This window comes from Erpetoichthys calabaricus, chromosome 6 (genome assembly GCF_900747795.2).
Source record: "Erpetoichthys calabaricus chromosome 6, fErpCal1.3, whole genome shotgun sequence".
In the NCBI taxonomy this organism is placed as follows: Eukaryota; Metazoa; Chordata; class Cladistia; order Polypteriformes; family Polypteridae; genus Erpetoichthys; species Erpetoichthys calabaricus.
The window spans coordinates 15,608,110-15,680,198 of NC_041399.2; the positions used below are offsets into that span (position 1 = coordinate 15,608,110).

The 72,089-nt window shown below is 40.3% G+C and overlaps 1 protein-coding gene and 1 long non-coding RNA gene across 2 annotated transcripts; one reads left to right on the top strand and one right to left on the bottom strand.

The window, feature by feature from the left end:
• The first annotated feature begins 2,220 nt into the window (after positions 1 to 2,220).
• LOC127528449 (uncharacterized) lies at positions 2,221 to 3,117 on the top strand. Its single transcript, XR_007935345.1, has 2 exons — positions 2,221 to 2,359; positions 2,970 to 3,117. It is a non-coding gene; the product is annotated as an uncharacterized LOC127528449 (long non-coding RNA).
• An 18,749-nt stretch (positions 3,118 to 21,866) lies between these two features.
• LOC114653211 (dermatan-sulfate epimerase-like protein) lies at positions 21,867 to 26,568 on the bottom strand. The gene has a single exon (XM_028803399.2). It carries the CDS (start codon positions 25,691 to 25,693, stop codon positions 22,073 to 22,075), a length of 3,621 nt encoding a protein of 1,206 aa, XP_028659232.2. The 5' UTR covers positions 25,694 to 26,568; the 3' UTR covers positions 21,867 to 22,072.
• Positions 26,569 to 72,089: the final 45,521 nt, after the last annotated feature.

The following is a 72,089-nucleotide window of genomic DNA, read 5'->3' on the forward strand; positions in this document are numbered from 1 at the left end:
CATCAACTTCCAAAGCCTTGTCACTGAATGCCGCTGGTATGTGAAATTTTAAGTATTCTTATTAGTTTAATGCTGCTTTTTATGTTGCTTGATTAGATATGCTGTAGTGTCTTATTGAGAATGCTATATGTTTGAATTATAACAATTGCGTTACTTTTAAATTAAAATATTTACAAAGAACTGCATATTTCAGATTAAACTTTTCTCTGCTGATTACTTGACAGCACTCAGAGAAGATTATTATTATGAAGCTGGCAGAATGATTGCTGTGTCGATGATTCATGGTGGGCCGAGCCCTGTTTTTTTTTTCAAAAATACTTTTTTATTCATTAATACATGGACCAGAATCAGTGACACCAAAACTGGAAGATGTAGCTGACTTTGAAGTGGCTAATACTATCCAAAAGGTATCCATCCATCCATTTTCCAACCCGCTGAATCCAAGCACAGGGTCACGGGGGTCTGCTGGAGCCAATCCCAGCCAACACAGGGCACAAGGCAGGAACCAAACCTGGGCAGGGTGCCAACCCACCGCAGGACACACACAAACACCAAGCACACACTAGGGACAATTTAGAATCGCCAATCCACCTAACCTGCATGTCTTTGGACTGTGGGAGGAAACCCACGCAGACACGGGGAGAACATGCAAACTCCACGCAAGGAGGACATCCAAAAGGTATCTCATTTTTATTTTTATTTAATTTTCATTTTTTATCATTGCATATAAAGCTTATGTGTGAAAAACAGGTATCAACACCCATGAAACAGAATATTTAAACCTTGATAGAATGCTTACATTTTTAAAGGTGTACTTCAGGTGAAGTTGCACTTTTATGAGATGCTTGTACTGTTGTGAAATCCTGTCAGGGAAGGCCTGTTATTCCAGACAAATGATTAATTTACCAAATCAAGGCACTAAACCTGACACGTAATTCTGTATTTTTTCACATAGATTGCAAGTTCATCAACAGTTAATTGCAATAAAAGAAAACGAGGACTACTTGCATTGTGCTGGCTGTTTAAGGCCAGTAAATTCACTGAATGGAAAAGAATTACTTTTGAAAGATATTCTGCATCACCAAGTTATTAATCGATTAAGAGGACCATTTGAAAGGTAAATTTCATGCCTATGTATTAACTAACATCTTACCTAGCCATGTCACTATACAACTCCTCACACACCTTTCGTAAACTGTACCCTTCACTTTACCCTTCCATTCCAGAGCGACCCCTTTAGAAGTCAGAATGGGGGACAGCTCAAGAAATTTCTTTCACCCACCACCTTCACTCAACATGTCACCTAAGAAGCAAGGAAACTCTGTTGCTGGTATCTAAATGGACATTTTCTTTCCCTTGCCACCTGCACAGTACCTTTAATGCCACTTGATGTTTTATAAACCTTCTTTCATCAAACCATGAGTTAGATTTGGTTTCTAATAACCCCCCTGCTACTCATGCCATGTGGACATGCTTCCACCTCCTCCTCCTTTACATTCAGCAATCTCCTGCATTTAGCTTGTGGGGAGTCCATTTGCTTCCAGACTAGCTTTCCATTTCAATATCTTTCTCAGTTTTGGTTCACTTTTTGGATTCAATTCATGTATGTCAAAGTTTAGGAAGCTTGATGAAATCTAGTGGAAGAGAAAATAAAGCATAAAAAGTGAAAGTAGACAAATCTTATGGTGCTTGCACACCTAATTAAAAATGACACTTGTAAAAAATAATAAATGTAGTCCTTGTGGCAGTATTGCAGATTCTTGGCAGGTTTACCATTAATTCAATGCCTTTATTTTAAGAGTATTTTTTTTTTTATTATTTATTTCATGGGCGTCACAGTGGCGCAGTGGTAGCGCTGCTGCCTCGCAGTTAGGAGACCCGGGTTCACTTCCCGGGTCCTCCCTGCGTGGAGTTTGCATGTTCTCCCTGTATCTGCGTGGGTTTCCTCCCACAGTCCAAAGACAAGCAGGTTAGGTGGATTGGCGATTCTAAATTGGCCTTGGTGTGTGGGTGTGTTTGTGTGTGTCCTGTGGTGGGTTGGCACCCTGCCTTGTGCCCTGTGTTGGCTGGGATTGGCTCCAGCAGACCCCCGTGACCCTGTGTTTGGATTCAGCGGGTTGGAAAATGGATGGATTTATTTCATTTTAGATTCCATGAGGGACTAAAAACACTTTCAGACAACAAATTCAGACATATTCCACAACCTTTGCTCCTTTTTTTGGTCACAAATCTGAAAAACTAACCGCAGAAAAAATGGATGATCTCTTCAAAGTTCGCTTTTCTCCTGAAGGAAGCAATAAGAAGACATTGGAAGTTTCCATTGTTGCTGTTTGAAGGGATTTTTTACTGGATGTGGAAGGTAAGAATGTATATCTCAGTTTTTACAATAGACAATGTGTAGAGAAATAAGTCAGTAGAATATTACGTCCACTGGGTATAATGCTGATTTAGTGATCAAAGCAAATGAAGTTTATGTAATAATTAGCCCTAAACACCATAATAAGAAATAAGGAGGTATCATTTCCTTGCTTTTTTGGACCTTTATAAGTGACACACGATTTAAACATGTATTCTATTAATCAAAACATTGAATTTTTGGCTATAAATCTTAAAAGGCATCCCTATAACATTGATTATTATTTCAACCTTTTGACACTTAAAAATTCCTTTTTTTATATAGGGAAAGAATTCAAAATAAATTGAATGGTGTTACAAAATAATGGTATGCCTGTTTCTGTTCTAAACAATTGCTGCAGTCAACAATGTTAAAATTACTGTTAATTTAGTTAAGCAGATTTGATGTAGACCCTACTGTCTGTCGGCAGCACAGTCATGGCTGCAAAGGAGCACTGGAAAAGCTCATGCGATTTTGAACTACACTTACGGTGAAGAGATACACTTTATGCATGTTTGGTGATGATTGCCTTGATAGTGTCTCATTTTCTTTTTACCTTTTTTTTCTTTTTCAGAAAAGGAGACATCAACCACAATGGAAGGGATACTCATATTTGCTACAGGTGCTGACTGTATCCCTCCATGTGGCTTCTTCCCGGAACCGTCCATTGAATTTCTGCATCATTATGGTGCTGCACATCCAGGGTTGCTTCCAGTGTCAAATACATGCATAAGCTGTCTTAGGCTGCCCATTTACCCAACGTATAAGGAATTTAAAGCAGAAATGGGCTTTGCATTTTGCAATATTCAGGGATTTGGAAAAGAATGGTTATTTTTTTTAAACCAGTTCTCAATTCTACTATTGTTGTGAATTGTTGTATAATGCAGTATATTTAACATGTGTTAGTGAAAGACCAATGTTGGATTCTAAGTTGATTGGTCTTATACATACTCTTCTGTATTGTAATAGATAGATAGATAGATAGATAGATAGATAGATAGATAGATAGATAGATAGATAGATAGATAGATAGATAGATAGATAGATAGATAGATAGATAGATAGATAGATAGATAGATAGATAGATAGATAGATAGATAGATAGATAGATAGATAGATAGATAGATACTTTATTAATCCCAAGGGGAAATTCACATACTCCAGAAGCAGCATACTGATACAAAAACAATATTAAATTAAAGAGTAATAAAAATGCAGGAAAAAATAGACAATATCTTTGTATAATATTAACGTTTACCCCCCCTTGGTGGAACTGAAGAGTCGCATAGTGTGGGAGAGGAACGATCTCCTCAGTCGTTCAGTGGAGCAGGACGGTGACAGCAGTCTGTCGCTGAAGCTGCTCCTCTGTCTAGAGATGATCCTGTTCAGTGGATGCAGTGGATTCTCCATGATTGATAGGAGCCTGCTCAGCGCCCGTCGCTCTGCCACAGATGTCAAACTGTCCAGCTCCATGCCTACAATAGAGCCTGCCTTCCTCACCAGTTTGTCCAGGCGTGAGGCGTCCCTCTTCTTTATGCTGCCTCCCCAGCACACCAGCGCGTAGAAGAGGGCGCTCGCCACAACCGTCTGATAGAACATCTGCAGCATCGTATTGCAGATATTGAAGGATGCCAGCCTTCTAAGGAAGTATAACCGGCTCTGTCCTCTCTTGCACAGAGAATCAGTCAATAAAAAGTAAATAAATAAAAATACAAGTAAATAAAAAAGAAACAAGACAGGAATATATATTTTGCTAAATTTAGGCATATTTGCTTTTGACTAAACAAATTTATGTATTATTTGCTTGGAAATTGATCTTAAACTTTATTTTGAGAAAATCAAAACAAGATTCAATATTTTTCACATGCAAGTTCTAAGATTGCTTTCTGAACCTGGAGATAAATTTTGTTTACTGAAATATGGCAAAATAACAGTTGTTACATGATTATTAGTGTAGCTTTCTTTAATGCTAACTGATATTAATAACAATATTCAATACAGTAAATAAATATCAAGCTAATAAATTTAAAAGTTATTTCTGAATTTATTTTTGACTTCACAATTTTGGTGTCTGGTACATTATCTATCAACTAAGCCACTTTTGTCCATTAAGAAATGTAAGAGCTTTTACTTTCTGGGACACAAACTGATTTATTCTTTATTTAATCATTTTCCAACAGGTGTCTATAGGTCTTTTACAGCTGATTATTTAACATGTTCCCTTTAGTTGACACACATAAAATGTTTAAGACACTGTGACTATCAGAATGCCCATAAACTTGAAAAGAATCATTCAATATCTTTGAACAAGAATAAAACTCTTTAAGTCTTATTAAATAATCAAAAGAAACCATTAAATAAATTTTACACTTGTATGTGAAATTATGGCATTGTACGTGTTGAAACAGCATTGCAGACATTTATATAAATATCAATGCCAAAATTTCTGTCATTTTCCAATGGATCTATTTTATTACTTAACCACATTTGTATTTCTTGATCAGCAATATCAGGTGGGACTATTGTACTATTCTCTGTTTGAAATACTGACAGAGTAGGATGCATTTCACTTTCATTGTATATACTATGCAGAACAGAACTATTCCAAGAAATAGGATTTAATATTCCTAAATGTCAGAGCTGTAGTGGAGAATACCCATTTTGTGTTGAGAGCCCATGGTTATTCCATTGATTAATAAACTGTCAATGATCTATGAATCCGGGGAATGTACACATAGTGCAGACTGAGAATGTGCAGTCCATTACTAGTATTTAGAATACCTTGTTGCTCCATAAACAGGAAAAGATTGCAGTAATGGAAGGTAACAACTCTGTTGAGTTCTGGCCATAACCATTCAATTCTTTGGTTGTGAACACTTCTCCCAGTAATAAAGCTTCCTCAATTAAGACTTCTTCGTTCTAACATCCACTACATCCACTAAACAGTGTCATCTCCAGACAGAGGAGCAGTTTCAGCGACAGACTGCTGTCACTGTCCTGCTCCACTGACAGACTGAGAAGATCATTCCTCCCCCAAACTATGCGACTCTTCAATTCCACCAGAGGGGGTAAACGTTGAACATTATTCAAGTTATTGTCTGTTTTTTTACCTGCATTTTTTATTACTCTTTAATTTAATATTTTTTGCTGCTGGAGTATGTGAATTTCCCCCTGGGATTAATAAAGTATCTATCTATCTATCTATCTATCTATCTATCTATCTATCTATCTATCTATCTATCTATCTATCTATCTATCTATCTATCTATCTATCTATCTATCTATCTATCTATCTATCTATCTATCTATCTATCTATCTATCTATCTATCTATCTAACATAAATTTCGCAACCTCAGTGTTCTCTCTACCGTGATCACCACACACTCTTGAGGGTAAGCCAAAATGTCTGACGCCCTCTTCAAATAATGTAAGCATGCTGGAGGCTCTGTTGTTGTCAAGACAATTCAAATAAATGATTGTGTGACTGAATCCATCTGTACAGCCTTGAAAAATCAATCTCCATGAGATCAGTTTATGATTACTATCCATGTGCCTGCAAGAAAATGTTCAATTTTATCAATAATATCAAGAAGCTCTGTTAAAATAACAAAGTACATAGTCTATAAAAAGACTTTGATGTGTTAAATATATCTAATGCTTATTCTGAAATAGTGTTGAGAAATTTACTAGGATAAATAGTGTGTTTCTTCGTGCAGGTCCCAAGCCCGGATAAATGGGGAGAGTTACGTCAGGAAGGGCATCCGGTGTAAAATTTTACCAAATCAATATGCGGACAACAATACAAATTTCCATACCAGATCGGTTGAGCCCCGAGTTAACATTGACCGCCACCAGTACTTTAACCAACAGGGTGCTGGCGGAAATTGGGCTACTGTTGGCTGAAGAAGAAGAAGAAGAGGGGGAGATGTGTCTGGAGGCAGAAGGAGAGGAGGAAGGTAAAGAGAGTGGAACAGAGGGTAGGAATTTTGAATGTTGGCAGTATGACTGGTAAGGGGAGAGAGTTAGCAGATATGATGGAGAGAAGGAAGGCTGATATATTGTGCGTGCAAGAGACTAAATGGAAGGGGAGTAAGGCTAGGTGGATTGGAGGTGGATCCAAATTGTTCTATCATGGTGTGGATGGGAGGAGAAATGGGGTAAGAGTTATTCTGGAGGAACAGAATGTAAAGAGTGTTTTGGAGGTGAAAAGAGTGTCAGGCAGAGTAATGATTATGAAGCTGGAAACTGGAGGTGTGATGATGAATGTTGTTAGTGTATATGCCCCTCAGGTTGGGTGTGCAGTGGGTGAGAAAGAAGATTTTTGGAGTGAGTTGGATGAAGTGATGAACAGTGTACCCAAGGGACAGGAAATGGTGATTGGAGTGGATTTCAATGGATATGTTGGTGAAGGGAACAGAGGAGACGAGGAGGTGATGGGTAGGTATGGTGTCAAGGAGAAGAATGAAGTAGGTCAGAGGATAGTGGATTGTGCCAAAAGGATGGACATGGCTGCGGTGAATACGTATTTTAAGAAGAGGGAGGAACATAGGGTGACATACAAGAGTGGAGGAAGATGTACACAGGTGGATTACATCCTATGCAGAAGAGTCAATCTGAGGGAGATTGAAGACTGCAAAGTAGTAACAGGGGAAAGTGTAGTTAAGCAGCATAGGATGGTGGTCCCTATGATGCAGTTGGAGATCAAGAAGAGGAAAAGAGTGAGTGCAGAGCCAAGGATCAAATGGTGGAAGTTGAAAAAGGAAGACTGCAAGGTTGAGTTTAGGGAGGAGGTGAGACAGGCACTGGGTGGCAGTGAAGAGTTACCAGACAGTTGGGAAACTACAGCAGATGTAGTAAGGGTGACAGCAAGAAGGGTGTTTGGCGTGACATCTGGAGAGAGGAAGGAGGAAAAGGAAACCTGGTGGTGGAATGGGGAAGTACAGGAGAGTATACAGAGGAAGAGGATGGCAAAGAAGAAGTGGGATAGTCAGAAAGTAGACATGAGTACAAGGAGATAAGGCACAAGATGAAGAGAGAGGTGGTGAAGGCTAAAGAAAAGGCATATGATGAGTTGTATGAGAGGTTGGATACTAAGGAGGGAGAAAAGGACCTGTACCGATTGACTAGACAGAGGGACCGAGCTGGGAAAGATGTGCAGCAGGTTAGAGTAATAAAGGATAAAGATGGAAATGTACTCACAAGCGAGGAGAGTGTGTTGAGCAGATGGAAAGAGTACTTTGAGTGGCTGATGAATGAAGAGAACGAGAGAGAGAAGAGGTTGGATGGTGTGGAGATAGTGAATCAGGAAGTGCAATGGATTAGCAAGGAGGAAGTAAGGACAGCTATGAAGAGGATGAAGAATGGAAAAGCTGTTGGTCCAGGTGGCATACCTGTGGAAGCATGGAAGTGCTTAGGAGAGATGGCAGTGGAGTTTTTAAACAGATTATTTAATGGAATCTTGGAAAGTGAGAGGATGCCTGAGGAGTGGAGAAGAAGTGTACTGGTGCCGATATTTAAGAATAAGGGCGATGTGCAGGACTGCAGTAACTACAGGTGAATACAATTGATGAGCCACAGCATGAAGTTATGGGAAAGAGTAGCAGAAGCTAGGTTAAGAAGTGAGGTGATGATTAGTGAGCAGAAGGATGGTTTCATGCCAAGAAAGAGCACCACAGATGCGATGTTTGCTCTGAGGGTGTTGATGGAGAAGTTTAGAGAAGGCCAGAAGGTACAGTGTCTATTTTAGGACATCCTCCTCCCTCCGAAAAAACTCCACCCTTCCTACTACCTTCGACAAAATATTCCTCCTTCCTGCGAGGAATCCCCCGTCACCCCTTCTCCCTCCCCTCTCCTCACTCCTTTCACCACCGTCTGCTCTCAGTTCTCCGATGTCCGTTGTCCGTCATCCACCCTCCTATCCCCGTCATCCGCCTTCAGCTCTCCGTCAAATCCCACACTCCCCCCGCCCCCTCCATCACATCATTTTCGTTAATGAATTGACATAATACTCCAGCTCCACTTTCTTCACAAGTTCATTCACCGAATTATTTGTCAATTATATTTCACAGTAAGAATTTACAGCACGACTCAAACGCGGGAATGAAGGTAAATGACATTAATTGTTGAGTGTCTTTTAATACGTGTGCATTAAAACGTGTGCATTTACGGGGTGATTTCTCAGGTTTAAAAGCTCACCTTTTATTAAAAGGTAAATGCAAACTTTTTTCATTCTGAAGGGGACAAACCACGTCGGATTTCAGCCGTTAAACGCGCGAAAATTTTGGTACACCAGATAAATAAGCGCAACATATTATCAGTTGTATTGTACTCTTACAATACATATAGAAATGTGTTAATCGTTAACTAACAGTATGGGATGGTATTTTTCGACTCAGCTACAGATGCAGATGGAAACCAGAACTGCTTTGTAAAAATACGAACGCCTTAGGACCGATCTGGAAGGATGTAGCGCAGCGCCTTGATTTAAACGATTCCATGTCTTGGTGGGTTTGTGTAGCTTGTTGTCAATATCTTTACACCTGTTTTTAAGGCTTATTGACTGAAAAGGGCTTTCACGAAAAAAGATAGGGCTTTGCTACAGGATACACCCTCCACAAGTTAAGGAAGTAAAAATAAAGGTATATATTTCTGTTTTATTTAAACCTTTTAAGTTTGTATGCGGGTGGCATGGTGGCGCAGTGAAAGATGCCAGTTAGGAGACCTGGGTTCGCTTCCCTGCGTGGAGTTTGCATGTTCTCTACGTGTCTGCATGGGTTTCCTCCGGGTATTTTGGTTTCCTCCCACAGTCCAAAGACATGCAGGTTAGGTGCATTGGCGATTCTAAATTGTCTCTGGTGTGTGGGTGTGTGTGGGTGTGTGCGCCCTGCGGTGGGCTGGCACCTTGCCCGGGGTTGGTTTCCTGCCTTGCGCCCTGTGTTGGCAGGGATTGGCTCCTGTATTTAGGATTTAGTGGGTTGGATAATGGTTAGATGGAAGTTTGTATGCATAGCCCCATTTGGCCATTTTAGTTTTTTTTCTTTCTTCAGTAATATTTCAGCAAACCCGGAGCTTGTCAGTTCAAATCCTGGTACTGACACCACTGTGTGACCCTGAGGAAGTCACTTCACCTGCCTATGCTGCAAAAAACAAAAGTAATGTAACAAATTGTACCTCAGATGTTGCAAGTTGCTGGAATAAAGGCATAAGTCAAATAGATAAATATGTATTATATACATAGGAACTATTCATTTATTTTCAGTTAAGTCATCTGCAGCAAACCTTTATAAATGAGGGTTTCTCCTTTTTAGATAGTGCAAACTGTTTCTTCTTCACTGAAGTTTTCTCTTGGAGAGCTTTTTTCATTTCATTGAAAATGAATGCAGCAGCTGCCAAAATATTTAGCTTTCTTATTAATTTTTCAACATTGTGTAAAATAACTTTATAAAGTAACATAAAAGGTTTAAATACTGGTTATCCTTTTACACTAAAATATTACTAAAGAGATACAAAAAAAGTAAAATGCATATGTTGTTTTTCTTTAGGGAGATTAAATATTACTGAAGAAAGAAAAAAAAAACTAAAACAGCCAAATGGGGCTATGCATATGAACTTAAAAGGTTTAAATAAAACAGAAATATATACCTTTATTTTTACTTCCTTAACTTGTGGAGGGTGTATCCTGTAGCAAAGCTCTAACTTTTTTCGTGAAAGCCCTTTTCAGTCAATAAGCCTTAAAAACAGGTGTAAAGATATTGACAATAAGCTACGCAAACCCACCAAGACATGGAATCGTTTAAATCAAGGCGCTGCGCTACCTCCTTCCAGATCGATCCTAAGACGTTCGTATTTTTCCAAAGCAGTTCTGGTCTCCATTGGCATCTGTAGCTGAGTCGAAAAACACCATCCCATACTATTAGTTAATGATTAACACATTTCTATATGTATTGTAAGCATACAATACAACTGATAATACGTTGCGCTTATTTACCTGGTGTTCCGACATTTTCGCACGATTTCGCTGAAATCCGACGTGGTTTGTGCCCTTCAGAATGAAAAAGTTTGCGTTTACCTTTTTAATAAAAGGTGAGCTTTTAAGCCTGAGAAATCACCCCGTAAATGCACTCGTTTTAATGTGCACGTGTTAATATGTATGCTTACACAGTATTAAAAGACACTCAACAATTAACGTCATTTACCTTCGTTCCCGCGTTTGAGTCGTGCTGTAAATTCTTACTGTGAAATATAATTGACAAATAATTCGGTGAATGAATTTGTGAAGAAGGTGGAGCTGGAGTATTACGTCACTTCATTAACGAAAATGCCATGATGGGGGGGCGGGGGGAGTGTGGAGTTTGACGGAGAGCTGAAGGCAGATGACGGAGATAGGAGAGCGGATGACGGACAATGGACATCGGAGAGAACTGAGAGTGGACGGTGGTGGAAGGAGGGAGGAAAGGAGAGGGGAGGGAGGAGCGGTGACAGGGGATTCCTCACAGGGAGGAGGAATATTTTGTCGAAGGTAGTAGAAAGGGTGGAGTATTTTAGGAGGGAGGAGGATGTCCTAAAATGGACACTGTAAGAAGGAGCTGCATTGTGTCTTTGTGGATCTGGAGAAAGCATATGACAGGGTGCCTCGAGAGGAGCTGTGGTATTGTATGAGGAAGTCGGGAGTGGCAGAGAAGTATGTAAGATTTGTACAGGATATGTACGAGGGAAGTGTGACCATGGTGAGTTCTGCGGTAAGAGTGAAGGAGGTGGGATTACATCAGGAATCGGCTCTGAGCCCTTTCTTATTTGCAATGGTGATGAACAGGTTGACAGACAAGATTAGACAGGAGTCCCCGTGGACTGTGATGTTTGCTGATGACATTGTGATCTGTAGCGATAGTAGAGAGCAGGTTGAGGAGACCCTGGAGAGTTGGAGATATGCTCTAGAGATGAGAGGAATGAAGGTCAGTAGGAACAAGACAGAATACATGTGTGTAAATGAGAGGGAGGTCAGTGGAATGGTGAGGATGCAAGGAGTAGAGTTGGCGAAGGTGGATGAGTTTAAATACTTGGGATCAACTATGCAAAGTAATGGGGATTGTGGAAGAGAGATGAAAAAGAGAATGCAGGCAGGGTGGAATGGGTGGAGAAGAGTGTCAGGAGTCATTTGTGACAGACGGATATCAGCAAGAGTGAAAGGGAAGGTCTACAGGACGGTAGTGAGACCAGCTATGTTATATGGGTTGGAGACGGTGGCACTGACCAGAAAGCAGGAGACAGAGCTGGAGGTGGCAGAGTTAAAGATGCTAAGATTTGCACTGGGTGAGACAAGATTGGATAGGATTAGAAATGAGTACATTAGAGGATCGGCTTAGGTTGGACGGTTGGGAGACAAAGTTAGAGAGGTGAGATTGCATTGGTTTGGACATGTGCAGAGGAGAGATGCTGGGTATATTGGGAGAAGGATGTTAAAGATAGAGCTGCCAGGCAAGAGAAAAGGAGGAAAGCCTAAGAGAAGGTTTATGGATGTGGTGAGAGAGGACATGCAGGTGATGGGTGTAAGAGAACAAGATGCAGAGGACAGGTAGAGATGGAAGAAGATGATCTGCTGTGGCAACCCCTAACGGGAGCAGCCAAAAGAAGAAGAAGAAGAAGAAGTGAAACTGATTAGTCAAAGGGTGTTGGGTCTGTGGGTCTGTGTGCATTTCTGGAAGAGATGTTTTGCAAAAATGTTAAAATGTATTACATATTTACCATACTTACCACAATGCATTTGGGCATAACATGTTGTAAGCTCTTCCTCTAATTGCTTGCCTTCTGCGAAAAGCTCTCCCAACTGGATCAATATGCTGAAGACACTGACGAAAGCTCCAACATTGCACATGAAAACCATGAGATCTTAGGCTACCTGTTACATAAGTTTCACCTGCATTTGGGGTTCGAGTCAAGATCTCTCTAATAATATTACATAAATGGATATCAGAAACTTCGGAAAACTGCTGAGAATGTACACCAGTTTGTATTCTATGACGATAAAGTGTCCTTCTGTTAACACCAAAAATCCTTGAAATTCTTTGCCAACTCAGTCCTAATGACAAAAAATAACGGATTTGCTCAGCTGTTATTGCAAATCTAAGTCTTCCACGCATTCCAGATTGTATTAATTCCAGAACACTTGAGTTACAATTACAAATATCTTCATTTGTAAGATAGTGGCAACTAGTTAGCAACTGAAGAACTGAACTATAGAGATTTTATAAAATCATAACCAACTCTTTGCGTCTACATACATCATGTTCAGAGAATATGTACATAAATGCATCAAGGACTTGTAAATGATCTCCAAGATTCCTGCATGCATGTTGTCTTAGGCAAACATCACCTGAAAACTGATACTGATGTATTGTCTCTAGGCATCTTCTTAATTCAGTAAAATATTCAATAATCTCTTCATCATTAGACTGAAGAAAATTGATGCACATAGTAAAAATAAAAATAAGTATCATCAAACCTTTCATTTTTAAATGAATGTTTTCCTTTTGGATTTTTATTTATACCACTCAGAATGTGGTCTGTTTTGATCTATTGCACACTGCATAAATTTGAATTGGAGTTTAAATATTCCCATGTAAATCAAAGGCCTTTTTATGGAATGTATGTGACTCAGGGTTTAAAGTGTACAGCGTGTTTCATTATACTGTGTATGCATTTCAATATAATGTATGTGTCTGAACAGACAGTATATACATTTCATCATATAGCTTATGCATTTCAGTATACAGAATATGCATTTCACTATGCAGTGTATGTGTTTTATTTGACAATGTACATATTTGACTATACAATTTAAGCATTTCAGTGTGTAGTGCATACATTTCACTATAGAACGTATGGGTTTCAGTATACAGTGTATTTGTTTCACTATGTAGTCTATGCATTTTACTATACAGTGTATATGATTCACTACAGAACATATGTGTTTCAGTGCACAGTGTAACCATTTCAGTATACAGTGTGTGCACTTTACTATACAGTGTCAGTGTTTCACTATACAGTGTATACATTTCACTATAGAATGTATGTGTTTCAGCATACAGTGTATATGTTTCACTGTAGAATGTATGCAATTCACTACACAGTGTATATATTTCACTAAAGACTGTATGGTGTTTCAATATATAGTGTACTCGTTTTACTGTAAAGTGTATGCATTTCACTCTGGAATGTATACATTTCAGTATACGGGTATGTATTTCATTATAGAGAGTATGCATTTCAGTATAGAGTGTATGTACTGCTAAGAATGATTTATGTCCTAAACAGCACCCCATAGATAGTTACTGTTTTCACGCCAAGTGTTTTTATAAATATACAGAATTTGCACTTTAGATTCAGGCAGAATTCAGACCTCTTCACTTTCTGCACAATTTATTGTGCTTTATTTCTAAATGAGTAAATGTGCCATTTTCGCCTGTCACTCTGAAGTCAATAACCAATAAGGACAAACCAAAACATGTTTTCATAAATGTTTGTGATTTTTTAGAAACTAAACACTAAAGTCTTTTCTTCCTGTAAGTACCCAGACCCTAAATTCAGTACTTAGTAGAAGCCTCTTGGTCAGCAATTACAGCTTTGAGTCTTCTATCATATAGTGCCTATCTATCTATCTATCTATCTATCTATCTATCTATCTATCTATCTATCTATCTATCTATCTATCTATCTATCTATCTATCTATCTATCTATCTATCTATCTATCTATCTATCTATCTATCTATCTATCTATCTATCTATAAATTCTTTAAAATAAATAAAAAAAATTTTTTGCATTTATATAGTGCTTTTCTCACTACTCAAAGCACTCAGCAATTGCAGGTTAACACTAGAATTACCAGAGCCTACGAAAAAACTCGTAGATCCATCCCACCTTAAATCGCTTCTCATGTCTCCATCAGCATCTTTTGTCCTGTAACTGTGTTGATAAGCAACAAGCAGCAAGCAGCCTGCTATCACATCCCCCCACCGCCGCACAGTTTTCTCAGCTCAAGTCTGTTTACCTGCGTGTCAGTTGCTTGGAGTTGTATAGAGTGAGAAGTCAAGCAAAATCACACCTTTTATAAATACTAGATCGTTATTTGGAACACATGCATTTCATGTGTGTTCTGTGTCTACAACAATCTATGTACAGTAAACACATCGTTAAAAAAAGAAACGTTTTTCATGTTTTAGTAATAATTGACAAAATGTAGACATGAAGTGTGTAATGTGTTAAGCCTGAATTCCAAATATCAAAGAAACACTTTTACAAAAGGTACAAATATAACAGAACAAGTGTGCTTCTATTCAAGAATATAACTGCAGAAAAAGAACCCGTGTTAGGGTGTGACATTGACACGCATTTGCTACGACCACTTCGGTGGTGCAATGGTATTAACTGTTGACTGGTAATCAAAACTTCATGGGTTTGATCCTGGACAAGTGCGTTTTGAGAAGTGAGCTGCTCTTAATCTTACTATTTTAGAAAAAAAACATACATTTGATTTCAGTCTGTAACAGGCAGTGTAAATATACTTGTAAAGGTTAGGTTGTTTTTTTTTTTTAATTTATTTAGTTTTAATATCTCAGTCCTGTTCACAATCCTACCCACCCCCCCCCCCCCCCCACCCCCCCATCTGACACTGCTGTTTTCACATAAAGAAGCGCTATAGCTCTGCAGTCTACTTGTGACTTTACACTGCAGGAAGTAAGTAAATAAATGAAGGTTAAATAACATTCGATCTGGTTTTTATGTAAGTAACATAGTGAAAAGTCAAGCAAAATGACCCTCTTTTATTGGCTAACTAAAAAGATTACAATATGCAAGCTTTCGAGGCAACTCAGGCCCCTTCTTCAGGCAAGATGTAAGTAACATATAAATGTTAATGTTTTGGGCACATGCAGCAAACATGTGTCAATGTCGCACCCTAATGCAGGTTCTTTTTCTGCAGTTATATTCTTGAATAGAAGCGCACTTCTGTTATATTTGTACCTTTTGTGAAAGTGTTTATTTGATATTTGGAATTCAGGCTTAACACATTATACACTTCATGTCTACATTTTGTCAATTATTACTAAAACATGAAAAACGTTTCTGTTTTAACGATGTGTTTACTGTACATAGATTGTTGTACACACAGAACACACATGAAATGCATGTGTTCCAAATAAGGATCTAGTATTTACAAAAGGTGTGATTTTCCTGGACTTCTCACTCTTTACAACTCCAAGCAACTAACATGCAGGTAAACAGACTTGAGCTGCGAAAACTGTGCGGCGGTGGGGGGATGTGATAGCAGGCTGCTTGCTGCTTATCGACACATTTTCAGGACAAAAGACGCTGATGGAGAGGTGCGAAGCAATTTAAGGTGGGATGGATCTACGAGTTTTTTCGTAGGCTCTGGTAATTCTAGTGTTAACAAAGTGTAGATGATAATGTCTGCTGAACAAAGAGGTATTGATAGCTAAGCAGAGGCAAGTTGCGCTCCAACACGAGGAGAGAGGTAGACCAACTTGAACAGGGGTTGGTGCGTGAGTGACGAGGGCCCCAGCTGGCACCCTACTCCTGAGGTCACATCTCCCCTTCCCCTCGGCCCTCGGCCTGTCTCTCGGATTTGCACTTATAAATCAGTGCCACAACCGAACTATAATACTTAGCACAATGAGAGAAGTTGCAAAATCAATCGGAATGTTCAAGTAAATTATAGAAAAAAACCCGATCTAAATCCATTAAGTAGTTCTATCAGGAAAAGACAGACAGACAGATGTTTGAATTCATATATATAGAGATATATACACAGAGTTTTATATTATAAATATATATAAAGAGAGAGAGAAACAGAGGCGGAGAGAATAGAGAGCCTATCTGTGTGCCAGAAGGGAAATAGGTAATGGCACAATTGAAAGAAATATACAGGAATCATTTAATAATTGGGTGTGTGTATACGTGTTCGCCCTGTGATGGACTGGTGCTCAGTCCAGAGTTTGTTCCTGTCTTGCGTCCAATGCTAGTAGTATCGGCTCCAGCGTCCCCACCTCACGATCCTGGTCTGGATTAAGTTTGTTAGAAAATGACATGACAAGACATTTTATAATATTCCACCCTGAGACTAACCAACAGGCAACCCAAGAGGTAACAGGAATATTAATCTTTATGGAGACCCAGAGAAAGAAATAGACAGACCGTGGGAGAGAAGTTGAGACTACAGTATGTTAGCAAAAGGGTAGACTGTTGCTTCAGCATGACAGGCTGATCAAATTACACTTTTCAAGGTGAGGCCTGGAAGTCAGGAGCCAATGGTGCCCACCAGCCTGCTGGATGGGAGCACATGGTCACCTTAGAAGAAGGATGGGGACTGTATGACCTCTTTCAACCCTTGCCCGATTATCTAAGATCAATATTTTAAAAGGTAATTAAAGGTTTAAATATATAATACTCTGAGGGGCTACTCATGGGCAGAGTGAGATAGTGGTCACCAGGCTCTTCAGTCTCCACCCAGATTTTGGATGCAGATATATATCATCTGCCAAGAAACTGAAGATCTCATACGAAGGTGTCTACTACTGTCTTGAGAAAAGAGGGCAAATGGCATCTTACCAGAACAGAATAGGAAGGGGCAGGCTGAGGTGCACCAATGAATAAGGACATCAGAGTGTACAGTGTGAGAAACAAACAGCTTACAGGTCCTCAGTTGGCTTCTTCCTTAAATACACACCAAGTATCAGTGTCTTCCGCAACAGAATAATGCCCTTTTCCAGTCACATACTGTCCAATGTCCATGTTATTTTGCCCATTTTGCCAGTTTTCACATATGGCATCTCAGAATTGTTTTTTTCACTGTTGAAGGTGACACTGGTACTGAGGACCTGTGAGGTGTTTTGTTTCTCACACTGCACACTCTGATGTTCTTATTCTTTCATGCAGCCTTTCATCCATCTGGGCCTTCTCCTTCTTTTTCTGTCCTTGTTAGTTCCAGTTTGGCCTTTTCTCTTGAGACACTAATAGACATCTTTGTGCAAAATCTTCAGCTTTTTGGCAATCAGTCATATGAAATTGAAAAAAAAAAACAAAAAACAAAACAACTAAAACTAAAACTTAAGCAACAGACTGTCATGTTTTGTGAGAAAGCAGAACTGAACCTTAGCGATGCCAGTCCCTTGCCTTCATTTTCCGAAGCTGACTGTATTGATTTCATCATTAAGGTTTTGGCTAAGTTTTACATCCGGATGCCTTCCCTGACACTAATTCCTTCTATTTATCCAGGATTGGGATTAGCACCAAGTTGGGCTGGTTTGCCCCCCTTGTGTCTAGATCAAACATCTCCATCCTTTTTTCCCCTGAGAGCTACTTTTACAAAATGGCTGAGAGCTACTCGTGTTTTCTAACGTTTATTCTCATAGCTTATTTCAAGCCAAACAAACTGAATAAGTTGTTTTGCCTGAACATTTACAAAATGTTGGTGTCCACAACTCACATTTTGCATTAAAACATCACAAAAAATATTTAGTTCACCTGCAAGTGCATTTTGTATGTCTGTATGCATTTTCTAGTGTATCTCACACTATTGAATTAAAACATGAATGCTGTCAAAACAAAACAATGCAATTCCAAATCCACAGATATGACTTCTTCATTAGTCATTTTGTTCCATGTCACTGTGTCACTTTATTCACAGTCGCATGTGTGATGTGTTTTTCAGTTCGTCAGATGACTGGCACTGAGGTGTGTGGTGAAGTGGAGCCACTGAGGTTCACTCTTATGGAGTCATTTAAATGTTCGTCTGTCAGTCTTGTTCTGAACTTTGACTTCATGACATTCATGTCAGACTCACAGAGGTATGGAGACCCAAAGAGCTGCTTGGTGAAGATTCTTATAGTTATCTTGCTCTACGAAGCTCCAGAAATGCTGAGACTTTAACTGCACATTATTTTGAAGGTTTACTAATATATAATATATAAAATCCAATGCCTGTCTGTCTGTCCGATTTTCACGAGAGAACTACTTCACAGATTTAGATTGGGTTTTTTTCTATAATTTGCTAGAACATTCTGGTTGATTTTGTAACTTCTCTCATTTCTCTATGTATCATAGCTCACTTGGGGTACCGATTTATTGCATGAATCTGAGAAACATGCAGCGGGCCGTTTGCCTTCCTCACTCACTTAATAGCTTCAAAGAGCGCTCCTTAACTCCGCTTAGCTAGCAAATGAGAGAACAATTGAATTCAACTTTGTTTGATATTTAAAATAAAGTGTTACTTGATTCAAGTGTTACTTGATGAGTTTGAGTCCGGATATTCTCTTAAGTGTATGCCGGATATTTTCTTAAGTGTATGCCGGATATTTTCTTAAGTGTATGCCACATTGAAAAGACAGATTGCAATTCAGAGTGTGGATCATAATATGATTTTTTGGAAAGATTGCCCACCCCTGATTTGACTAATCAACTTTTCATATTTATTTAGGATTCATTAACCCTTTGATGAGCTACCGGTAGCTCATGAGCAACGTGTTGGAGACCCCTGGTGTAGATGTTTAAAGGTAAAGTTTTGCAAAACCATGGTAAGACCAGTGATGATGTATGGAGCTGAGACATGGGCAGTAAAGGGAGCAAAGGAGAAGAAGTTGGATGTGACAGAAGTGAGAATGTTGAGATGGATGTGTGGAGCAACAAAAAAGGTCAGAACAAGAAACACGACAATCAGAGGTTCAACAAAGGTGGGAGAGACATCTAAGAGAGTGATGGAAAGTAGGTAGAAGTGGAATGGACATGTGATGAGGTGAGACAAAGAAAGTGTGGGCAAAACAGTAATGGTATACACGGGAAGAGTAGGCGAGGGAGGCCAAGGTGGAGGTGGATGGATAAAAATAAAAGAAAATGTGAAGGAAAAGGGTCGACTGGTGAGAAGACGCAGGACCGAGCTGTTTGGAGAAGGCTGATCAAGCACATTAACCTCAAACAGAAGTGGGAGAAGATGAAGAGGAAGAAGAAGAAAAAGAAGATGAAGTCTCTTACACCTCAAGTAAACAGAATGTCAGGTTTCAGTGGTTCTAATGCAATTATAAAGGTTTCTCTAATAACCAATTAACATTTTTACATGACTACTTAAGGATAAGCTAAAGTAGTTGACAACAAAGGAATGCCTGCTGAAAACGGGGTTTGCATTCACATGTGAAAAATAATTTCAAATTCAGTCATTTCAAGCAGTAAAGTCTTGGCTGTATTTTTAAATAAGTTTAATGATATGTTCATTTAAAAAGGGTATTCATTTCTATCAAAAACATGACAAACGTATATGCATATTCTTTATGTGATCGTTGATTTCTGTCCCATTAAGTATTTTAAATTATACTTTTGCCTTTTTCTCAAATGATAATAAAAATTTGATTGCAAAAAAGTTGACAATTACCTTAATCTGCATTAAAAAAACCTAAAATACCGGAAAAAATCCATTCAAACGTGCATAGAAAGTGGGCCCTCCGTAGAGACTTTAAAATGACTTAATTCAAGACCATGGAACCATGAAAAGCAGAGGACCACTGAATAAAACAAATACACACACATGCACACACGCACATATTAGTTTGTAAAAATATACAAATAAAGTTAGCAGATCAATGTTTTATATTGCCTGGCAAGTGTAAATCACACAGAAGCTGAGACAATTCGATGGAGTTCTGTCTCAGTGAAAGAGGCTTCCTGTAAAACAATTATCTGGCCACCGCTGCTATGAGAGAGACAAGCCGTCATCAGTGCCTTCATTCATCACACCTCTCAGTCACTGTCAAGGTGTCTTGTTTACCACGATAAGGCCTCCTCCATTATGAGCAGAGCCCTTTGTGCTGGCAACAAATACTGCAGTGGTGCAGGGCAGTAAGCAGACAGTTCAGGAAAGAAAGAAAGAAAGAAAGAAAGAAAGAAAGAAAGAAAGAAAGAAAGAAAGAAAGAAAGAAAGAAAGAAAGAAAGAAAGAAAGAAAGAAAGAAACAAACAAACAAACAAACAAACAAACAAACAAACAAACAAACAAACAAACAAAAGACTTTTTTTTGTGTGTAATGTAAATAGTATAAGCATTTAAAAAGACCTGAAAACTATAAAGGGCGAGAGTGTGTCTGTTTGGAACTAAAGCTACTGCATCTAACCACCTGAAGCTTGGTTTTGAACCATAGAGAGACTGAAAGATAAAAATGCAATGGCCACACACAAAGTCACTCCAGTCACTAAATTCACAGTAAATCCAAAGTGAAATATTGTCATGTGCACCTTTTTTGGGGGAGATGACTTCAGACATAAAAGGTAGAATATTATAGATTTGAAAGACACAAAACAGAAAGACAAATATGAAAAGCACTAGATAGATAGATAGATAGATAGATAGATAGATAGATAGATAGATAGATAGATAGATAGATAGATAGATAGATAGATAGATAGATAGATAGATAGATAGATAGATAGATAGATAGATAGATGTGAAAGGCAATATATATTAGACAGATATAGTAGATAGATATATAGATAGATATAGATATATAGATACAGTATGAAAGGTTCTTTTTTAATAGATAGATATATAGACAGATATGAACCCACTATATAATATATAGATACAGAAATATAAAATGCACTATTTAACATAAATCTCAAAGACACCGTAGATAGATAGATAGATAGATAGATAGATAGATAGATAGATAGATAGATAGATAGATAGATAGATAGATAGATAGATAGATAGATAGATAGATAGATAGATAGATAGATAGATAGATAGATAGATAGATAGATAGATAGATAGATATGTAAGGCACTACAGTATATATTAGTTTTACAAACTTCTTGAGTTTTCCTTTTCCGAATACGTGTCAGTCTCTTATCTGCTCCTCTTGCTAAGTTGTATTTGACACAAAAACATCACAATGACCAGCAATTTCATGACAAAGCATTCAGAATTTGAAAAGAATATTTTTTGTTTTGCTTGATTTAGGAGCTAAAGGGCTCTAAGCTGCATTTTAAAGCTCATGTAATGGATAAATGTTTCATGAAACCTTAAGTCAGAAAGTAACCATTTTAGTTGTTTTTAATTTGTTTTATTTAAAAATCCCACCTCTGTTACATATGAAAACAGGTCATGTGCTTTGCTACCAGACTTCATTTCCCAATATATGTCAACTTATAAAATTGACATCCTTACAACTAAATAAGAAAATAATAATAATTACAATAATAATGCCACCTTTTTTTTTTTTGTGTACCAAATGCACTTTGCAGTGACTCATACGATTAACAAAACTCACATTTCAGTTGCAGCCACTTGGCAAATCAGGATCGGGCTGCTCTTAATAAATGTAAACATTTGCTCCTTCAATTGTTTGAAACAAACCTTTGATTAAATCCCAGTAACTCATATTAAAATTTATTAATCCCCTTAAAATAAAACTGTCTTATTTTTTTTTTTTTTGTTGTTCCTTGCCCTAAATGTAAAACAATCACTGGACCCACCACTTTCCACACCCAGCACATTTTTCCCACAATACAAACTCATTTTTAAAAGTCTTCTAATTTTTAACTGTGACAGTACAATAAAATATATATATATATAATTATATTTGTAGTTTGGTTAGTGCAATAGAGTGCCGACCTGCAGCATTTAACTGGTGAGCCTTGGATAGCCCAGCTGGTCCATGACAGCCCCACACACTTCTTCAATGAGCTGAATGTCCTTCTTGGACATGTTTTTTTCCCAGAGGTTTATGCTCGCTGGAGAAATGTCCCCTTCATAAAGAAGATGATAAAGACTTGTGGAGGTGGCAAAAAGAATCTGATTTAACATAGCAGGTGATAAGGGGATTCCTAAAAACGTGTGGATCCCCTCTGCAGTTTCCTGGGGGAAATTAACAATGTCCTCGAAACGCACCAACAAATAATTCAATGACAACAAGTCTCTATTGATTCGGAGCGCCGCGGCAGTGTTTGCGAGCCACAAGTGAGCCAGCAGGAGCACATCACTTGGTTCTGGACTGGACTGCGCCCGCCGTAGGGACTCGTACTCAAAGGCGTACCTTAAATTTGGATAACAGTTTCCTTTGTCACTTTCATTCTTAAACATCATAGACAGGTGCTGAGGAATGTTTTGCAAGGAATACAAACTGGGATTGCTGTTGTAAAGCATCACGTATATCCAGGCTCGAGGGTCTCTTACAATGTATAAAGATCTCAAAGAGGGTCCGATCACGTCTTGAATGAAAGGGAGTTTTAAAGTCCAGCTGCCACTGCTCAAGCTCAAAGCCACACGGGCATTGGGATAAGACGCTATATGTCTCCTCAGCTCCCTTATATATTCTGCCTCCCTGTCCAAGTTTGCTTTCACCCTGCTTTTTGGCTCGGTCAGTGGCTCCTTCCGGCGTATTCTTTTCTTCTTATCTTTGATCAGATTTAATCTTTGATAGATCCGTATTCGGCTTTCTTCATGCAGCTGGATATTCTGTAAGTGCATTTTTGTAGTCTGGACCAGCGAGTGAAACCAACCTTGCAAAATTTTGAAATAACCTTGGTGAACGTCAGCGGCTGACCACTCGCACGCATCCACAAACGAGTCCAGGTCAAACTCAGTTTCGGGGATGTCTAGATGCTCTGTGGGGACTCTCATATAAAGAAAATTGGAAGTATTGAAAAAGAGGTGTTTCAGAATTTCTGCTCCTGACCCGGGGAGTGCCACAATGACGACGGTCGGCAAAATTAAAGCCCGCTGGTCAGACTGCCTGCTTTGTGTTGGAGTGTCACCATCCGTCTCTGTGCGTTTCCACTTCATCCCGCAAAGAGGCTGACTACAGGTGTTGGAAACTAAAGTGAGTTCGAAAATCCACAGGATGATGACTGTGATCAGAGCAAAGCGCATAAATTTACTAAAGCAAGCATAAAACTTCCATTGCAAGGTCAAAAATCCGATGGCCACACACAATGTCATTCCGGCCACTAGATTCACAGTGAATCCAAAGTGAAAAATGGTCATGTGCACCACCTGTTTGGGGGGGATGACTTCAGTCCCTATGCCGAATCTCGTTACTTGAAGATTGTCTTCCACTTTGGCGTATCCACCAAATCCAAGGTAGCTAAACCGTGCCACCGGGTCCTGGTAGTTTGTCACAACTGACACAATTTTTTCACTGTTATTAACATTTACCAGTAACCTAAAGCCGTGTTTACTGTCATCGATAAATCTACAGTCTGATAACTTAATGTAAGGCCCTTGGAAAATGTAAACGATTCTCGTAACTGAGTTTTCCATCGCAAATGTCACATTGACAAACTGCGTCCATCGTTTCTTAAATTCTGCTGCTTGCTCGGCCTCCTGGATCCGAGTGACAGGGCTGTTGTCACTATTGTCAAACCAAAACATTTTATAGTGGGCGTCCCAGACGTCCATAAGGGCACCATTGTAGTGGTCCCGGAAAGTGAACGGAACATATTTAAAATCAATGTCCATATTATGAAAAAAGGCACTGACCAAGTTCACCGGGGAGTCTTCCCGTTTCTCGATGTGATCCACCACCAATAACGTTTGGGAATTCAAAAGCAGCAAGGTGCGGTAGACGCTCTTTAGCTTCATTGCAGAGGAGTACGCACTCATGGCTTCCCCGCCAATAAACATCATATCTTTGTGGGATGAGGCGGTGATCACCTCACCAGCTGTGTCCCCTACCTGTTCGTCGGTCCATCGTAACCACTTTTCGCACTCACCGAGCTGTCCCTCCCACGGCTCGTTGCAATGACTTGTAGGCGAGGGTGCAAACACTAAAACGTTATTTAAAAAGCTATATTTTGGTCCGTACAGAGCTTCGGACACAAAAACCTGTCCGTTTGGGGCGAAAGTAAAAGAGTTCTGGTCTGGGTGCTCATGCCCTGCATTAAAGTCATTCCAGTCATCGATCCACGAGTATGGCTTGACGTGAACAATATCGTAGGCGGCACGGCCGCCCAGCTTGCCAGACTTAAAAGACACAAAGGTGTTTCCTTGATTATCTGGCATTCCACCACCGTAAGTTATAACTCCCCAGTTGGAAAAAATATGCATTTTCTGCACCCCATAGCCCTCTGGTGCTTGGGGAGTCAGCTGGGCATTGTACCAAATATACTCAGTGTGGAGTGTCGTCCACTTTTGGGCTGTGGATTGCCCCATGGGGCCGTCCTTTGGTCTATGTTTTCTAATCTGCTGTGCCAGCCAGTTGCCAGTGCCATTCTTCAGAACAAAAGTGTCCAGAAACACCAACTGGCTCTCCGGGCCATAGAACCAATTGTAATTGGAGTCAGCGATGCCAACAGTCCTTTGAAATCCAGGCAGCACAGTTGCATAATAAAAATAAAAGTGTCTTTTGAGCCAGTGGTTTTGAGTATTGTCGATATTAAAGTGACGCAGTGCAAGAAAGACATACTGTGTGATGGATTTGGAGGTGTAGCTGCCGTAAGCCACCCCTTCATCCAAAGTCCCATCCACGATGTGATTGAGCAGGAACATGGTTTTCTCCATGTAATTGACAGCAACTTGCTTCCAAGTCATCGTCTCCGGGTCATTGTGCATTCCGGCCACTAAGGCACCAATCAGGAGGGCTACCACATTAGTGGTCTGGTGATTGTGTAAAAACTGCTTGCCCCAGCTTCTGTATTTGGACACCTTAAACAACTCCAGGGAGACCTCTCTGACTTTCTTCAGGTACCTTTCTCTCCGACTGGCATCCAGGGAAGGGTACAGAAAGTCCAAAGCGGTGGCAAAGCCTGTTAAAGAATGAGCCATGGGCACTTCGTCAGTGGGGGCGCTTGCCACCATCCAGTCCGGGTAGGCTTCCATCCTGTCCATGTATTTCACAGCCAAGTCCAAAGCAGCTGTGTCCTCGGGGCACAGCACGCAGTAGAAAGCCAAGACTGGCAGGTTATTGCCGTAGATCTCATTCCACTTGGAGGCGAAGTCTTCATATTTAACCGGCGGCAGGTAGAAAGGTGAGTTGGACAGCATGGTCATCACCGCGCCGCGGATAACTTTGAAGAGCTGCGCGTGAGAGGCGCTCGCTTTCTGACGCAAGCCTGCCACCTCCGACCAGCTGAAATACAAATGTGGGTGCAAGTCCGTGGCTGAGCCGCCGCTGCCGCCGCCGCCATGTGAGGAGCGCAGCGTCATCTCATCCCCGTAAGAAGAGTTGAAGGATCCGGAGAACGCGGCTCCCACCATCACAGCGGAAAAGAGCAGAGCCGAGCGCCCCGCAAAGCCCAGAGCCATGATTCGGAAAAGCAGATGCTGCTGCTGCTGCAGCTACCGCCGTCGCCGTCGCCGTCGCCGCCTCACTTCTTCTCTTTTGCGGTCGCCAAGTACGGGATATGTCACTTAGCAACCTCCCAGTCCGAGGTGCTTACAGATGGGGAGCACAGCAGTGCCCTGTCATAGTAAATAAACATGTTAGTGTCCGCTGCGCAGGGGCTGACAGGGACGATCGCGCAGCAGACACTCGCGGGGCGCTCCAAACTACGAGAGGTCATGCGATCGGCGGCGCGGCTCCTGAAAAGAAGCGGGTGGTCGCATTAAAAACATTCCGGTGGGGATAATGTATATAGTAAAAGCAGCATCTCGATGTCTCGGAGTCTGGACTTAAGTATGAGAAGAAAAAGAAAAAAAAAAAGAGTGCAGTCTTTGACTCCGTCAAAAAGTCTACAGTGCAAAAACCGTTAGATGAATTACATAAATAAAAAGCTTAACTTACAGTATACGAGGTCTTTTTTTTATAGAAAAAGAAAATCAGACTGGTTGAAAGAGTGCTTCTAGAGTTCGTTGAAGCCCGATCTCTCCAGTACTTTGGTGTAAACAGACGGCTGCTGTAGATTCCCAATTGGCGAGCGTATGTTGTGCGTCTCCGTGAAGTTCACGAGAAAATGGGAAAGATGAGAAGTGCCAAAACACAAATCAAGAGAAGTCGGACTCCGATCTGCGGTTCCCCTCACTTCTTCGGGATGGAGCTCCAGATCCGACCGTGCAAGAGTACCGGCGCGGCGTTTATAAGGAGAATGAGACACACCGCGCCTGCTTCCCTTCTTGACAGCGCCCCTCTACATCTCTGTCTCTCTCTCTCTCTCTCTCTCTCAGCCCCTCCTCTCGCTCCCCCTTCTTCTAGTTTTCTGTTCCAGACGAGCAGGGCTTCATCCCACTCTCCCAACTTTCCTTAACTTCCGTTGGGAAAAAAAAAGCATTCACTTGAAAGGAAGTCATGCTTGCCAGAAATCCCTCTCTGTTTTTAATTTCGGTGGGAAGTCGGCTCGTTATGTTTCGGACGTTGTGCGGATTGGACGTCTAAACGAAATTAAGACCTCATTTTTGCCAACCCCCATTACACCAGTCGCATTATCTGATGGCTTTAATCTGCGCGCTTTATAAATGCCCCTGACTAAAACACATTACTTCAACATTGCTAATAATAATAACCATAATAACCAAAAAAATTCAAATAAATCTTTGCAGATATTCGACGGTAGAGGGCGATAAAAAGTCACTAAACGGTAGATTTCGAGGAGTTTTCTTTCCATTTTTTGTTCTACTTTTTCATAACGAGGAATTCTTTCTAAAAACTGACAGGATGAAATGAATCAATCAATGATGTTTCACAACACTGGAGAGATAATAAAATAATAATTACGCCTAGCGCACTGACTACACCGTGTAATGGACAAGTGTTACACTTGTGGCCAAGGACTTTTACCTGGACGTGATGTCATGTCCTACATCTCTTCTCAAACTAGTAATTTACTAAATATACACAGTCTGCACATGTTTGTTACTATTGTTAAACTTTCTTTATATGTCCGAAGAAAATTGCTGTAGTCAGCGCGTAATTTGCAGTGGATCCAAGTAAATATTCAGGCTATGGGCACATCTGTACTGCTACATATTCACATCGTATTCCTAGTCACAAATCGTAATCTGTTGCTAATACTACGTTACAATATAACCCTTTGCACATCCTGTATTTATCGTTGTTTGGTATTTTATGCAGATATTATTTGTATCCAGTGTTGTTTATGCCCTGTTGAACTTTCTGAATGTCTGTGAAGCGCTTTGAGTATGAGAAATTCAGTATATAAATACAATTATTATTATTATTATTATTATTATTATTATTATTATTATTATTATTATTATTATTATTATTATATGGGTTGGCTGCTTATTACATTTATGGCAAATTTTTAAACAAGTCAGAAAATATATGCATTGTATGATATCAGGTCCGTGTTCTGAGTTAACTGCTTTGAAAGACACACAGGTGCGGTGGGTTGGCGATGCTAAATTGGCCCCTGGTGTGTGTGCACGCGCGCGTATGTGTGTGTGTGTGTGTATGTATATATATATATATATATATATATATATATATATATATATATATATATATATATATATATATATATATATGTGTGTGTGTGTGTGTGTATATATATATATATATATATATATATATATATATATATATATATATATGCGCGCGAGTGCGCGCGTGTGTGTATAACTGAGTTTAGAAAATGGAAGGATCGATGGTAATTCGGAGCATTTTTACTTTTGCATTCACTTAATAAAAGAGACATTTCTGTTTTGTCACAGTGGTGTGTCTAACGTGTGGTTTGTTCACCACTACTTATCTGAGACAGCACATTAAGGTATAAGATGCGGCACACGGACAAGCGTTAGCGACTTTGCGGTCATTTAAGTAGCTAGCTTTGACGACAGTAGCAGCTCTCTGACATATAAAAGAGGAAGATAATGTATAAAAATACAAGCTGAAGTGACCTCTGTCAAGACAAATGTGAAACAGAAACCCGTAATTTATGTAAAACAATGTTTCCCTTTTTTAAGGGTATGCGACGTTCAAGAAAGAAATTCCTACTTACGAGAAAATTACGTTACCAAATTCTTTGATTATTAACATATTTATATTAGCGGAGGGAAAAACAACACTTTATTGGGGACCATTTTTAAAAAAAACGCATCCGTTTTCAGGCACATCTCCCACTTAACAAACTACGCCTGTGATTCAGACCCCTTCACTGTCTGCACATTTTATTGTTGATACATTTGCTAATTTCGCCCATTAGTCTATCCTCAATAATTCATAATGACAAAGTGAAAGCATGCCTTTAGAAAGATATGTAAATTTATTAGCTATGTTACCGGGCGTTGTTCGGCAAATATAATAAGACAATGGGCGTCAGCTATTATAGTGCCGATGTGCTGCTGGCACTGTAACAATAAGCAGATCACTTCACCTGTCAGGGCTCCAGCTGGAAAAACAAACGAAGTCTTGGTGTGTCTCAATTTTTTTTTTCTGTGACCAACGTTTTATTAAATGTATATATCAGATGTTGTAAGTCCCCTTGGATAAAAGTGTCACCCTTATCCAAGAAGTAATAATAACACCATTAGGTCACTGAGGCTGCCTACTCTTACAATTGAAGATGATTACATTTGCCCACAAGTGAAACATTTCTGCTGTCGATCATTTCTTGCTTTTCCTAGTGACTTGACTGTTGTTGATGAATAATGTGAAACTCCAATTTACAGGAAACTCTATTTGTTTTTTTAATTGAAATGGGTAATCAGTATATAGGAATAAGAAAACCTTATATATTATCGTAATTAGATAGTTACTGTTTTCACGCCAAGTGTATTTATAAATATACAGAATTTGCACTTTAGATTCAGGCAGATATCAGACCTCTTTACTTTCTGCCCAATTTATTGTGCTTTAGTTCTAAATGGGTAAATTTGCCATTTTTGCCTGTCACTCTGCAGTCAATAACCCATAAGGACAAACCGAAAAAAACAAGTTTTCATAAATGTTTGTGATTTTTTAGAAATTAAACACTGCAGTCTTTCCTTCCTGTAAGTACTCAGACCCTAAATTCAGTACTTAGTAGAAGCCTCTTGGTCAGCAATTACAGCTTTGAGTCTTCTATCATATAGTGCCTATCTATCTATCTATCTATCTATCTATCTATCTATCTATCTATCTATCTATCTATCTATCTATCTATCTATCTATCTATCTATTGTGCCTTTGACATTTCTGTAAAATAGTGCATTTCATATTTGTATATCTATATATTATATAGTGCCTTTCAAATCTATCTATCTATCTATCTATCTATCTATCTATCTATCTATCTATCTATCTATCTATCTATCTGTCTATCTATCTATCTATCTAGGTAACAGCTCTATTCATAGATGGGTTATACAGTTACAGTCCCAATTTAACAGACTTTTCCCATCCAATCTAATGGTGCTTGAGAGGATCTGCCAGATATAAGGGAAATAAACTGCCCAAACCCAGGAGTGCAAAGTTTGTAGAGTCTTACCTATCACAGACACAAAGTAGTAGTTTCTGCCAAACAGGCTTCTTTCTACAAGCACTGAATTAAAGTTTATAATATTTATATGAATGAAAGAGTTCAGTTTTGGTTTTTATAAATTTGCAAACTATTCTGAAAACATGTGTTCTCTTAGTTGTTTTGGGGTTATTGCATGGAGACTTATGGGTGAAAATGGCATAATTTCTCCATTTAAAATTAAATCTATAACACAATAAATTGTGTGGAAAGTGAAGGGGCCTGTATCCTTTCTGAATCCACTGTATATTTCTATGTTTCAAAATAATCTAAAGAAGTCCAAAATATTAAATCACTTTATTGTCAAATTTTTCCATTCAAAATGAACCTAGTAAAGTGTGCAGAATGTGAAGGGCTCTGAATACGTTCTGAATCCAGAGTATGTGTGGACTGGAATTGCTTCAGTAAAGACCAATTTAAGAATTAACGTGAGAAGCACTTCAGGGATCTGACTTGAAGGTGGCCACTGGCCGTGGCTCCAGGGCCATTAGCATCGGGTGCAGAGTGGAGAAGAGTTCACCTGGCAGGTGTAAGAAGAAGAAGAGCAGAGGTGCAAGGAGGAGGAATGGCAGAAGTCGAAGGACAGCAGGAGGTGTGAGAGGTCTTTTAATTTTTCCTGAATGCCTCATTTGTTGTATTTTTGTTTCCATAGTCCTGTACTTTTTTTTTTGTTTATACTTTTACTTTTTATAAAAACTTGATTTTTCTTAAATTTTCTGTGTGTGGGGTTCACAAGAGCCACCCCAAAGGCTACAAAAGACGTGTATTCAAAACTAAGAGATATTAAAATGATAAACATTTGGACCCTGAAAGGAATATCCCATTAAAGGTGTAGTTTGGCTCTTAGTGGTTGACTCCTGTTGCATTCAGGACACCCTTCTCCCTTGGAGGCAGTTCATATACTAAATACCTTTTGTCTTTGTTGTCTTGATTCACCTTATAGGAGGCTTAACAGTAATTGCTTTTCTGTGATGTTACCACTGACAGCTGGTTGTTTCATAAGCCATATTGTCAAAGGTAAAGGAGACTTAAGGCCTTTTCACCTCCAGTATGTTCGGAGCATTTTTTCCATACTTCACTCTGGTGGTTTGGTTCAATTAGATGAATGTGAAAACACCAGTCACACTGTAGTACAGACCAAAGCAACCGGACTGAGACTCTTTGGAAACGCTGGTCTCGATGTGGTGCCAAGTGAACCCTGGAGCAGACTGCATGAGGTATGAATGTGATCTGACACAGGACTGCTGTAACTACAAGAAATGCTGTGCATTATGGGAAAAATTTCTACCTGTAAATAGTATACAAATGCTGTAAATCCACACATGCATAGAGGTTCATTTGCCACACCTGAGCTGCACTGAAATAAACCCCAGATCTGCATCTGCGCACAATGGACTTTCTGCCACTGCAGTTGTTTCATTCCATCACAGAGTGAAGCACTACAACTGTACAACTTCATTATGGACTGCATTCTCTCAATGGTATGCTTAACTGGCACATTGCAAATACCTGTTGAGATTGCATCTTCAAAGGAAGCGAGCCTGCATGGTGTGTTAAACTCACTGTTCAGGTTAGGGTGGCGGTTTGGCAACACTTGTTAGATCAGATCTAAACCACAAAAGAATGGCAGTTGAATGACTATTGTTCTTCAAAGGCCTGGCTCTAAAATAAAAACAAAATACGATCCTATCTTATTAATCATCCTCCGCAATACACCGGGACTGTTGAAGTGATCTGATCTGACTGAACTACGCAATCTTTTAAGTTTTCTTTCATAGACGGTCATTATTGTGGGAGATTTAAAGTCCTTGTTGATATTCCTACATGAAGCCTTATGCAAATTACTTCATTTGCTCTTGGTCATCTTCTAGCATTTTGTGTTTTTGTATTATTATTATTTTTTTATTAGTTCCTACTTGTTGTTTCTTATTTTAATTCAGGACTTTGTGTTTCTTATATTAATCCATTGTTTGGTGCTTAATGTTGACTTTCATTTGTATAAAATGTTATTAAATTAGGATCCTTTACTGTGCTGTTATTCCTTTTGTTGCCATTATAATATTTGTGAAACACTTTGAAAAATAAAACTGTACTATTATTATTATTATTATTATTATTATTCAGTGTTTGTTGGGGATGCTTACACTGTGGTCTGAACGTGGATGCCAAGGCCTCAGCGCAGTGACGGGGACACTGGAGTGTAAACATGGCACCATCCTTCAGATGAGGCAGAAAACTGAGGTCCTGACTCTCTGTGGTCACTAAAGATTCCTGGGCATCCTTTCTAAAGAGTTAAGCTAAATTACACCACCACGGCCTGGTCTTTCTGGCCCCCTAATCATCCCCTGTTTCTCATTCTAATTTCTCTCACCACTTCACCACCTGACAGCTAATGTGTGGTGAGCATACTGGCGCAAAATGGCTGCCGTCGCCTCATCCAGGTGGCTGTTGCACATTGGTGGTGGTTGGAGTCGCTTCCTACTCACTATGTAAAGCCCTTTGAGAAAAGCACTATATAAATGTAAAGAATTATTATTATTATTATTCAGTGTTTGTTTCCTCTCGCATGATGTTTTTGCGGTTTTAGTTGATAAATCCAGGCTACAACAAGAAGCCAAAGCGATTTACCCTAACACCTTTCTAAGGAGGTGTGCAGTGCCCATAAATGTGATTTTTTGCACTTCACTAGCTGATGGATGGGTCTGGGAGCATCTTCAAGTTTTCATCATGATCTTTCTTGAATGTACCTAATGCTCCAACTATAACTGGCACAGTTCTAGTTTTACAGTTCCACATCCTGCTAATCTCGATTTCCAAATCCTTGTATTTACTGATCTTCTCAGTTTTGTTTTAACATGATGTTCAAGTCATCTGGGTATGGCTATATCGATCAACAGGTAGGTTCTCTCTTTCTTATTATGCAGCACAATTTCAGGACGATTTGCTAAGATTGTCCTGTCTGTTGTTATTGGAACATACCACATGATGGTGATAGTGTTGATGTTCACAACCTTTTCTGGCTGGTGTTTGTAATACTTGTCTGGCACTTGTACCACTAGATTATAACACATAGTCCAGTGTACATAACTAGATAATAATAATAATAATAATAATAATAATAATAATAATAATAATAATACATCCATTTTCCAACCCACTGAATCCAAACACAGGGTCCTGCTGGAGCCAATCTCAGCCAACACAGGGCACAAGGCAGGAACCAATCCTGGGCAGGGTGCCAACCCACCGCAGGACACACACCCACACACCAAGCACACACTAGGGCCAATTTAGAATCGCCAATCCACCTAACCTGCATGTCTTTGGACTGTGGGAGGAAACCGGAGCGCCCGGAGGAAATACACACAGACATGGGGAGAACATGCAAACTCCACGCAGGGAAGACCCGGGAAGCGAACCCAGGTCTCCTAACTGCGAGGCAGCAGCGCTACAACTGCGCCACCGTGCCGACCATAATAATAATAATAATAATAATAATAATAATAATAATAATAATAATTATTATTATTATTATTATTATTATTATTATTATTATCCATCCATCCATCCATCCATTTTCCAACCCGCTGAATCTGAACACAGGTCACGGGGGTCTGCTGGAGCCAATCCCAGCCAACACAGGGCACAAGGCAGGGAACCAATCCCGGGCACGGTGCCAACCCAACGCAGGACACACACAAACACCAAGCACACACTATGGCCAATTTAGAATTGCCAATCCACCTAACCAGCATGTCTTTGGACTGTGGGAGGAAACCGGAGCGCCCGGAGGAAATACACACAGACATGGGGAGAACATGCAAACTCCACACAGGGAGGACCCGGGAAGCGAACGCAGGTCCCCAGGTCTCCCAACTGCGAGGCAGCAGCGCCACCCACTGCGCCACCGTGTCGACCGTAATAATAATAATAATAATAATTATTATTATTATTATTATTATTATTATTATTATTTTAAGGGCAGAGACAGTGGAGACAGGTTTAAAAGTGTTTGACATATAATTTAGGGCAAGCTTATCCCAAAATTTAAGAAAATGAAGAAAACTCCACAGTACATAAAAGAGGAACTAAAATAGAAACTGTACAGGAAAAAAAAAAAACAGTTGTATAATGCATAGACACCTGATACTGATAACAGCAGGGCTTATGAGTGTGTGAGAGCAGCAAAGATACTAGGAAAGATAAAAGCATTACGAGAATAATATTTCTGATGATGGCCTAGAAAGTTTGGTTCAATACTTTTAGTAGTAAAAGAATAGTCCATTCAGATATGGAGTGAAATATTCAAATGCTTTGGACTTGAATTTTTCTGAGGTTTACACATTTGTAGAAGTCGATGGCCTCCCAGCAGTAACATGGATTACAAAGACGGCAAAAAGTGACTTGTTCAGTATAGAAGGAGATGTGTTGCTCAGATGAAATAGGCTGAAATCAAACAAATTCAAGTAAACAAAATCAAATAAACTGTCAAATCAGAAGATTTATTTTCTTTCTTTTTACATTTTTCTTCCTTTTCAGTCATTGTAGTGAGTGTTCAGACCATTGTGTTTTTGTATATATATTTATGTACCTACATTATCTATTTATGTATTTAATTATTTAAAGAGCTTCTGTAAAAAGCCAAATTTTCCTCCTTGGGACAAATAAAGTTCTATCTATCTATCTATCTATCTATCTATCTATCTATCTATCTATCTATCTATCTATCTATCTATCTATCTATCTATCTATCTATCTATCTATCTATCTATCTATCTATCTATCTATCTTTGGGATGTAAGAGAGAAAATTGGAGCCGCCTCGGACACAAGGCAAGCATACACAGGGACACTCATAGGATCTGAACCCTGGACACTTGACTTCCTAGGGAGCATAAATTTAATCAAAATCAATAACATTAAAAAAATATACACTTAAGAAATTATTTATAAACTATACAGCTTCTCACACAAACAAGAAGACTTTTTACTTGTTAATATAAAGATGCATTGTTGTAGGCCATGTTGCAACAGCTTCCCATATGTGCTGTGAAAATTCTCTCATTAAATGGAAGATTTAGGAAACCGGTGAGACCGCATGCATGCGTGTGATATAGCTATAATAATGTATCATAAAAACGTATGTTTTTGGAGAATTATAAATGCCGTTTTCTGGATAATTGGTCTCAAATAGACTAAAGTGCTACATGGAGAAGAATAAATTAACTAATATTACTTTAGGATAGAATACATATTTATAAATGAAAATATGCTTGCAAGTGTCACTGGTTCATTTAACAAATAATGGCCACTGTATGCCTGGCAGGGTTCACAAATTGTAAAGAAATATAAAGAACACTTGGATGGAATAATAATAATAGTAATATTATCTGCTCATTTTGAAAAACATGCCTCACCTAGAGCATTCTTATATTGGAGTGGTGAAATCTTTATCTAAACTTTGATTGTATCCATTTAAGTATTATATGCAGTTCTGTATCTTTATATAGTGTCATTAGCAACTCTTTAAAGAAGGCAAAGGGCAAAATACACAGATAAAGAGAAAATGTATTATTAGTTTGGCTGAAAATACTGCAAAGAGTTTGTTAGCATTTAGAAAATGTGAGAATTTTGATTTCTCCAGTGCTTTCAATACCATCCAGTCCTCCCTGTTAAGGTGTAAACTTAGAATTGTGACGTGATAGAAGAGCCTGTGGTGTCCTTTATAGTGGACTGTTTGTCTTTGTGAGACTCAAGGACAGTGTGAGTAACACTGGAGCACCACACAAAGTACAAACCAGTCTCCTCTTCTCTTTGCTCTGGACACCTCATCACTATAAATATAACAGCAGGTCACTTAGAGAAACCGTCAAATGATTCTGCACTTATGTGGTGTATTGATAAAGGGGACGAGACAGAGGAGAGGAGTCAGTTAGAAATGTTTGCTTCTCAGTGCAAAGAGAATTGTCTGCATCTTAACATCAGCAAAACCAAAGAACTGCTTAGTGACCTTCGCCTCACCAAAGAGCCTCTGTGTCCGGTCATTATTCAAGGAATGGATGTAGAAGTGGTCCACTCCTACAAGTACTTGGGGGGTCCACATTAATGACAGGTTGGGCTGGTCTCAGAACACAGAGGAAATTTAGAAGAAAGGTCTTCCTTAAAAGACATTCATTTAATATGAGTAGTGACATCCTTCACATCTTCTACAACTCTGTGATGGCCGGTGCAAGTTTCTGTGCTGCGGTGAGCTGGGCTGGTAATGTCTTTTCAAGAGAGGCCCACAAAATTAACAAGCTGATTAAAAGAGCAGGCTGTTATGAGATGTGTTCTGTAACCCCTGGAGGACGTAGCAAAGGAGAGAATGGAAACAAAACTGGGCACCAACTGGAACGGAGACTGCCAAGTCAGAAGTTTTCTTTTCTTTCTTCTTATCATTTTCTTCCTTTTTATTCATTCTGGTGTGTGTTCAGACCATAATGTGTGGATATATTGTGACCACCAGGGCACTCCAGCCACCCCAAACACCCGAACACACCAGACACAGGCACAAATGTTGCACAGCACAGGTTTATTTTAGTGGGGAAGCACTTTTCCCTCGATCCCCACAGCAGCACAGAACAAGCACAAAGCACAATTCCTTTCTTTTTTTCTCTCTCTTTTCCTCCTTTCTGCCTCCATTCCTCCACTGGTAGGCTCTGTCCATTTTCCTCTTGACTCTGGCTCCCAGAGTGAAGTTAGGCAGCTCCTTTTAGGCTGCTCCCCAGATGGCTCATCAGTGTGATCTGGAATCACTCCCAGGTGTGGTGAAAGCCCAATGTAGAGCTCTGCAGCACCCCCTGGAGGCCCCCACGGAACCCAAGAGGCCTGTCCTGAACTTCAACTCCAATGAAGCCCTTCACCAATCCATGGAGGCACAACAAACCGGGGGGGGTGGGGGGCCGCTCATCATTGCATATCTTATATATAAACATCTACACATGGAAGTGTGTGTGTCTGTTCGACCTGGAAGTGAGAGGTGGAGTCGAGGTAAAGGCTCTGCCTCCAAGGAAACAGAAAACTCACTTAGCTGCTAATAACACAAGTGTGGCGAGCAAAATGAAACCTCAGAAGGAAGACAAAGTCACTTAGCCCCTAACATCGGCAAAACAGTATCCGTTTTATTCTTTCTCCTGCCTCACTATGTATAGTGATAGTCAGCCGGGACACCCTGAGGATGGAAGGATGGGGATGGGGAGAGGCAGCGGCTTTTGGACACTGCCTCCCCCAAAACACTAGATGGCAGCTCCCATCGAATATGACGGTGACCCAGATTCCCACAGGGCATCCTGGGAATTGGAGTGCATTTTCTGAGCCCTGTTGGGTGCTGCCAGGAGGAGCTGTAACAGGACCAAAGCAGTCATGCCTCACTCATAGCCTGGAAGTACTCACAAGTCATGAGGTTGGGAGCTCCGATGTACTGCCGGGCTGAAGAAAAGCCAGTTCTTCACCTGATCTAGAAGTGCTAGCAAGTCACATGGATGGATGGGCAGAAGCACCTCGGGGTCAAGGACTATATAAAGGAGACAGAGTAAGCGAGCTGGAGTTTGAAGGTATAAGACAGAACCTGCTGGGAGGTGTGGAGGAAAGAGTACTGGAGTGATTTATTGTTCATTCATTGGTTTATGGTGGCTCTAGTGCTTAAAAGGCACTTTGAAGAACAAAAAGTAATTAAAAGATCTTCTTCGTGCCTTTACCCTGTGTCTGCGCATCTGTCTGTTGGGTTTAGCGAGGAGACAGCGACCTCTAGTGTTTACAGTAAATAAATATCTATCTATTACGTAAAAAAAATCTTGGGTCGAGATGTGATCATCTCGGAGAGACACTTTGACACCACGCGAGACTAGACATTACAACCTTAGGAAGCAAGACCCGTGAGACGGTGACTTTTGCACGTCACGCTATACTCACAAACAATTTAAAACAAATTCACAGACATCTAACATCGCAGTTGTTGGAATGCTTTTGGCAGACACACTTCAGGTGCTCCCAGCTCTTAAAAATGTTATACGTTCCAGATGGCACGTCAACGACTAAGAGAAGAAGAAAGAGCAGCACGTTGAAAAGAGACACAAAAGCATTGGAGAGAAAAGAAGGCAAAAAAGGATTTACAAGAGAACAATAATAATCTATGTGCAAATTCAGAAAATAAGGAAAGTAATAATCAGCCCGGACGTGCCATGAAAGACACTTTGACATCCGGCAAGACAAAGCAGTGAGACCAAAGGACAGCTGCTGTACAGGCTTTTAAATGATTGACGCACAGTGTGACAAGTTAATAAAAGGCAAAGCCCTCACTCACTGACTCACTCATCACTAATTCTCCAACTTCCTGTGTAGGTAGAAGGCTGAAATTTGGCAGGCTCATTCCTTACAGCTTACTTACAAAAGTTAAGCAGGTTTCATTTCGAAATTCTACGTGTAATGGTCATAACTGAATCCTACTTACGTACATATAGACGTCCATAGCCTGCAGCTCGGTCGCTGTGTGAGGCGGGGTTGTGTCCTGCTTCCCCCGGCCTCCCACGTAGTTGGCTGCCTGCCTATTTTACACTTTTGGAGAACCACCAATGCCTCTTAAACATCTTAGATTCACAGGTGACGATGTGAGTAGTGGACACTTTGATGTTTATGAATGTTTCAACTCTCAAAAGCTGGATGCGACGTTATCGATGAAACCGGTTGTATGCTTACAACGCTTATATAAAAGCCAAATACCACTGACTCACTCATCATTAAATCTTCCGAACCACGAGGACTTGGGACTTGAAATTTGGAATGTAGGTTACCCTTAGCCCATAGTTGCTCGCTAAGAAACGGTTTTAAAAATTTCGTGGTCCAGGTGCAACCTGTCTGTATGTCTGTCCGCTTTTCACGAAAGAATTACTAAATGGATTTATATCTGGTTGTTTTCTATATTTTCCTTGAACTTTCCAGTTGATTTTATGACATCTCTCATCACGCTAAGTATCATAGTTTGCTTGCGGTACCGATGTATTTATGCAAATCCAACAGAGTGGTTGTGGTCCGAGAGTGGGTGGGGGAGCCTTCCTCATTCACTCGCCAGCCTCTGTACAAGTTAGTCTACGTGTAACAGATGTCTGGTCACACTTACAGGTAATCTAACTTAGTCACCATTAAAATATCCGACTACGCCACCCACTTTTATTAAGATACTGGGAACTCTTGAAATTTACTGATAATAGCACACAGGTTTCTTTAAATTGAGCGGTGAGTAAACACACAATGAAAGACACAACAGTAATTTCAGAAAAAAGCAACAGTAAGTTCTATTACACAAGACAATATAAAGTACATTAAAAAGATAAACGAACATAACAAAATCTAAACATATCAGGAACAAATTTCCTTCTTTTAAAAGGAAAACACACAGTCCACACTCTAAAAGTCCGTTAAAAACAAGAATTGGAGGATACAGCCTTTAGTGGTGCAGAGTCCAGTTTGCGCACTGTGTTACCCCAACACTTAATTGTTCAACTGTCCCCGGATGCAGTCTGTTCACCGGACACTCGTTTCCCAACAGAAGTTTTGTCAAATCGTTGAATCCCTGTCAGCGTCTCTTCGTCGTTCCTTTTTTTCCACTCTGTGATCCTTGTGTTGCTGTGATTTAGGCACGCCTCATTTCTCGTTGGCCAGCTTTGCTTGGTCCTTTCATGCGGCTTCCCTCTCTCACTGGACCCACAACTGGCGTCTCCTTGTGGAGCTGTCTCTTCCTCCCTGGAAGTAAGTGTTGCCGTCCTTTTGCCTCACATCATGCCAGCCAGGTACCCTCGTCTGCCTACGAGCCCCTGTGCTCTGTCCGAGTGTCTTGGCAGCGTTCTCAGTAGACCGTTCCTTCTCTGCCTTCTGCTGCCCAGGAGTTTAAATCTCCTTCAGTCCCTGCCGTTGTCAGTCCTGGACAATCAGTTTAATCAATGGCACATCTAAATTTCCTGGGTTTAACAATTAATGAAAACACAAGTTAACAAAATGTATTGTTACCAACCATTAATGAGTACAGATCTGCTGATTAGAAACCAATATTGTGAAACATGTTAATTTCCAAGTCAGGTAAATACAGACATTCTCCAAGGAAGGAGCAGTTCTGTTATCACAACTTGGCATTGTTTGTAATCTCAACCATCCAAAGTGACTCCTTTGCAATACGGCAAATACCTAAATTCTGCAGACAGCCTTTTAACTTCTCACCCCCCAGTCCTAACAATGGGTGCCTAATGGAACCACCCAGTGCACAAAAAAATGTCCCCCTCTGATATCCGTCTCGCCATGTGTTGGAGTGCACCTTGCCTCTGCTTAGCTACCGATACCTATTTGTTCAACAGACATTATCATCTACAGATTGTTAAGGAGTAACATATACAGTTAGGTCCATAAATGTTAGAACAGAGACAACTTTTTTCTAATTTTGGTTCTGTACATTACCACAATGAATTTTAAATGAAACAACTCCAATGCAGTTGAAGTGCAGACTTTCAGCTTTAATTCAGTGTGGTGAACAAAACGATTGCATAAAAATGTAAGGCAACTAAAGCATTTTTTTAACACAATCCCTTCATTTCAGGGGCTCAAAAGTAATTGGACAAATTAAATAACTGGAAATCAAATGTTCATTTCTAATACTTGGTTGAAAATCCTTTGCTGGCAATGACAGCCTGAAGTCTTGAACTCATGGACATCACCAGATGCTGGGTTTCCTCCTTTTTAACGCTCTGCCAGGCCTTTACTGCAGTGGCTTTCAATTGCTGTTTGTTTGTGGGCCTTTCTGTCTGAAGTTTAGTCTTCAACAAGTGAAATGCATGCTCAGTTGGGTTAAGATCAGGGGCCTCATGTATAAACGGTGCGTATGCACAGAAATGTTGTGTAAGAACGTTTCCACGTTCAAATCGCGATGTATAAAACCTACACTTGGCGTAAAGCCACGCACTTTTCCACGGTACCTCATACCCTGTCATGTGCAAGTTCTCCACTCGGTTTTGCAGACTGGCGGCACCCAGCGTCAAAGCAGTGCTACTGTTCCTGTGTGGTTACCCCGTCGTGGATCCACATCCATGATGGCGGCTTTATCAAATACACTGAAATTAACCGCATATCATTCATAAATTTAATGCATCTGATTGTAATTAACCTGTAACAATATAATGTTCCACAGAATGGTCAAACTATTCTAAATACCATAACTGCTTTAGCGTTGTTACTCTCGCTGCACCTTCTTCTTCTTCTGTCAGCTGCTCCTGTTAGGGGTTGCCACAGCGGATCATCTTTTTCCATATTACGCTCACTGCACCACTCAGAGTATTTATATCACTGTATCTGAGTGTGAATCACAGATCTACAGCAATCGGAAAGAGAATTATCGGTATACAGCACTCACTGCCTCAGCCATTCGCTATTTGAACTTCTCTCATCTGACCAACGTTTCACAGCCTTTCCTGTTCGGACCTTGCGGTTCACAAACAGTTTCATCCCAAGAACTCTAAACGCACTCAATCAGTCCATCAAGTGCTCCTTGTAGAACTGTTTGTACTTGCAAGTTACCGTGAGGTAATTGTACTTATGATACAGTTATAATATTGCACAACCTGAGCCACTTTATAAAGCGCATATTTACATATGATGACGATATTATTTTTAAGATGAAATGCAGCAAAATATAGTGGAACCTCGGTTCACAAACGTCTCAGTACATGTACAAATCGGTTTACGACTAAAAAGTTCGCCAAACTTTTGCCTCGGTTCACGACCACACACTCGGTATACGAACAAGCCAGTTTCCCTTTCGCTTTGTACATGTTCAGTCTCTCCCTGTGCATTTCCTGTGCAGCGAGCAAGAGAGAGAGCGAGAGAGCGACACACACACACACATACACACACACACACACACACACACACACACACACAGAGGCAGCGCGAGAGAGCTTGACGCATAAGGCAGAGAAGGCAGTTAAAGAATGCACTGGGCTTGATTTTGTTTTCACTTCTGTTTACAGCGATCAGTTCAAAGCGTGCATTGTTGCAATGTTACTTTTCTTGGTGGTTTATTAAATTAATGATTTTTTCAAATATTCATTTTTTTCCGTGCTTAAAACTCATTAAAATAAAAGTGTTTTTAGTGAGCGGTTTGTAGCGCTATAGCGCGAACTATTGCAGTGTTAGTTTTCTCTGTTGTTCAGAGGTTTTTCAATGTTATTCAATGTTTTTACATTTAGTTTACTATTACGCTGTGCATTCTATGGTTTAGTTAACTATATTTGTGCTTAAAAACTTAAAAAAATATATATATTTACATACAGTTCGTATGGTCTGGAACGGATTAATTGAATTTACATACAATCCTATGGGTGAAATTGCTTCGGTTCACGACCAAATCGGTTTACGACCAGAGTTTTGGAACGAATTATGGTCATGAACCGAGGTTCCAGTGCATGTTGATTTATATTATACAGATAAAACTTTAACTTTAACTACAAGGTGCCGCAGCGCTAGCGAGCTTGAGCTTCATTCACGGATTGTTCCTGCCTCACGCTGTATTCATGCTGTGGCTGGCGCGACACTGGAATGATAGATGGATAGAATAATTAAACATTACGAAGATATTTCGATGTTTCTTAAAAGTTTTGAAGAATCGATGTTCTAAGCGTACAGATGGCTTAACGTCTATTACAGAGCTCATTATGTGGCGATTGGGTATTTGAAGTAAGAAAAGTAAGGACAGGAATTGGGGGTTAGTATGTTTGAAAAAGACAGTACTTCTGTAATAAAGCATTTCATTAAAGGTCGCACATGGCGCAGCAAGCATCTTGTGTAAGACATGAACAATCACTGCACCACCGTGTTCCTATGTGTAATAATATGCTTTAACTCATATCATCATGAAAATGATATCACGTATACTTCTCAGTATTTTAATTAGTCAGAGAGCTGTAATATTACGAACGTAAAAGGATTCTGTGTCCTGTCGGAGGAAGAGCAGGTAGTGATTCAGGCACATAAAGCACATATAAGATCAAATACATAACAATGCATTTAACGTGCTACCTTATTTAAGATGGGAAATAAGTTGACATTTCGTGCTTTTTTCAAATTGTGTGCCTTTTTTTTCACTGTAGCCTAATAAGCTTTCATATGACACTCAGACGGTGGGCTACGAGTCGCCTTTTCACGCCAACTTTGATATCTGACAACTTCTTTTTTATTTCGGGCACTGTACGACTTTGTGAAGTTGACCTTTCAAGTTTCTCTGACACGCTATGTCACTTGATCAACTTCCTTTTGTTGTTTATTCCACTGTTTAAACCAACAAATAGTACGTTTTTCTTTGCCTCCATTTGGTATTCGCCGAAATTCTTCTATTTTTCCTTGTACTTTTGCCATTGCCTTTTCACAGAATGCTGGGCTTAAGGGCTATCTATATTGATTTGCATATTCAAAGAGGCGTAATTCTGGGAGGAGTGCGTTTATTTCCACGCTGAGCGGGATTTATGTAGCGGAAGAATGCAGTAGAGTTGGCGAACGCACAGATTCCTGCATCTGGATTTTTCTGCTTTTGCACAGAAAAGTACATTTCGGCTTTTGTCCTTATGTCATGTTATAGTGCGAATTCTACACATGGCGTTATGCATGAGGCCCCAGGTGACTGACTTGGCCATTCAAGAATTTTCCACTTCTTTGCTTTAATAAACTCCTGGGTTGCTTTGGCTGTATGTTTTGGGTCATTATCCACCTGTATCATGAAACGCCGCCCAATCAATTTGACTGCATTTAGCTGGATTTGAGCAGACAGTATGTCTCTGTGTTGTTCACTTGGTTGGCTGCTGTGAAGGGGTTTCTCTTCACCATGGAAATGATTCTGCGATCATCCGCCACTGTTGTCTTCCGTGGACGTCCAGGTCTTTTTGCGTTGCTGAGTTCACCAGTGCTTGCTTTCTTTCTCAGGATGTACCAAACTGTAGATTTTGCCACTCGTAATATTGTAGCAATTTCTCGGATGGGTTTTTTCTGTTTTCGCAGTTTAAGGATGGCTTCTTTCACCTGCATGGAGAGCTCCTTTGACCGCATGTTGTCTGTTCACAGCAAAATCTTCCACATGCAAGCCCCACACCTTAAATCAACTCCAGGCCTTTTATTTGCTTAACTGATAATGACATAATGACGGACTTGCCCACACCTGCCCATGAAATAGCCTTTGAGTCAATTGTCCAATTACTTTTGAGCCCCTGAAATGAAGGGATTGTGTTCTAAAAATGCTTTAGTTGCCTCACATTTTTATGCAATCGTTTTGTTCACCCCACTGAATTAAAGCTGAAAGTCTGCACTTCAACTGCATCGGAGTTGTTCCATTTAAAATTCATTGTGGTAATGTACAGAACCAAAATTAGAAACAAGTTGTCTCTGTCCAGATATTTATAGATCTAACTGTATGCAGTTATCATATTTCTATAATTCTTGCATTTATCAATATAGTGTATTATTCTGTTTTTAAAACAAGTGTGCTTCAGTTACCTTGATTAATACTAATACTAATAATAAAGTAGCTAGTTATGTACACTGGACTATGTGCAAGAATCTAGGGGTACAAGTGCCAGACAAGTATTACAAACACCAACCAGAAAAGGTCGAGAACATCAGCGCTATCACCATCATGTGGTATGTTCCAATAACAACAGACAGAACAATCCTAGCAAATCGTCCTGAAATTGTGCTGCACAATAAGAAAGAGAGAACCTGCCTGTCGATCAATATAGCCGTCCCAGACGATATGAACATCATGTTAAAAGAAACTGAGAAGATCAGTAAATACAAGGATTTCAAAATCGAGATTAGCAGGATTTGGAACTGTAAAACTGGAACTGTGCCAGTTATACTTGGAGCATTAGGGACATTCAAGAAAGATCATGATGAAAACTTGAAGATGCTCCCAGGCCCATCCATCAGCTAGTGAAGTGCAGAAAATCACATTTATGGGCACTGCACAGCTCCTTAGAAAGGTGTTAGGGTAAATCACTTTGGCTTCTTGTTGTAGCCTGGATTTACCAGCTAAAACTGCAAAGACATCATGCGAGAGGAAACAAACACTGAATAATAATAATAATAATAATAATAATAATAGTATGCTCATCACACATTAGCTGTCAGGTGGTGAAGTGGTGAGAGAGATTAGAATTAGAAACAGGGGATGATTAGGGGGCCAGAAAAGACCAGGCCATGGTGGCGTAATTTAGCTTAACTCTTTAGAAAGGATGCCCAGGAATCTTTAGTGACCACAGAGAGTCAGGACCTCAGTTTTCTGTCTCATCTGAAGGATGGTGCCATGTTTACACTCCAGTGTCCCCGTCACTGCGCTGAGGCCTTGGCATCCACATTTAGACCACAGGGTAAGCGTCCCCTACTGGTGTGGCTAACACCTCTTCCAGCAGCAACCCAAGCTTTTCCCAAACAGGCTTAGCTTCAGGTGGATGACCTCTTTTGAAGTGCATGTGGTATGGCTGATAGGTCTAAAGGCTGGAGACCACCTCCAACAACAGAGAAAGGTAAATAAATAAAGTAGGAGCATTACCAAATTATTTGATTAATTACCAGTAAGGAAAAGCTAATAATTAACTGACCAACTTAAAATTAATCTTTCCATTTTCAACATGATTGACGCTATAGAACATTTCTGGAGAGACCTAAAAATAGCCCCCTACCAATGGTCTCCATCAAACCTGACAGAGCCTGAGAAGATCTACATGAAGAATTACAGAAAATCCCTAAATCAAGGTGTGTCAAGCTTGTTGTATCAGACCCAAGAAGACTCCAGACTCAAATCGCTGCCAGAGGGGTTTCAATTACATATTGAGTAAAGGGGGTTGAATACTTACCTGTATGTGATGTTTCAGTTTCTATTTTTAATAAATTAACAAAAATACTATTTGCGCCCAAATTTTCTTCAGTTTGCTTTTCAAGGTAGCTTAGGAAACAAAATCTATGCAGCAAAATTATATTGTCAGTACAATCACCGTTAAACAGTTATTGCTCTTTGTCTTTTATTTATCTATTAGTGAGTGAAATAGGAGACGTTTTCCCCGTCAAAAAATGAAAGTAATATTCCAAACAAAGATTTAATATGATTGGTCTGCTCAGTGATGAAAAACCTTAATGCGAGCATCATAAAATATTAACACAATGCAGTGTTATGCATATTTTTATTTCCTTTACTGCAAGAACTGCTGCAACATGGTGGGTACATGTTCAGTTTGCTTGTCTCTGTTACTGAGAGGTAATCCTAATATAAACTACAAGCCTAACAAACAACACATTTCTTTTCTTTATGCATGGACTGCTAGAAATACAAGTTTAACATATTACACTAATAATGGATAAATAATCCCAGGAATTTGAATTGAAAATTAATTAAAGACTTGCGATGAAAACTGTTTCCGTCCGACAGTTCATTCTTAAATTTAATTACATAAGGACTGGTGCTCTGCAATCAGTGCATATTAATTTGTTTTGATGTGCCGTCTGTTTTATTATTATTATTTTTTTCACGGATAGGCTTGTTAAGTGGAAATTCTCCCCGACAGAAAAGAGAAGGGAAACAATAATGTGTTATAAATATTAAACATACCTCTGAAATGAAACAGTTGACGCACTTGTTAGCCAGATGTGCTCTCGCTGCTTTTGAATGGTGACAATAAAACAAGAGTTCAAGAGCTCACATTGGAGGGAGAACATTTAACTATTTGGACCGATGGTGTGTGGATTCAACTTCACTGGTAAAATTTTGAATGGACCACAATTCCATCCCCAAGCTGTGAAATGAAAGGAGTATTTTTATATTAAACTAGTTGATTACCCAGTGGCTTCGCTCACTGAGTGCAAAGGAAAAAAATAAAATGTAGTCTGTAAGTTATTAAACAGTAAAACATTAACATTTAAGAAGTAAAGATACATTGAGCACTACTGGAGTGGTTTCGGGTAAACTACATTTTAAAGGCACTATAACACAACAGGTAAATAGTAGATCCCTTGTGAAAGGCGCTACACGACCGCTGTGGTATAGAAATTACATTTTCTATGTGATCATCCAAATTTTTGCCTGACAACTTTGCACTACATGCCTGTGTTTTACTTGTTACAATAATTAATCACAAAAGCAACCTTGAATGTTGTGGGGTTTTAGTGAACCAAACTCACCTTAAGGGACAGTAAGTAGTTGTGCAGGGCAATTTACAAACAGAGTCCTGTTTCGATGGCGCCGATTACACTCATTCGCAAAGATTTCCACTCTCCCAGGAGCCGACGGGGGACTTGAAGTGTCACAAACAGTGCGAGAAGAGAGGACGCTGCCCGAAACTGTGAAGCTCTCCACTCGGCGGAGCAGCCCGAGATTCTGCTCCTCCCAGCGTCCACTTTGTTCTCACGTCCCCTCACAGCTGAAGGCGGTCTCGTCTTCACATTGTTTACAGCTTGGCTCAGTTAAAAAATAGAAAGCTGTTTTCCTCATCTCTTCTACTATCAAGTACTGCCAACTAAAAAAAGTTACAATGTGGCAGTTTCAGCGACAGTCACATGGATGAATAAATAAAACTTCTCTGTCAGAACGCGCCTGGCGGTGGACGGCTCAGCGCTGTAGTCCAGACAGGAGGGATGGGAGAGGGAGACGCGTGGCGCACACAAATAATAACAATTCGTAAAGACAATATAAAAATGGCATCCACAAACGAAGTGATTAATTCCTGTATTATAATATGTTCTGTGGTCATAGGTAATTTATCGCGTGGTCATACGCAATTTCCGTTTCATACGTAATTTCCATATCACGTGGTCATACGTAATTTCCATTTCAAACGCGAAAAGAATTTTATATATATGGACTAGCTGTATAAGCCCGTGCTGTAAAAAACCCAGACTCCTAGAAACTATTGAAATCATCAGAAAAAAAATTGAAAAGCAGAATTGGCGGTTTCATTTTGCGGATGTGCTCACCACCCCCCTTGTCTATCAGCAGCTAAGCGAGTTTCTCTCTCCTCGGAGGTTTCGTTTTGTGGATGTGCTTGCCCTCCCTTGTCATTATTATTATTATTATTATTTGTTTTGTATTGTTGAAAAAGTGTTATATGAAAACGCCACCCTTAACCAAAGTGCCATCTTTGCCATCTCACGGATACACCTCTTCATTGGGAAGAAACACTACTTTTCCCTGATGGTCATACAAAATAGACAATCTACAAGTCTCCGACTTAAAATTTAAATCCGAACAAAATATTTAATTTCTTTTCGCCGTTCCTTTATTTCACTGAGTAATAGTTTCCGTTTGTTTGTGCTAATGCGATCTTTACTATCCATTTTTTGATTCATTCAAATTTTCTTACTTCTGTTATCTCTAACCTGCTCTGCATGTGTACCACGCCGCCATTTTTTAATTCTTTATGACATGCTACTTTGTCATCTACTTTGTTTTTTATTTCCAGTTCCGAGCGTGGCTGAAAAACTTTAGGGAACACTTAATCATCCCAGTCTAACACCAAGTCAATTAAGGTCCAAGGATATCAGTCTGTCCAGTTAGGAAGCATAAGTGATTGTGAATCAACTTCACCTCCTTTGGTGCAAATGAAAGTGATAACAGGTGCACTGAAGAGGCAATAGCAAGATACCTGCCAAGAAGAAAATGTTTTTGCAGATGGTGGCCACAGACAATTGCCCTCTGCTTATCCTTCCTGACTGATTCTTCTTTACTTTTGCATTTTGCTAGTGTTCTTGTCACAACTGGTAGCATGAGATGGTACCTACAACTGATTCAGGTTGCACAGGTAGTTCAGCTCCCCCAGAATGGCACATCCATACATGCCATTAGAAAGAGGGTTTGCTGTGTCTCCCAGCACAGTCTCAAGATGCATGGAGGAGGAGCACAGTCCGAGACCTACAAAATGACCCCCAGCTGGCGTCTGGTGTGCATGTTTCTGACCAAACTATCAGAAATAGACTCCATATTGGTGGGAAATGCCATGGTCAACATTATGCAGCCTTCAACCTCATTGAGCATAACCAGTTTGATGGTGGGTCAGTGATGGTTTGGGGAGGCATATTCTTTGAGAGTCACACAGACCTCAATGTGATAGGCAACAGTACCCTGAGTGCTGCTAGGTCCCGGGATGAAATCCTCAGAGCCATCGTCAGACCTTGTGCTGGTGCAGGGGGCCTTGGGTTCCTCCTGGTGCAGGACAATGCCCGGCCTCATGTGGATGATGACGGCATTGATGCCACTGACTGACCCTCACGTTCTCCAGGCCTGAATCCAAATGAGAACTTCTAGGATGTTATGTATTGGTGCATCCCATATGTCCTAGTAGCACCACAGACGGTTGAGGAGCTCACTGATACCCTGATCCAGGTCTGGGAAGATACCCCCAGGACACCATTCGCTGTCTCATCAAGAGCAGGCCCAGTCATTGTCGGAAGTGCATACAGGCACATGGGGGCCATGCACACTACTGAGTCACATTAGGAGTTGCTGTGATTAAATTCACACAAGTTAGATCAGCCCGTGATTTTCATCCATCCATCCATTATCCAACCCACTATATATCCTAACTACAGGGTCATGGGGGTCTGCTGGAGCCAATCTCAGCCAACACAAGGCAGGAAACAAACCCTGGGCAGGGTGCCAGCCCACCGCAGGCCTGTGATTTCAATTTTTGAATTAGATTTTTGGCGTAATGCTGAATCCAGCCCTCAATGGGATGGTGATTTTGGTTTCCACTGACCGTTATTACATCACTTTGTTCTCAACGAATTACACAGCATTGCCCAGTAAAGATCTTCCACTTGAATATTTCGTTCATCATGATCTGATGTGTGATTTAAGTGTTCCCTACCTATGGTTTACTATCTTATGTCAGCCACTTGCCTTTGTTCATAGGACATTCCTGCCCCCTTGTGGATGGTGGACGACATTACACCCAAGCAGGGACACAGATGCTGAACAGACAGATGGACGTCTTATCACTTTATATAAATACAGAGATATACACTGATCAGCCAAACATTAAAACCACCAGCTTAATATTGGATAGGCACCCCTCTTGCCACCAAAACAGCTTTGACCTATTGAGATATGGACTCCACAAGATCTCTGAAGGTATCATGTGGTATCTGACACCAGATGTTAGCAGCAGATCCTTCAAGTCATCTAAATTGCTGCCATCTCTTCCTCAGATAAACAATCCACACGTATCCAGCCATCCACATGATCAAAAAGAAAATATGTTTCATTAGAACAGGCTGCCTTCTTCCATTGCTCCATGGTCCAGTTATGAGAGTCACATGCCCATTGTAGGTGATTTTAGTGATGGGCAGGGATCAGCCTGGGTACTCTGATGGTCTGCAGCTATGCAAGCTGCAATGCATTGCATATTCTAGCAACTTTCTATCATGGCCAGCAATTTGTGCTAGGGTACCACTTCAGTGGGATTGGAGCAGACGGGCTAACCTTCGTTCTTAATGTGCATTAATAGTCCTTGGGTGCACGCAACCCTATCCCACTTCACCAGTTGTCCTTTCTTGGACCACTTATGGGAGGTATTAACTACTGCCTACTGGGAACACCCTACAAGACCTGCTGTTTTGGAGAAGCTCTGACACAGACATCAGGCCATCACAATTTGGCCTTTGTCAAAATCGCTCTGTTTCCTCACGCTTGCTGATTTTTCCTGTCTTCCAACGCATCAACACTTCATGAACTGCCTGTTCGCTTGCTGCCTAACATATTCCACCCCTTGGCAGGTGCCATTGTAACGAGATCATCAGAGTGATTCACTTCACCTCTCAGTGTTTTGAATGTTGTGCCTGATCAGTGCATGTAGACTGTCTGTATGTTTTCCAGTCACTCAGGATGCATTTCTAGTGTATTTTGATTTAATCTCATATTATGATGTTAAAGATATTTATCAGTGTGGTCCCTATATGGTCTCCAGGTTGAAATGACACATCTACTTTATTTCTATGCTGTATTGTCTCCAAAATTCAATTACGAGACTCTCTGATTTCGTTGCACACTTAGTCGGTTACTTTAGAGATTTGTGTATGAATGCTTGATATTTTTATGCCATAAAGAATAGGAATTCATTTGTATGCATAAACAGCAGCAGCTTTCCCTATCTCTGGTATTGTATCTGCACTTTAATGCTGCACTATGAAAACCCAGCTTTTCACTGGACATATTTCAAGGGACTTAAATATTACATTCCTCCCAGGTTAGTTTTAAAGCAGGCATATTTCAACATTATAATTTTATGGCACGATTGGACTGTATCTTTTATTCAGGTTATTCAAATATCTTAAGGAGGGAACAAGGAAGACAGCTGAATACCTCACAGCATACAATAAAATAAGCGGTCCATCTCTAAAATTTACATAGGGCCTGCTTTTTTCCTCACTAATAAAAAAAAGTCCTTTCATCTAATAGTATCTTTGTAGAAATGCAAGTGTATAATTTTATGATCCCATATATTTGAGGTGTCTTTTTGTTTAAGAGCAAAGAGTAAAAACTCCTGTACATGTGTAGTGGCAGGCAGGCAGGCAGACAGGCAGGACTGCAGAGGGAAATTATTCTCTTGTCTTTTTTGATCACCACCAGTAATTCAGCCCATCACTCTTGTCAGTTTCCGAAAATCACTGAAACAAGGCTGACAAAGAGACACATCTGAATTGAGATGAATTGAGTGATCATACAAATGAATCGGTCCATCCTGCAGTGACCCACCTTCCAAACTAGCAGGTCTGAATTAACAGCAAAGCAAATAAACTGAAAAGACTTTTGAATGTTGCTGTGGTATAGCAGGGTTTGTGGAGCTCAGTTTTCGATGGGGTGTAGGTGTGGGGATGGTAGAATGGCAGAGCACCTCCCAGAGGTTAATGTGGTGATCTAACACCCGTGCATTCATTTGCAGACACATGTGGTTTGGTCGATTGTCTCGTCAGACCTCCGGGAGACGTAATCAGTGCCATCCCTTGAAGGTGTATAAAGGAGGTTCAGCAGAGAACAGGAAAAAGAAGGAACGAGACACGGAGAGGTTAAAGAGATTGCAGGATCGAGATCGGTGTGAGGTAGAGTACAGGCAGGCAGTCGGGAAACTGAACATCCAGAGGGCCTCATTTATAAAGCTTGCATCCCCACAAACAAAAAGGCTTGAAATGTGCATACGCAACTTCCTACACAAATATCAGGATTTATAAATTAAAATGTGACAGGAAAAGAGGCGTATAATTACGGCAAATCTGATCCATGTGTTTGCTACATTTCGGAGAAACCTGAAAATGACGTCACCCTTGATTGAGTAGGGATATGCAGCTGAATCAGATAAATGATGACTCCCACACATATTATTATAATGTACGTTGATGTGACAAACATATTACACCTCAAATGTGATGCACAGACTGCATTTTAGTTCATTTTAAGAGGACCAATGCTACGTATTTGCACTGAAGAATTTTGTTTTTTATCGTCAGTTTAGACTACCTGTTGTCACTTCTCATTGAACTTGCCGACAGATCAGGAATATCTCAGCTTCACTCTGTCATGCCCACTGTGCTGGAAGCCTTTTAACAGCCAACAAAATGCTGCATCCGATTTTCATATGGTGTTGGTGTACATACATATAACAAAACATGTTGTTACCAACAAATTTGCACCATTTTCCTAATGTAATTGGTGCACTTTAATGCCCTTATATTGCAATAAGATCACCTACCAAGAATGAAGCTACTTTGTTAACCATAAGCAGTGGTGTTCCATTAACATTGTCAGGACTGCTCAGTCATAATGATGCATAAAATGGCATCTCCGATTACAAATGTCAATCACAGATCACAATCAGAGAGCGTAGATGTGTTTTTTTCCTCCTTCTGTTACATGCATACTCATGCCGGTAACTAGTGATCTGCTTAATCATCCGAGATTGGACATTTTTTATTTATTTCAGGCATGGTACTGCTGGCAGAGCTCATGGCATTGACATCAGCAGTAACTTGTTGCCATTTAACATATTTGTGCTTGTTACTGACACCAGTACTTAGGCCACCAAATAAAGGTTCTTTGTGTGCCTCTAGTTCATATACAAGAACTTCTGTCACACTCTACTGAATGTGTCATGGGGCTGCTCTAACAGAAAATGAAGGGCCGCAGCATTGTGATTGCATATGTATGAGGCTGATTAGCATGGTCCATATATGATTGTTTCAGAATGGCATTTGATGATTTTTTGAAGGGTAAATTGTGTAGAAATTCGGGTACAGCAGATTTTAAATTTTTTTTTGCAATTCACATTTTCCTGTTTATGGCATACACATAATTTCATGCTCAAAATCACACAATGATTTACAAATGAGGACCCATGGGAGGAGGATGTGGTCAACTCTCCAGAAGTGGCTGAGGGTCACTCCTGCTTTCAGATCTGTCAAACGCTACAGTAGGGCTTCTGTGTAAGGCCGAGGAGTGGCAGTGGGAGACAAGGGAGCCAGGCTCGGCGTGGCATCTAACGGACTGGATCTCAGTTAAAGGGTTGACTGTGCCCATTAAGAAATGTCTCCACATGATGAGGTGACCTATATGGCTGAGCTGAGGGACGTTGTTTGTAGAAAAAAACACTGAGGCTCTGGATTCTTTTTACGGAAGAATTCAACCAGTGGGATTTTAACCTTTATTCTATTATTTATTGTTTATTGATTTTAACCTCCACCCAAACACCTGTTTTTATTAAGGATTTTTAATTTTTATGAAGACTTGCACTGCAAAATTTGTACTAATAATTGGTTTGTAATAAAATAACAAAACACTTTCCACCACCTCTTGACTCTGTGTGTGTCCTCATTTGCCCAGCTCATCCTTGGACATTTTATTGATGGTTCCGTGTCCAAGAACTGCCAAGTAGCATAGAGCCAACCTGGACTGTCGCAGTTATATTTTAAGCATGTGAGATCTGTGCAAATGCGTGCAGGTGAGATTAGTGTTACATATTTTTTAAATAAGTTGAAGTACAGTGCATCTGGAAAGTATTCACAGCGCATCACTTTTTCCACATTTTGTTATGTTACAGCCTTATTCCAAAATGGATTAAATTCATTCACTCAGTTTAGATGGCCGGCCAGCTCTAGGAAGAGTCCTGGTGGTTTCGAACTTCTTCCACTTACAGATGATGGAGGCCACTGTGCTCATTGGGACCTTCAAAGCAGCAGAAATGTTTCTGTAACCTTCCCCAGATTTGTGCCTCGAGACAATCCTGTCTCGGAGGTCTACAGACAATTCCTTTTACTTTATGCTTGCTTTGTGCTCTGACATGAACTGTCAACTGTGGGACCTTATATAGACAGGTGTGTGCCTTTCCAAATCATGTCCAGTCAACTGAATTTACCACAGGTGGACTCCAATGAAGCTGCAGAAACATCTCAAGGATGATCAGGGGAAACAGGATGCACCTGAGCTCAATTTCGAGCTTCACGGCAAAGGCTGTGAATACTTATGTACATGTGCTTTCTCAATTTTTTTATTTTTAATAAATTTGCAAAAATCTCAAGTAAACTTTTTTCACGTTGTCATTATGGGGTGTTGTGTGTAGAATTCTGAGGAAAAAAATGAATTTAATCCATTTTGAAATAAGGCTGTAACATAAGAAAATGTGGAAAAAGTGTGAATACTTTCCAGATGCACTGTAGTTCAACATTTGCATTTATTTGCTTAGTGGATGCTTATAGATAGATAGATAGATAGATAGATAGATAGATAGATAGATAGATAGATAGATAGATAGATAGATAGATAGATAGATAGATAGATAGATAGATAGATAGATAGATAGATACCATTTTCTGAATACACCCCACAAAAATTGGAAAGAAATAAAATTTTCGGACTTGGCCATTACTGTCCCAGTGAGGCACCATGCTGGTGTACTGCCGTTGGTAGTTTCTTGACTCACATTAAATATGGAATTGCTTTTTTACTGCCATTTTCTTTCTCTTCTATATCTTCATACCTTTTAATATTACTTCCATCTCTGTATTTACTGTTTTTCCTATAGAACATTTTGCAGCAAGTTGTTCTCTTTTATAAAATGCAGAGTATAAGAAGTCTTTTCAAGTCTTGTGTCATTTTGTAGAACTGTAGATACTTTGTGTATATTTTGCCCATTGCATGTTTCACTGTTTATGTTCCAGCACTACATGTTGTGCTTGTCTTGTGTGTCTTTCTTTCATGCCCCATTTTTAATACTAGTAGTGTTACAGTGCACAGAGCTTTTAAGTGGAAGTGTGCCTAATAAAATAAAGGAAATTGAAATTAATCAACACCTCCTCATTTTTCACATGGTACATCTATTGAAATTGTACAATAGCAAAATACAAAGAGAAAGTTGAATAGTGAGCTGTCCTTGAACAACAGAGGTGTTGTTTTGTATTTTCTTTTTTTAATAAATTCATGTCTGCCATGCTTCCCTTTCTTCCTTGACTAAACTGATGTCTGACTTTTAGCTCTATTTATAATTTTGTAATCACTAAATAGCTGGAAATGTATTTTCTGTTTGTAAAGGTGCAGGTCAGCTCCATACTTCCTGTTTCATTCGAGACTCTCTTGATCTCGACACCATCGATAGTCATGACCGGGCTGAGCTTGGCAGATGAAGACAAACTCACAATGCATTGCAAGGGGTAGGTGCATAAGGTGCTTGGTGCTTTTATTAAAAACAGTCAAAGAATGTCCAAAGTTCAGTGCTCCAAAACTTCAATAAGTATATAATCCAATAAAAAGAAAAGTGTCCACGTGGAGATTAAAATTGAGCAACTAAATAATCCAATAAAAACGAGGTTTAAACAATGCAAGAGTCTCCTTTAAAATTCTCAGTCCCCGGTGCTTCCCTTTAAAAACCAAAGCAGCTCTGGCTTATCCTACTTGGACCACGCAGCATGGAAAGATGTCAACCATCAGGCGCAGACACCCTTCAATCCTGGCCCATGTACCCTGATCCACAGTGAGCCACCGAACCCTGCCCACCAGCCAGAGAGAGGACACTCCTGAGCATAATGTTCACTCCAACTCCCTAATCGCTCAACAAGACTGACCCCCAAGCTCCCTGCTGAGTGCTGGCCACACACACTCCTCCTCCCTGGGGTTCCATTCCTGCTTGCCTGCTTCTCTCTCCAGGCACCAGTTCATTCTCATTCCTGCCTTTCTTTTTCCTTTCATTAAACCCCATTCTTTCTCTAGTCTTCTTTTATTCTTGTGCCGGCTCTTTCTTATGTGCTTTCGTGGGTTGTATACCGCAGGAAGCTGATGAAGCAATTGAGACAAACCGCACCCTCACGTGCAGGTGCATCTCAACCCAATTACGCCACTAACTCATCCATGGAGAATGAGCCAGCCAATTAATTATTTATTTATTAAAAATGGTCACTTTTTCTGAGCCACAGACCCACTATACCACATACCTCCCCCCTTATGCCTCCAACTGCACGGGGAGGCTCCATTCCTCAACCAACCCAGTGCAACAGATGGCCCAGGTCTGCGGCATGGCCTGCACTAAAACCAATAAAAGCACTAAAAACCCATTCATGTAACCAAAACCCAAGCCCCCTCTGTAAAAATTGGACAATAAAAGAAAAAAGAACTCTAAAATGGCAATAAAATCAGAAATAAATAAATGGCCATTAACAAAGTTCAGCCCTTAAAATGTCCTATTCAGGCTTGAGTTGTGGCTTCTTTAAAAAGTCAAGCACCTGTCCCACTTGCTGCTCCTTTGTCCAGTTCTCAGTCCCCATGGCCAGCTCATCCCACCATTGCCACCAAATGTGATGGTGTAGACTGGCCCCACGCTACCTGTTCTTTCCGGGACCCTCTTGAACCTGACACCATCGATAGTCGTGACCGGGATGAGCTTGGCAGATGAGGACAAACACACAAGCACGTCCAATGCACCCATAACAATGAAAAGATACATTCACTACCCTCATTTTTAATTTAAAAATAGGAGGCTCTGCTCCCTGCTTGCTTCGCTCACCCACCCCCAAATTTGGTTTACTAGATATACAATTTAAAGAGATTGTTATTTTTATGGGAATTGTTACATATGCATTATTTTCACTTTTTACTTTAAAACTTTTGTAAAAACAATATTTGGAATTAACTTTTCTTCAAGATCGCATTGAATTTTGATTCCGTGTTTGGACTTTACATCGTGACGATGCAACGTATATCTGCCTGTGAATGAATTTCGTTTCTTTCTCTCTAATAAATAAAAGAACATATAAAATTATTGTCCTGATAAAATTTATAAGAGCTGAGAGCGCAGGAAATGTGTCTGACAAAAGCATTCACACGACTGAGGTTAGATGACCGTGGTCTTGTTTGAAAAGTGTTGTAAGTAGGCCGTAACTTGAAAGAATCTCATGTTAAAAGTCTCCGTCTCACGGGACTGCATACCACAACAACGTTTTTGGAATCTTTTAATTCTTGCTGGCAACACGAATTAGACGATCTGCAAGTCTCCAACTTAGTTTAAATCCGAACAATATATTCGATCTCTTTTCGTTGTTCCGTTATTTCACTGAGTAATTATTTCCGTTTGTTTGCACTAATGTAATCTTTCCTATCCTTTTTTGAGACTTTGGAATTTTTGTACTTCCATTATCTCTAACCTGCTCTACATGTGTATCGCACCAACATTTTTTAATTCTTTACGACATTCTACTTTGTTATCTACTCTTTGTCCTTTATTTCCAGCCCCGGGTGTGGTCAAATCTCTTTCTTGTGGGACGTATAACACTGCTCAAGGTTGTGTGTGGGGAGCTGAGCGCACGCTAAGGAAATGCGGTCGGATCATCTGCTGGCTTGCTGCTGCTGCTGCTGGCGAGCTGCGTGTTCTGCTTGTCGCACTGTGTGTCGATCATTTAAAAGCCTGTACAGCAGCTGTCCTTTTGTCTCACTGCCTTGTCTCCAGTGACATCAAAGTGTCTCTCATGAGAAGATCATGTCTCGTCTCCCTTGTCTCCCTCCCAAGATTTTTTTTTATAATAGAGAGATGTACACGCACTTATATAATAAACAAAAAAGAAAAATGTGAACAAGCGTCTATGTCAGGGGCACTCAGCTCCAGTCCTGGAGGTCCACAGTGGGTGCAGGTTTTCATTCCAACCAGTTTCGTAATTAGAAGCCAGGCCTAGCAGGTAACAAAATTTGCCATTTCATTCAATGGCTTCTTAGTGCTTTCATTCTTCCAAGACAAATCTTTATCTCATTGTAGATTTTTCATTTTCTGAAAACTTTATCTGTATCTTATGCGGACCAGAACAAATTTCTTCTCTATCATTTATTTCCAAACATTGTATTTACACAGATAATTCATGATGTACACACAGGTTAAAATGGAAGCACATTAGATGGAAAACAGTTGGTTCCTATGTCATTTGTACCTGATCATTAACTGATGGTTGGATAAGACAACAGGAAACAATTAAAACCTTAATGCAGCTGTTTAAAACTATAATAGGCAATTAGGTGTTCTTCATCAAAACAAATGAGTTAACTAAAATGAAGAGAAAAGAACATAGTGCTTTAGTAGTAAATAAATGTGTATTAATTAAAAATCTGGTTAATGCAAAAACCAAGAGCTACTGCAGACCTCCAGTTCCAGGGCTGAATACCTCTGCTCTTTGTCTTCAGCACTCAGTAAAGTAACCATTTTCACCCATTTACCTTCTGTTTCTCTCTCATTGTATAACAACATTTATTTCTATAGCACATCTTCATACAAAGGAAGAAGATCAAAGTGCTTTATAACATGTCAAAGTGGCAGTTACAGACAAAGAAAAACAAATTAAATGTAGTAAAGAATAACAATGAATAATGCAATGTTTGCTTTAAGGGGGTTGATGGAGAAGTACAGAGAAGGCCAGAAGGAACTGCATTGCGTGTTTGTGAACTTAGATAAAGCATATGACAGGGTGCCAAGAAAGGAGTTATGGTATTTTATAAGGAAGATGTGGGTAGCAGAAAAGTATGTAAGGGTGGTGAAAGATCAGTGTCTTGTCTGTCAACCTGTCCATCACTACTGCAAATAAGGAAAGGCTTAGAACCAATCCCTGATGTAATCCCACCTCCACCTTTAATACATCCGTCACTTCTACCGCAGACCTCAACGCAGTCACACATATCCTGTATCACTCTTACATACTTCTCTGCCACTATTGACATCCTCATACAATACCACAGCTCCTCTCTAGGCACCCTGTCATATGCTTTCTCTAAGTCCACAAAGACACAGAGCAACTCCTTCTGTTCTTCTCTATACCTCCATCAACACCCTCAGAGCAAACATCACATTTGTATTGTCTCTTTCCCCACATAAAATCATACTGCTGCTTCCTTCTTAACCTAGCTTCTACTACTCTTTCCCATAACTTCATGCTGTGGCTCATCAATTTTATTCCCCTGTAGTTACTACAGTCCTGCACATCCCCCTTATTCTTAAATATCGGCTCCAGTACACTTCTTCTCCACTCCTCAGGAATCCTCTCACTTTCCAAGATTCCATTAAACAATCTGGTTAAAAACTCCACTGCCATCTCTCCTAAACACCTCCATGCTTCCACAGGTATGTCATCTGGAACAACAGCGTCTACATTTTTCATTCTCTTCATACCTGTCCTTACTTCCTCCTTGCTAATCCAATGCACTTCCTGATTCACTATCTCCACATCATTCAACCTTTTCTCTCTCTTATTCACTTCATTCATCAGCCACTCAAAGTACTCTTTCCATCTGCTCAACACACCCTCCTCGCTTGTGAGTACGTTCCCATCTTTATCCTTTATCACCCTAACCTGCTGCACATCTTCCCCAGTTCCGCCAATCTGTCTAGCCCACTGGTCCTTTTCTCCCTCTTTAGTGTCCAACTCTCATACAACTCATCATACACCTTTTCTTTAGCCTTTGCCACCTCTCTCTTCACCTTGCACCTTATCTCCTTGTACTCCTGTCTACTTTCTGCATCTCTCTGACTATCCCACTTCTTCGCCATCCTCTTCCTCTGTATACCCTCTTGTACTTACCCATCCCACTACCAGGTTTTCTTTTCCTCCTTCTACTGTGCAGATATCACACCAAGCACCCTTCTAGCTGTCACCCTTTCTACATCTGCTGTAGTTGCCAAGCTGTCTGGTAACTCTTCACTGCCACCTAGTACCTGTCTTACCTTTTCCCTAAAATCTCTGCCCTTGTCTCTGCCCTCCCTCTCCTCCTCTTCTTCTTGATCTCCAGAGTCATCCTACAGAACGCCATCGTATACTGCCTAACAACGCTTTCCCCTGCCACCACTTTGCAGTCTTCAATCTCTTTCAGAGTGACCCTTCTGCATAGGATATAATCTACCTGTGTGTATCTTCCTCCACTTTTCTACATCACCCTGTGTTCCTCCTTCTTGTTAAAATACATATTCACCACAGTCATGTCCAACTTTTTCACAAAATCCACTATCATCTGACCTTCTCCAATCTTCTCCATGACACCATACCTAACCATCACCTAATCATTCCCTCTGTTCCCTTCACCAACATGTCCATTGAAATCCATTCCTGTCACCACTCTCTCTCCCTTGGGTACACTCTCCACCACTTCATCCAACTCACTCCAGAAACCTTCTTTTTCATCCATTGCACACCCAATTTGTAGGGCATACACACTAATAACATTCAAAATCACACCTCCAGTTTCCAGGTTCATAATCATCACTCAGTCCGACACTCATTTCAGCTCTAAAACACTCTTGACATACTGTTCCATCAGGATAACCACTACCCCATTTTTCCTCCCATCCACACTATAGTAGAACAATTTGAACCCACCTCTGATCCACCTGGCCTTACTCCCCTTCCATCTAGTCTCTTGCACACACAATATATTAACATTCCTTTCCTCCATCATATCAGCTAACTCTCTCCCCTTATCAGTCATACTGCCAACATTCAAAGTTCCTACCTTCCATTCCATTGTCTTTACCCACCTCTTCTCCTTCCATCTCCGGACACACCCTCTTCCTCTTCTTCTTCGGCCAACAGTAGCCCAATTTCTGCCTCCACCATGTTGGCTAACAGCACTGGTGGTGGCTGTTGTTAACCTGGGCCTCGACTGATCTGGTATGGAAATCTGTATTGTTGTCCGCATGTTGATCTGTCAAAATTTTACTCCAGATGTCCATCCCTCACGTAACCCACCCTTTTATGCAGGCTTGGGACCAGCACAAAAGAAACACACTGGTTTGTGCATCCCCTGTGGTTGGGATAATCAATGGTTTCTTATAATATATTCATAATAGTTGATATTATGGCAAAAAATGACAACACAACACATTTAAATATAATTTTATTGTAGAAAATTGTCGCATATACTAACAGATTTTTTGCAGCATTTTAATGACATGATTATAATAAGATCAAAATGTGCACAAAGCATTCTTAGACTTTTAGTACATCTGTCTGATTTAAACTATGGAATCAAAAAGAGCATGTATGCAAGCTTCTTCTGGAAGTTTTGAGCTCATGGCTGCTACGGTTTCCGTCAACCACCAGGATGTGGTTATTTTCGAAGCCCTGAAACTTTGGATTTTTTTCCGGCTCTATCAGGAAGATGACTCAAAAACTTCAAAGGCTTTCGTCAGCCCCATCACTACTCAAAGTTCACCCTTCCACACAAAACTAGAACATTCACTTAATACCGTATATACTCACGTATAAGTCGGGTCTTGAAACCCAAAAAATCGATCATAAAATCAGACCCCGACTTATACGCCCGTTCAAAAATGCGACACTTACATTTTTTTTTACATCTTCTTGCTTCCTCCAATCTCACATCAGTTTCTCAGACGCATTGAATTTTGTTGCAGCAGCGCAGTTACCAATTCCTTTCACTACTTCAATGACAAATAATTTAAAGCCAGCTTCATATTTTCTTCTGATTGAACGCTCCATCGTAGATAAGGGATGCTCTTACGATAAAGGTGTATGAGGGTGTGAAATACAAAAAACACAAAATAGTGCAAACGTTGCTTCAGAATAGTGCGGGTATTACTGTGTGGTCATGTAGGCACAATAGAGAGAGACAGAGAGAGAGGTTAGGAGCACATGCTGATACAGCGCATTGCCGCACCCGCATACAAAAAAAGGCAGTGTGCTCCGTGGTTACTCTCTCAGGTGGACGTTAGCATATCATAATCTCTTGGACCAATAGTGTGAGTTTTCTGCATTCGACTTATATGACCGATATTATAAAATACCAGAAATTATACTGTAAAATCAAATCTCAACTTTTCTGCGGGAGAACTTATCTGCGAGTATATACTGTAAGTCTTACCTTAGTCATGGCGGCTCAGTTCTGGTAGGCAAGGTAGTGTTCAGTTAGATTTCCATGAGCTTAAATTCCAAAAGATAGCAATACAAATACTCATCTCTGCTGCTTGAAGGAAAGCTAACACCCCTATTCTTAGCTCTCACATAACAAGGGACGGCAAGACCCTTTACGGGACTCGAGATCTCACTGAAACCCCAAACTCTGTCTTCTCCAGGTAAACATCCACTTTTCCACTTTAGCATTTCAGTAATTGGGCTTGTAAGACTCTGCTGCGATATCTTGTGTGTAAAACATACAAATATTTTTCATACAATATGTAGCATGTTTGCACAAGCTTTAAAAGATGCAATTTTTGAGACTTCAGGGGGTCCATATAATATAGCTTAAGAAGATGGTAAAAAAAAAACTCACCTGAACATGCTTCTTCAAATCTGAATGTGGATTCTTGAAAGTAGAGATTTCTTTAGATGCCATTTTCAAATACAACTGCGGCTAAAATTCACATTCTGTTTCCATGTCTCAATGGTGAACTAGAAGCATGGGAATGACCTACCAAATGAGAAGTGGAAGGTGTGCTGTTGTGCTTTTATTTTTTAAGGGTATCCAGCATTCTATTTGCTGTGTCTGAGCAATAATGAACTGTAACTTAAGTTAACAACACACCTGATTGGTCTCTTTTCTGAATTTATAATAGTTTGGCAATGAAGCCGTTGTACTTCGATATTGTACATCTCTGCAAACAAGAGGGCATCGTGGTGTAGCGTGACAATTAAATATACAAATAGGTTGATAGACAGCAAAATAATAATCTCTGCAGTCCAGAGGTTAAAAAGAAAAATTGCTTCATAATAAAAATGTTCTAACCAAGATATTTTGCAACGAGAGAGGTTTGTGGCGTTATGCATTTAAATAAACAATCAACAGTCCCGGAAGCAACCAGGGAGTGTTGAGCTGACCTGGATCATCACAAATGGTGGCAGCGGTGGGATGAGCCATTGGCAGTGAAGATCAAGGAGTGGAAGAAGAAACAACCTGTTTTTACAAACCTGCACACCCAAGCCTGAAGAGGACTTTTTAGAATTTTGAACTTTAATTGGACTATTTATTTGTCGCTGATTTTATTGTCATTTTAAAGTCTTTATTCTTGTAATGTCCTGTTTTTAGAAAGGGGGCTTTGGTGTTGTTTTAGTATAGGGGTTTTCTTTTAGTACTTTTATTATTTAATTGTTTTAGTGCAGCGATAGGGCTATGCCACGGATCTTGGCCACCAGTTTCTCTGGGTTAGGAGGAGCATGGAGCGACTAGAGGGGGAACAACAACAACAACAACATTTATTTATATAGCACATTTTCATACAAAAAATGTAGCTCAAAGTGCTTTACATAATGAAGAATAGAAAAATAAAAGACAAAGTAAGAAATTAAAATAAGACAACATTAATTAACATAGAATAAGAGTAAGGTCAGATGGCCGGGGAGGACAGAAAAAACAAAAAAAAAACTCCAGACGGCTGGAGAAAAAAATAAAATCTGCAGGGGTACCAGGCCACGAGACCACCCAGTCCCCTCTGGGCATTCTACCTAACATAAATGATTTAGGGTTCTCACGGAAGGACTTGATGATGATGGTCATGCAGACTTCTGGCTTTTAATCCATCAATGTTGGAACATCATCCATATTACTAACCGAGAATGGTAAACCAGATGGCATGGACACAGGTTTACTAACTAAACCGGATGGCATGGACGCAGGTACACGGCGATGGGACCATGAGACGTACTGCGCAGGCGCGTACAGCGTGCGTCTCATAAACCGCAATCGAAGTCGTATCCACCGCGAACGAAGGACTCACGGCCCAAAAACGAAACAGCTCAACTGACGTGAATGAGAAATGAAGCGACAAGGCTCTCATAGCTAATGGCTACCGACACAGCCACGCCAAAAAGAAGATTCTGCACTGCAGCCCGGATTCAAACGGAAGAGGCTACGGCAGCCCCACAGGTCCACAAAGATAGTACGAATGGCGCAGGCGTCAACGCCATATTGTGAGTGGCACTACTACGGAGGGCGCAGATGTTTACCGCCATATTGTGTGTGGCACTACTGCGGAGTGAAGTTAGGAATAATGTGCTGCTTAGGGTAGAACAAACCGCTGAACGCTTTACACCGAATTCAAACCGAATCCGCCTGGATAAAATCAATGAATGCAGGCGCCTACAACGAGCGTATGAGATGCTGCTAGCAAAGCGGGCATGGCTCGACTAATGTATTTCAGGATACCCAACGCCGGGGGTAGGCGAGCGAAGCGAGCAGGGGGCGGAGCCCCCCTTGTGAACAAAGAAACCAGAAAAAGAAACAGAAGAGAGAGTAGGGGTTAGTACGGATTTTAGAGCCACCATGAATAGTTATGATAATGAATTGAACATACAGAGTATCAGGATTAAATTAAAGTGAAGTTATGAGAAGGCCATGTTAAAGTAATGTGTTTTTATCAGTTTTTTAAAGTGCTCCACTGTATTAGCCTGGCGAATTCCTACTGGCAGGCTATTCCAGATTTTAGGTGCATAACAGCAGAAGGCCGCCCGCCTCACCACTTCTTTTAAGTTTTGCTCTTGGAATTCTAAGGAGACACTCATTTGAGGATCTAAGGTTACGATTATAATATAAGACGTCAGACATTCTGATATATAAAATGTAGCGAGATTATTTAAGGCTTTATAAACCATAAGCAGAATTTTAAAGTCAATTCTGAAAGACACAGGTAACCAGTGTAGTGACATCAAAACTGGAGAAATGTGCTCGGATTTTCTTTTCCTAGTTAGGATTCTAGCAGCTGCCTTCTGCACTAGTTGCAATCGATTGATGTCTTTTTTGGGTAGACCTGAGAGGAGTGTGTTACAGTAATCTAGTCGACTGAAAACAAAAGCATGAACTAAAGTGGAAAGGGGAACGTGTGGGATGACAGAATTTGATGGCGTTACATATTTAAATAAGTAATCGAGATTCCCCGAAGCAACTAGGGTGTGTGAAGCCATCCCAGACTATCACAAATTTATAATTAATCTTCAACTTCATGACGGATACAAGCGTGTATGCTGCATTTTGTGCTTTTTGTGAAAGACCCTGTACTAAAAAAAATGAAAATTGATAGAATGATAAAAATAAAAGACAAAATTATATAAAACTATGTAATGCCCGGCCTTACTGCTTTCTACTACCTTGTTCTTACAAGCATTATGGATGAGGTACTAAGTGGAAGATAACCTTTGGTGATGTTTTAGCTAAAACGTATATGTGGTATTTCTTCAAATTGTCTCCAGTAAGTGTAAGTATGCTGAAATCAATAGCATATTCTTCCACTACAAATGTTTTTAAAAAGTCGATAACATACATGTCTTAGAATGAGAAAGCAACACCAAAAGTCATTACGCCAACCCACTGCTTGGGAAGGAATAGCAAAGATCAACTTTACACAATAATTAGTAACAACATACTATATATATATCAATTTATAAAGCAAACATTATCATTAGTGCAGCAATTTACGAGCTGTCACAAAAATGCTGGAAAACAAGTGAAACTGAAAGCACTGTTTACACTTAATATTAATGTGAAACTTCCAGCATGACTTCCTGCAGCTTCTCTGTGATACGGTTCTGTTCAACCTGCCAGTCCCCCACAGCTATCTCTGCAGCTCTTCTTTCAAACTGCTTTCTGTAACTTTCCTCTGCTCACTGTGACAACTTTATTTTCACATATCTGTGGCATTGGTGGGTAACAGTTAAACACCTAAGTGATTTGACTGCAGCAAACTTCATAATAAACAGGGCCGAAAAAATACCAGTGAAAGAAATAAGAACGAGTTCTCTCTGCAAAAAAATCAAACAATACTATTGTCTAATTTCAGGTGACAACGCTTCTAATAGGGATACGTCCCCATATGTTTTTCTTTATTTTCCCCTTATCGTTTATCTTCACCTGCTTTAGTTTTTACTTTGTGCTTTTCATTTTTCTCTCGTCCGTTACCCTTTGTTGGTTCCTCTCTCCTTTGGGTATTAGGTTTTTTCAGGTGCAATGATCATTAGGGCTGCAAATACCTGAGAGGACTAATCGTGGAGCCAGAGAGTAGCAACATGTTGCTTGTGGATTGGCACATGGAAGTAGGAATTTCATGGTACTCTGTATATTCAACAATAACAACTCTGATTTGGAAAATGAAAGGCACAGCCAGGTCATTAACTGAAGAGAACCAAACTACAGTTCTGCTGTAGGAGTAAACATTTTACTCTAAAATAAAATGCGACTGTTCTCTTGTCTCTAAAGACTTCAAACAGGTCATATATTGTCAGCATTCCTCCTAAGTCTTTTTTCAATATTCTTGTTGAGTCTCAACCTCTCATGGCTGGCATCTCCCCTCTCGATCACATTCCTGTAAAGCCTGTTTCTTAGACACGAGGAGCGTTGCTCTACTCCTGTCCTGTCTGCTTTTTAGCAGCCACCAATGGTGGATAGGCTCCCACTGTCTGCTGTGAAAACATCATTGTATTCATACTTCCCATGTTTGAAGGCAACTCTCAGCATTCCTCCTATACTTTTCTTCTGTATCCTCATGTGTGCCAATGTGTCTTTCCTGGCACTTCTTGTTTAAATTGCATTTGAATGAGCAACTGATGTTAAACTGACCAATCAGACCAATGCTAAACTGACCTAACAGACTGCTTGGAGGGACCGAAAATAGAAACTCACACAGACCATCACCTTTTATGTATAGTCGTGCATTTGTGTCTGAGGATCACTTTTCTGGCTTGTCCTTGGTAAGCAATACCATCCTGGAGCAAGAGAGGGCGCTTTCACAACGATATGTCTCTTTCTGTTGCTACAGCATGGAGAAGTTGTCCGATGAGAGCAACAGACCCTGCTCCTTCTGGTCAGAGAACTAAATGTTCAAATTTCTTCATCAAGGTGGCATCTCATTGTGGATAGACACTTGGCGGAGATAGAGCTTTACTCCTGACCTAAGAACCACAGGAAGCGATTACCATGTCAGGTTTTGCGTATTTGCACCACTGCATGCTGTTTTTGTTAAACCAGGCAAAAGAGGAAGTTTGATCTACTTGCTGTGTGCCACAAACACCAGCACACTATGGGGAGTGTCCTCCACAACCAGCAGAGAGAAGGATGCCAGACAGAAACTAAAGATGTGGACAAATGGGTGAAGAACTTGTCTGACAAACAACTCACCCAAGCAGAGAAAAACATCCTTTCTAAAGGGTTAAATTTTGCGGTCACACCGAAACAAATCCCGCTAGTGGAACTGATTGCAGCCACAGAATCTGCTATCAGAAACAACAACATTGCTGATTTGGAAGCAGAACAACTGCGGATAAAAGTTTCAGCATGTCTCAGCAATGCAAAACCCCCTGCATCCAATATCAGCATAGAGGAGAGGAAGGCCCTCACGGCACTCAGCAAGGACAACAACATCATCATCCTTCCAGCGGACAAGGGGAGATGCAGAGTTGTGCTAAACCAGACAGACTACCATGAGAAAATTTTATCTCTGCTCAGTGACAAAAATACTTATGAGCCCTTAAAGCGAGATCCAGGTAGTGGTTACAAGAAAAAGATGATAGATTGTCTTAAGCAGCTAGTTCAGGACAATGCTATTGACCATACCACATACCACAGATTATACCCAGGGGAATCTACACCAAGTCTGTATGGTCTACCAAAAATACACAAACAGGGTGCTCCTTTAAGACCCATTGTCTGCATGATCAATTCAGTCACGTATAACATCTCCAAGTTCCTGGCCGCTGTTCTTAACCCGGTGGTAGGCAGCTCAAAACACCACATTCAGAACACATTGGGTTTCGTGGAGAAAGTGAGAGAGGTCATTATGGAGGCAGAAGAAACCTTGGTCTCATTTGATGTTACATCTCTATTCACTTGTGTCCCAGTGACTGAAGCAGTGGAGGTAGTACGTAAGAGATTACAGAATGACCCCACGCTCAGCAAAAGAACCTCTCTCAATGCAGACCAAGTGTGCCTGCTTTTGGAACTGTGTCTTCAATCAATATATTTCATATACAAAAGCCAGTACTACAGGCAGAAGCACGGGTGTGCCATGGGTTCCCCTGTTTCACCTATAGTAGCCAATCTATATATGGAAGAAGTGGAAAAGAGGGCTCTATCATCCTATCCTGGAACACCACCGAGCCATTGGTTCAGATATGTGGATGACACCTGGGTGAAAATCAGATCTCAGGAGGTACCACAGTTCACAGACCACATCAACGGGGTGAACAAACACATCAAGTTCACCAGAGAGGATATGAAAAATAACAAGCTAGCCTTCTTAGACTGTGAAATTTCCATCGTCAACGGGGGACATTTGAAAGTGGATGTGTACCGTAAACCCACACATACGGACCAGTATCTAAGGTTTGACTCTCACCATCCACTAGAGCACAAACTAGGTGTCATTAGGACTCTACAACACAGAGCTAACACCATTCCCACAGACTCAGAGGCCAGGGAAGCAGAAGAACACCACGTCAAAAAGGCCCTGAGTAAATGTGGATACCCCAGCTGGTCCTTTGTCAAAGCAGGGAGGACACCTAAAGAACGCTCCAAGCGATTCATGAGAGAGGAAGGACATCCACTGCCTAAGCGAAAACCCTTAGTGATCCCGTATGTGTCAGGAGTATTGGAACAGCTGAGGCGCATTTTCTCGAAACACCAGGTCTCAGTGGCTTTCAAACCCCAAAACACGCTACGCCAAAGATCGGTCCATCCCAAGGATCGGATCCCACGGCACAAGCAGAGTAACATAGTTTACGCAGTTAAGTGCCAGGAGGAGTGCCGTGAATTGTACATCGGGGAAACCAAGCAGCCACTGGCTAAGCGCATGTCACAACACAGAAGAGCTTCCTCGTCAGGCCAGGACTCCGCAGTCTATTTACATCTACAGGATAGTGGTCACTCCTTTAAAGATGAAGAGGTGCACATCCGGGACAGGGAGGAGCGCTGGTTTGAGAGAGGAATCAAGGAGGCCATTTACGTGAAAAAGGAACGACCATCTCTGAACAGAGGAGGGGGCCTAAGGGTACATCTGTCGCCATCTTACAATGCTGTGATTGCAGCCATTCCTCAACCCTCTATGAATGGTTCACACGTCTACTAATCAGTGGACAATTTGCATATCACTGATCAACTGGCCCTTTGTCAATGGTGCTAGTCTCTGTGATTAAGCAAAGGTACTGTTTATAAGGTTGGGGAAACCTGCAGTCAATTGAGACTGAGGAAGAGACTTGGATAAGTCTCGAAATATTTCTCCCACTTAAAAACTTTGTCCAGATGAACAGAATCAAATTTCTAGGGTTTTTGTTAAAGTTTATTCTTGGTGCCCCAAGATTTATTTTGCTCATATTGTATTCCATACCTTGTATGAGCACTATCTCTAATTATATGTATGTATATATATATATATATATATATATATATATATATATATATATATATATATATATATATATATATATATATATAAATATAGTAGCAGAAAGGCCCGGGATACAGAATATGTGCAGGGCATTATCTCCCCCCAGAGCAATCCCCCTGGGTTGCAGCAGCACCACGGTTGCCCAGAAGGCTTCATGGGAATTGAACTTCTGTAACTCAGCCTTGTTATTTACCGGGAGTGCTGCGAGGACTGGGTAGTCCTACGGGGGCTCCAGCCTTATTTGGAATTGCTGCCAGGCCAAGCCTTCAGGACACCGGAAGTACTTCCGGAAATTACTTTAAAAAAGCCGCCTACCTTCTTTCTGGGAGCTCGAGTTGGGGAGTGGAGGTGGAAGGAGACAGAGAGGGGAAGAGAAACAGAGAAAGAACAGAAGGCAAACTGCTGTGTGCTTTATTATATTGTGCTTTATAGTATGCATTAGTGGTGGGGAATGAAGGGAAAGCGTTTTCCACAACACAATAAAGCCTTCTGTGTTGCTGAACGTGTGCCTGTGTCTGTTGTGTCAGGTATTTCGGGAGCTGGTGCACCCCATGGCGCAAAGGTTCGTGATACAGTTTGCATATTTATAGGTAGAAATCCACAAAGGGATAAAAGATGAATCCTGTCTCTTAAAATAGTCTTTTACTACTTAATTTTCAGCACTTACCAAGTGTTATTATCAGAGTAAAGTGATTAGACATACAGGAGTCAAAGGCAGTATATGGCAAATGAGGGGGTGGGTAGGTGGGTGTTGGTGGGTTGGATTTGTGAGGTGGGGTTTGGAGTTTGTTTATCCTAAAGTCTTTAGTCACATTTTGGATGTTCTCCTTTTTAAGCCTGCATATGCTGGGTTCATCTACAAGTGTCTGTTAATAGCGTTTTCATTTGATAGCCATGATTCATCCAGCTGTCTGGCACACTTGGTCTTGGCCCTGAATCTTACTTGCACCGTGTCCCAGTTAAACGTGTGTCCAGTTGACTTAACATGCGCATACTGCATATCTGAGACTGGGAGTCCATCCTTCTGACAGCATTGGGATGTTCTTGTATACGTGTTGTGAGTGTTTTAGTCCCACGTATACACAGCTAGGCTTGCAGTGTATGATACACTGTGCACTGTTTCGTGTTCCTGCTGAAGATTTCTTGCTTTTGGAACTAAAAAGAACTGTCTGCAGAGTATTTCCTGGTTTATGTGCTACTTTAATGCCTGATCTGGAGAAAACGCACGCTGTGGTTTCTGATATGCCGTGGCGATACGGAAGACTGAACCTGGTAGAATGGGAGATCGGGTTTCTGCCAATTGTTTGCTAAGATCTTGGGTGTTACCTATGTAAGCATTGTTTGATAAATGCCTTGGAGCAACTGTTTGATATAAACAGATGGAACAGATAGCGTCTTTCAATTTTTTGATATCCATTGTAGTACAGTGTGTGTATATCCTTTTGAACACAACTTAACACAACTTTTATGAGATAATGGATGATTATGAGATAAGGGAGTGTAAGTGTAATATCCCGTCCACAATAATATTCTTTGCGATAAACACTTTTAATCAAAGCGGCGTCGTCACTTCTTTTAATGGAGTGGTCCAGGAATTTGACGCGTGTGTTTATTTCTTTTTCCATGGTGAACTGAATTTCAGGGAATACTGAGTTGATTTGGCTGTGAAATTCATTCTGCTTGTTGCTATTTAATATGATCAATGTGTCATCGACATAGCGTATCCAAAGTTTAGGTCTGAACTGAGTTAGAGTCACGCTTTCAAATCGCTGCATGACAAGTCCTGATAATGGAGATCCCATTGGCGTGCCTTCTTTCTGTCTGTAAAATATCTCATTGAAATGGAAGTGAATTTTCTGGAAAAATGATGTTAAAAACCATTGTATGTCATTTGTGGCCAGCTACTGACACTGTGTGACCATGAGCAAGTCACTTCACCTGCCTGTGCTCCGATAGGAAAAACAATAGAAATGGAGCCAATTGTATTTGAAATATAAGTTGCCTTGGATAAAGATGTCAGTCAAGTAATGACAATTGCCTTTTCTTTCCTTGGGCCATTTAGGCTTGTGTTCCTGCCTTGTACCCACCTATGGTATGTAATTTAAACTTACCGTATATACTCACATATAAGTCGGGTCTTGAAACCCGGAAAATCGATCATAAAATCAACTTATACACCCGTTCAAAAATACGACACTTAATTTATTTTTTTTTACGTCTTCTTGCCTCCTTCAATCTCACACCAGTTTCTCAGACATATGAAATTCTGTTGCAGCAGCACAGTTACCACTTCAACGACTTTTAATTTAAAACT

Bases quoted from the DNA above. Each gene is read 5' to 3' on its own strand.
- LOC114653211 (XM_028803399.2), bottom strand. From the start codon at position 25,693: ATGGCTCTGGGCTTTGCGGGGCGCTCGGCTCTGCTCTTTTCCGCTGTG.